The sequence below is a fragment of the Vigna angularis genome, chromosome 7 (genome assembly GCF_016808095.1).
Source record: "Vigna angularis cultivar LongXiaoDou No.4 chromosome 7, ASM1680809v1, whole genome shotgun sequence".
Classification (NCBI taxonomy): Eukaryota; Viridiplantae; Streptophyta; class Magnoliopsida; order Fabales; family Fabaceae; genus Vigna; species Vigna angularis.
The window spans coordinates 18,951,231-19,021,975 of record NC_068976.1 but is presented as its reverse complement, the minus strand read 5'-3'; the positions used below and the strand labels follow the sequence as shown (position 1 = coordinate 19,021,975).

General features: G+C 32.5%; 9 protein-coding genes across 12 annotated transcripts in view; 4 read left to right on the top strand and 5 right to left on the bottom strand.

Annotated features, from left to right (window-relative positions):
• Positions 1-10,661: 10,661 nt before the first annotated feature.
• Positions 10,662-12,309, bottom strand: LOC128197840 (uncharacterized). Its single transcript, XM_052880664.1, has 5 exons — positions 12,243-12,309; positions 11,886-12,164; positions 11,690-11,794; positions 11,463-11,610; positions 10,662-10,780 (listed from the first exon to the last, which is right to left on the bottom strand). The coding sequence occupies exons 2-5, from the start codon at positions 12,162-12,164 to the stop codon at positions 10,662-10,664; spliced, it is 651 nt and encodes a 216-aa protein (XP_052736624.1). The 5' UTR covers positions 12,243-12,309.
• Positions 12,310-32,578: 20,269 nt separating this feature from the next.
• Positions 32,579-33,162, bottom strand: LOC108337734 (uncharacterized). The gene has a single exon (XM_017574316.2). It carries the CDS (start codon positions 32,939-32,941, stop codon positions 32,741-32,743), a length of 201 nt encoding a protein of 66 aa, XP_017429805.1. The 5' UTR covers positions 32,942-33,162; the 3' UTR covers positions 32,579-32,740.
• A 965-nt stretch (positions 33,163-34,127) lies between these two features.
• On the bottom strand, positions 34,128-34,933 carry LOC108337766 (chaperone protein dnaJ 11, chloroplastic). Its single transcript, XM_017574354.2, has one exon. It carries the CDS (start codon positions 34,843-34,845, stop codon positions 34,420-34,422), a length of 426 nt encoding a protein of 141 aa, XP_017429843.2. The 5' UTR covers positions 34,846-34,933; the 3' UTR covers positions 34,128-34,419.
• Positions 34,934-39,055: 4,122 nt separating this feature from the next.
• LOC108338383 (probable galactinol--sucrose galactosyltransferase 1) lies at positions 39,056-43,233 on the top strand. Its single transcript, XM_017575226.2, has 13 exons — positions 39,056-39,635; positions 39,804-40,054; positions 40,153-40,243; positions 40,491-40,539; positions 40,625-40,716; positions 40,802-40,909; positions 40,997-41,131; positions 41,212-41,622; positions 41,713-41,854; positions 41,956-42,023; positions 42,108-42,242; positions 42,411-42,628; positions 42,725-43,233. Exons 1-13 carry the CDS (start codon positions 39,445-39,447, stop codon positions 43,102-43,104), a joined length of 2,271 nt encoding a protein of 756 aa, XP_017430715.2. The 5' UTR covers positions 39,056-39,444; the 3' UTR covers positions 43,105-43,233.
• A 677-nt stretch (positions 43,234-43,910) lies between these two features.
• Positions 43,911-46,838, top strand: LOC108338385 (cytochrome c oxidase assembly protein COX15). The gene is made up of 7 exons (XM_017575227.2): positions 43,911-44,226; positions 44,465-44,772; positions 45,285-45,510; positions 45,599-45,844; positions 45,923-46,033; positions 46,261-46,392; positions 46,492-46,838. Exons 1-7 carry the CDS (start codon positions 44,044-44,046, stop codon positions 46,660-46,662), a joined length of 1,377 nt encoding a protein of 458 aa, XP_017430716.1. The 5' UTR covers positions 43,911-44,043; the 3' UTR covers positions 46,663-46,838.
• A 1,689-nt stretch (positions 46,839-48,527) lies between these two features.
• On the top strand, positions 48,528-58,727 carry LOC108338569 (probable amino acid permease 7). 3 transcript variants are annotated; one of them, XM_017575518.2, is made up of 7 exons: positions 48,528-48,767; positions 49,593-49,829; positions 49,938-50,031; positions 56,983-57,197; positions 57,426-57,559; positions 57,666-57,893; positions 58,301-58,727. In XM_017575518.2, the coding sequence occupies exons 1-7, from the start codon at positions 48,533-48,535 to the stop codon at positions 58,700-58,702; spliced, it is 1,545 nt and encodes a 514-aa protein (XP_017431007.1). In that variant the 5' UTR covers positions 48,528-48,532; the 3' UTR covers positions 58,703-58,727. The 3 variants fall into 3 exon arrangements, with proteins under 3 accessions (XP_017431007.1, XP_052736206.1, XP_017431008.1); XM_052880246.1 differs by having other exon boundaries at positions 48,529-48,767; positions 49,719-49,829; XM_017575519.2 differs by lacking the exons at positions 48,528-48,767; positions 49,593-49,829; positions 49,938-50,031 and adding exons at positions 55,684-56,298; positions 56,397-56,630; positions 56,719-56,812.
• A 668-nt stretch (positions 58,728-59,395) lies between these two features.
• On the bottom strand, positions 59,396-63,294 carry LOC108338607 (zinc finger CCCH domain-containing protein 40). 2 transcript variants are annotated; one of them, XM_017575588.2, is made up of 5 exons: positions 63,134-63,294; positions 62,859-62,996; positions 61,872-62,141; positions 61,307-61,530; positions 59,396-60,422 (listed from the first exon to the last, which is right to left on the bottom strand). In XM_017575588.2, exons 2-5 carry the CDS (start codon positions 62,961-62,963, stop codon positions 59,564-59,566), a joined length of 1,458 nt encoding a protein of 485 aa, XP_017431077.1. In that variant the 5' UTR covers positions 62,964-62,996; positions 63,134-63,294; the 3' UTR covers positions 59,396-59,563. The 2 variants fall into 2 exon arrangements, with proteins under 2 accessions (XP_017431077.1, XP_017431078.1); XM_017575589.2 differs by having other exon boundaries at positions 63,138-63,286.
• A 2,471-nt stretch (positions 63,295-65,765) lies between these two features.
• On the top strand, positions 65,766-69,250 carry LOC108338211 (probable amino acid permease 7). The gene is made up of 7 exons (XM_017574964.2): positions 65,766-66,185; positions 66,332-66,568; positions 67,286-67,379; positions 67,592-67,806; positions 67,895-68,028; positions 68,107-68,328; positions 68,546-69,250. The coding sequence occupies exons 1-7, from the start codon at positions 66,056-66,058 to the stop codon at positions 68,945-68,947; spliced, it is 1,434 nt and encodes a 477-aa protein (XP_017430453.1). The 5' UTR covers positions 65,766-66,055; the 3' UTR covers positions 68,948-69,250.
• Positions 69,251-69,545: 295 nt separating this feature from the next.
• Positions 69,546-70,745, bottom strand: part of LOC108338212 (nuclear transcription factor Y subunit A-1) — a 3,427-nt gene continuing 2,227 nt past the window's right edge. The window contains exons 5-6 of the mRNA XM_017574965.2: positions 70,399-70,563; positions 69,546-70,295 (exon numbers count right to left, since the gene is read on the bottom strand). Coding sequence (XP_017430454.1) covers positions 69,942-70,295; positions 70,399-70,563 — 519 coding nt within the window. The 3' untranslated portion in view covers positions 69,546-69,941. The remainder of the gene's footprint in view (positions 70,296-70,398; positions 70,564-70,745) is intronic.

Below are 70,745 nucleotides of genomic sequence, written 5' to 3'. Positions count from 1 at the left end.
GGTTGCAAACCATTACAAAAAGTTTGCACTTGCATTTCTAGACTGAATCCATGGCTGGGACACTTTCTCAGTAAGGATTTAAATCTTTCCCAGGTTTCACAAAGTGGTTCATCTACTCCTTGTACGAAGGTAGCAATGGCAGCCTTCACCTCTGTGCTCTTTGATGGAGGAAAGAAGCGTGCTAGAAATTTGTATTCCACATCCTCCCAGCTAATAAGACTTTGATTAGGCTGTGACTGGAGCCAAGCCTTTGCTTTGCCATTCAGAGAAAATGGGAAGAGTCTCATGTACAATGCTTCTTCATCCTCCCCTTGTACACCCATAGTACCACATAGCTCATAAAAAGTGACCAAATGAGCATGAGGGTCTTCATTGTCCAGGCCAGAAAATTGGTTTGAACTGATGAGCTGGAGTAGAGCAGGCTTCATTTCTGCCAGCTTGTCACTCATAGTGGGTCTCACAATGCTTGAGAAATTCCTCGGGCTTGTGTAGGTTATTGAGTCCCCTATGGTTCTCCTTGGAGGTGGTCCTACGCCAGCCATCCCGTTCATAGAAGAAGAATCAAACGATTCTATGACTTGATTGTTGAAAGAAGTTGAGGATTCAAGAGCGGCTTGTGCTGCTAGAGCTTTTCGTTTCCTAGTGTCACTATTGTTCCTTCTAGCTGCTTTCTCAATCTCAGGATCCACAAGGAGTGGTTCAGATGACGCAGTCCTCCTTGTACGGATGTTTCCCTGCATACACTAGAAAACAACCAAACTCGTGCCACAAGTTAGCCCAAAAATAAAGATAATAATTACAACAAAATAGAAAATTATACACAAAAGGATAGAATCTAAATCGGTTAAAAATCACACAAAAGTCTAGTTTAACACGGGTCCCCGGCAACGGCGCCAAAAACTTGTTGTTGGTTCGGCAAGCGTACCGAATCGTTCAAGTAATAAAACCGGTAAGACCGGGTATCGTTTCCCAAGAGACTCGTGTCCTAAACAATCATATAATCTCTAACTAATTTAGACTAAAGAATGATTCCATATTTTTGTGGTTTTAATACGATTAAAGTAAAGATAATGCAAGAATGATAAAAGTTGATCTTTGATAACTTAAACGCTAGAAATACGAGTGATTAGAAATGGTATGAAATGGTATTATTGGGGGTATGATCTCATCTACTTCACTTTTGCGCATACAATTCACTTTCTTTCCATTAATTATCCAATGTCAATCAACTAAATTACTCCAACCCAATCCCTTGGTAGAAAGAGCCTAGACTTACTTCTTAAACTCTAATTCCTTAGAAACTTTAACAAGTTCATCCGCTTTAAGAGTTGAGATTTAAGACAACCAAAGGTCCAAGTTCTATCCCTAGATACAATTTCCCTTAGGTATTTAATCCAATTTCAGATTTACACAACATTTCCCAATATCAAGCAAACCCTAGAATCATGCAATGGTGGAACACAACATCACAAGCTTTAAGAGAAGGAATTAAACACTAGAAATCAATGGAATAGACATATAATCAATCAATTCAACTGTAATTAGCACAAAAGATCCGTGATTACATCAATCCCCAACAATAATGAAACTAGCTCTTCATTGTCATGGAGAGCTTGATCTTACAAATTGATGAAATGGAAGAAGGGAGAAGACCCAAGGTGGAAGGAGAAGTGTTTCCACAGCTCCAAGATCGCCTCCAGCTGCTCCAAGGTGTAGAAATCGCGTCTGGGCTGCCAAAGATGCAAACCCCTTCGCGTTCCAGAACTAAATAAGCTGTTTCTGCCACATCAGCAAAAGTGGCGCCCGGCGGCCCGACAGACAGGCGCCAGGCGCGCTCTCGGTCAGGCTCGTCACGCCCGGCGCCGCCTCGGTCACCAGGCGCCCGGCGTGACTCTCTGCAGCAGCCTTGGATCTTCATCTTTTCAGCTCCTCTTCTCTCTTTTCTTGGGTTTTGGCATTGTTCTTTTTGTGAGTAGCTTCTCCAGCTTCTTTGAATGGAGATTAGCCATCAAATGGGCTATTTACAACTTACAATGTAATCACTTACAAACAACAGAAATTGAGTTAAACAAGACTAAAAGTAAAGGAAGAGTTGACAATTTCCATCAATTTGATGCTGGATATTGAAGTAAAATTGGCCATTATCACCCTTCAAAATCTAGACATTATTTTGGGAATGGATTGGTTGACTGCCAATCACGTTCTTATTGACTGTGGGAAACAAAAGATAGAGTTTCTAAATTTGAACGATTTAGAACTAAGCTCAACTCGAGTCGCTGCGAAGGATATCAAAGATGGAGCTACCTGCTATGTGGTGTTAGCTCAGGAGAAAAGAGAGAATACTGAAGAACAAATCATCGGAATACCTGTGGTAGAAGAATATGTTGATGTTTTTCCAGAAGAAGTGCCAGGTTTACCACCTAGTCGAGAGATCGATTTCACAATAGATCTAGTTCCCGGAGCTGGCCCGGTTTCTATGGCTCCATACAGAATGGCTCCTGCCGAACTAGCAGAGTTGAAAAAGCAAATCGAAGATCTGTTGGAGAAGAAGTTTATCCGTCCAAGTGTGTCTCCATGGGGAGCTCCTGTATTGCTGGTGAAGAAGAAGGATGGAAGTTCAAGGTTGTGCGTGGATTATCGACAGTTGAACAAGGTTACAATAAAGAACAAATATCCTTTGCCAAGAATCGATGATCTATTAGATTAGTTGAGAGGAGCAGAGGTGTTTTCAAAAATTGATCTCAGATCTGGGTACCATCAGATTCTTGTCAAGACGGAAGATGTACAAAAGACGGCTTTCAGATCTCGCTATGGACACTTTGAGTACGTGGTAATGCCGTTTGGTGTGACGAATGCCCCAGCGATTTTTATGGACTACATGAACAGAATATTTCGGTCATGTTTAGATAAGTTTGTGGTAGTATTTATAGACGATATTCTTATCTATTCAGAGAATAAGGAAAAGCATGCAGAACACTTGAGGGTGGCATTGGAAATTTTAAGAAAACATCAACTGTATGGAAAACTGTCAAAGTGTGAGTTCTGGATAGAGAAAGTACAATTTTTGGGTCATGTGATTTCTGCTCAAGGAATCTCAGTGGATCCAGCAAAAGTGGAAGCTGTGCTAAAGTGGGAGTGGCCGAAAACTGTAACTGAAGTACGAAGTTTTGTAGGATTAGCCGGTGATGAGTCAATATTTTCTCAATTTCACTTAGCTTATTGTACCGAATTTAATTAGGGAATTGTGCTAAAATGTCCGGTATTTTCCCGTTTTTACTAATTGTGCTTAATTGACCAATAATTCTTATTTTAACTAATTTGAATTATCTGAGCTAATTATTTTCATTATTGATTGCAAGGAAAATTTTGGAAATACAGATTGGGATATTTGGAAGAATATTCATTTTCACACTTTGTTATTTAATCGAAAGAAGCTACACTCATTGTTCACTTATTTTGTGTTGAATAGAAAAAGATTTGAAGAAGTGTGACAGCATGTAGAAGCACACGGCTCTTGTACTCAAATGTGTGGAATTGAAGAATAAAAGAATGGATAGGGTTGCACACTGAAACACAAAATGGAAGTGAAGTGAAATGAAAGGAGGGGGCCACGTGAACAACAACATTCTCGGCATATAGTAAGGGAGCACTACATTTGCACTTCATGGTCAGCAACATTTCTTACGCCTAAGACAAAAACAAATGTAAGAAATGGGAGACAACAAAATAGAAAAGGGCCCATCACATTACAAGGGCTCCACGGTTTTTGTTGAGAGTATGACTTGGCAAAACTCAGCAAAATTAATGAGTTGCACAACACATAATGTGTTTCCAGCTGGCCAAATTCCACACGGTTTGCAACCATTGGCAAGTCAACAAAAGGTAAAAAAAGGGGCACACTTCTCTTGGCTGGAACGTTTTAGGAAGGGAGAGCAAATTCAGAATTTGGAGAAGCACAACATCACACGGCCAGCAGCAAACACAAGAAGCATTGGTTTGGACCAAGAAGCATTTGGAAGTCCAGCTGCCACTTGATGATTGGAAGGGAGACTGCATGCTTGCTGAAGAACATCTCTCGGTCCATGGATTCTAGGGAGAAGGAGAGAATGTTTTTCTTGGGAGAGGATGCAGAGGAGAACAAAAGGAGTGGACGGCTTAGAGTCAGGGGGCACTCTCTGGAACTTCTGTTTTTGAGAGCTCTTGGTATTTTCTTCCACTTCCATTATTCTACACACAGAGAAGATACAAGGAGTACACCTAGCATGGATTGAAGAAGGAGAAAGCAAACTGGTGTGGAGACTGGAAGGAGAAGCATACGGCCAGGAGGAATCCAGGCACCACTTGTTTGTTCTTTTACTTTGAATGTTTTTACTTCAAGAGAACTGTAATGTGTTTTTCATGATGAATGAATTGGTTGATGTTTATTCCTTTTCTTGAATTCTGATTGCATATTTCATTTTGTTCCCTGTTCCTCTATAAAATCTCTTCTTGCATTTTGTAACCTCTGGGAAGGTGATTCACGGCTTTGTGTTGAACCAAAGAACAAGTTCATTTATTTTGCTTTTGCAGTAGAGTAGTAGATAGATTTCCATCCAGTAAAAGAAAATAACACAAAAAGAAAGTTGTTTATTTTATGAGTAGGATGCTATTACTTAAAAGAAATGAACCAAAATTGTCAAAATTGAGAAATAACTCACGGTTTTGAGAAGAAGGGAAGGGAGTGGACGGCACATTGGAGTTAGAAGTTAGTTTCCAGTAGCAAAGGAGGAGCATCTTTCATTTAGATTGGAGAAGCAAATGGACTTATGTATGTGGAGAATGCTGCCATGTGTACAAGAATCCAATTTAGGAAGTGAAAGTGGAAGAATGGTTGTTGATTCACGTGAAGGAAGTGGACCACGCCCACTTCGTGACATTTAGTGATGCATTTCGTTTGTTTCTTTGAGAAAGTAGGTAGGAATAGTAGCAAAAATGAATGGTACCGTGAAGGGATGTTTGGTGGTTTTTCTTTTCAATTGAAGAATGAAAAATGAAAGCACATCTTAAGCATAGGTGGGGGCCGTGTGAAGAAGAAGTGGCCACGGCCTTGATTGAATTTCTTTATTTTTTTTGGGAATGGATATTGAATGGGAGTAATGGTTTCACGTAGATGACTCCCCATTTAATGGTTTTAAATTTCTTGTTGGTAGATGTGGTCACGGTTAATAACACAGTATAGAATGGAAGGTTACGGTTGAAGCAAAATGGTGTGCACGTTTCAATTTTATTTTCCTATTTGCTGTACTAAAATCTTGCACAATTTAAATTCAAAGTTAGTTTCATGTTGTTAAATTCTAGGATAGTTTACTGTTTTTTATTTTTCTGTTTTTAAATTTCTGCTGCAATTTAATTTTCTGTCGTTGTTTGCCTGCCGTTAAATTTTTACTGTTGTTTTCACTGTGTTGTTTGTGATTTCATTTTTAATCATTCGCCGTAATTTTGTTCTAAATATTTTGCTGCTGTAATGTTGATTGTGTTTTCATGATTGAAATTTACTGTTTTCTATTTTTACTTTACTGTTTTCTGTTTTTACTGTTTACTGTATTTTCGTTTTCTGTATTTTCTGTATTTCTGTATTTTTGTTTTTACCGTTTCAGATTTATTTTTACTGTTTTATGTTGCTGTAATTTCGTTTTTACTGTAGCAATTTCGTTTTTACTGTTTTACTTTCGTTTTACTGTTTTGAATTTTATTTCAACGTTTTTTAATTTATCCGCAAACAAAACTTTCACAAACCCCCCCACTTCGTGTTTAGATCTGAGACTGAACCCAATTTGGTCCTTGAGAGACGACCTAGGAGTCACTTCCTAGTAACTGTACTGCATTAATTTTATGCAATCACCTTTTGTGTACGGTGCGACCCGTTCAACAGCCGGTTATTACCGACGTTTTGTCGAAGGGTTTTCCAAGATTGTAGATCCTCTAACTCAGTTAACTCGTAAAGATCAACCATTTCTGTGGACTGACAAGTGCGAAGCCAGTTTTGAAAATAGGAAGCAACGACTAACGTCAGCACCAGTATTAATCATTCCAGACTCTAGCAAATCTTTTGAGGTGTACTGCGATGCGTCATATCAAGGATTGGGGTGCGTTCTAATGCAAGGAAGGAGACCTGTAGCTTATGCATCTAGGCAGCTAAAAGCGCATGAGAAGAACTACCCAACGCATGACATCGAACTTGCAGCAGTAGTATTTGCATTAAAGACATGGAGACACTACCTCTATGGGGCAAGTTTCCAATTTTTTAGTGACCATAAGAGTCTAAAGTATTTGTTCGATCAAAAGGAATTGAACATGCGACAAAGAAGATGGATGGATTATATGAAGGACTATGACTTCGAGCTTTTATATCACCCAGGAAAAGCCAATGTGGTGGTAGATGCATTGAGTAGGAGACAAGCTCAGATAACAACGATGATGGTGAAGGAATTAGAACTGTTAGAAAAGTTACGTGATATGAACTTGGGGTTGCAGTTAAACCCAGATCACATATGGTGTAGTCATTTAGTAATCACTAGTGACTTCTTAGAACAAGTGAAGGTTGAGCAGTCGAGGGATCAAGAGTTGCAGCAAAAGATCATGTTGTTGGACACCGATCAAGCTAAGGAGTTCGTTCTAAGTAAAGATGGCATACTTCGATTTAAAAACAGAGTGTGTATCCCTGCAAAGAGTGAATTAAAACATTTAATTTTAGACGAAGGCCATAAAAGTCGTCTTAGCATACATCCAGGTATGACTAAGATGTATAAGGACCTGAAAGAGTCATTTTGGTGGAAGGGAATGAAGAGGGATGTGGCCGAGTTTGTAGCAGCCTGCTTGGTGTGTCAAAAGGCAAAAGTGGAGCATCAAAAACCCGGAGGGATGTTACGACAGTTAGACATTCCTCAATGGAAGTGGGACAGTATCTCGATGGACTTTGTAACACATTTACCAAAATCATCAAAAGGTCACGATTCTATCTGGGTTATCGTTGATAGACTAACCAAGAGCGCTCACTTTTTACCTATTAATCAACGTATGTCACTAGAAAAGCTGACGGAGTTATACATCGGGGAAGTAGTGAGGTTGCATGGCATACCTACAAGCATTGTGTCAGACAGAGATCCAAGGTTTACTTCAAGGTTTTGGCAGACGCTACAGAAGGCTCTGGGAACACAGTTGAAGATGAGTTCGGCTTATCACCCTCAGACTGATGGTCAAACAGAAAGGACTATTCAATCTTTGGAGGATTTGCTGAGAACTTGTGTATTAGATCATCTTGGAAGTTGGAATGAGATACTATCATTAGTAGAATTTACTTACAACAATAGTTATCATTCCAGTATTGGTATGCCACCATATGAAGCTTTATATGGAAGAAGATGTAGAACACCGTTGTGTTGGTTTCAAGATGGGGAAGCACTGACAGTGGGACCCGAGCTATTACAACAAACCACAGAAAAAATAAAATTAGTCCAAGATCGGATGAAAGCAACTCAAAGTAGACAAAAGTCATATGCCGACAAAAGAAGAAGACCGTTAGAATTTGAAGAAGGAGATCATGTATTCTTACGAGTAACGCCAACTACAGGAGTCGGGAGAGCTATCAAGATGAGGAAACTGACACCAAAATTTCTCGAACCGTATCAAATTCTCAAAAAGATTGGACCAGTGGCTTATGAGATAGCACTACCACCTCGATTGACAAATTTGCATAATGTTTTTCATGTATCACAACTGAGGAAATATATTCCAGATCCAAAGCATGTGTTAGAAGTTGATGAAATTCAGGTCAAGGAAAATTTAACAATGGAAGTTGGCCCAGTGCGTATACTAGATGTTCAAATGAAAAAGTTAAGAGGGAAGGATATTCGCACGGTAAAGGTACTTTGGAATGAAGACACACAGGAAATGACTTGGGAATTGGAAGAATTTATGATAAAGGAATATCCATATCTCTTTTGTAAGTAATTTTTTTTAGTCTTTGTTTAAATAAATAATTTTCGAGGGCGAAAATAATTATTGTTGGGGAGACTGTAAGATCCTTGAAAATATTTGTAAGTTAAAATGTAAGATAAAAAAAAAATATATATTTATAATTGTAAATTTTAATATTTTATTAGTAATAATAATTTTAATGGATAGAAAAATGTAAATTTTTGGATATAAAGTTATAGTAAATTTTTGATAACTTATTTAGGAATTTTTTTAAGAAAAGTAAATAGTAAATAGTAAATAGTGAATAGTGAATAGTAAATAGTGAATAGTTAAAAAAAATATTAAAATAAATTGTGGAAGAGAACACTCCACGTAGAATTAATCATTCAGAGATAAGAATGATGAATAAAAAATAATTTTTGAATAGTAAAATGAATAGTAAAAGTGAATAGTAAAAATGAATAGTAAAAAATGAATAGTAAATTTTTTTGGCTATAAATAGCCAAGGGGGGGAGGCTGAAAATTTGCACCAAAATTCTAGAGAAATTGTGAGAGAAGAGAGTTGGAGGAAATTATAGTTAAAGAGGGGAAATTCTGGAAGTTTCCGGAGAACGGTTTGAGAAGGGGAAACTAAGTCTGGAATAGAGGTAAGGGAAGCTAACTTTGAGTACTTCCTTTTGTATTATCTTGAGTCTTGAATATGCTATAATTTTTCTTTTGTCTGATTTTAAATCTTGAATATGGAGTATTTTGTTTCTGTATGATTTTGAATTTTAAATAAGAGTATGTTTTGTGTTAATATCCAAGTGTGATAGTTGTAAAATATGATGTTGATTATGTTATGCCAATTGTATGTTATTAGTGGTTTATTTTTGTATTTTGGAAGGATTAGAAATTATCTAACCGGCTCTGCCAGATTCAATTTCTTGTTTCCTCAAACATTTTATTGTTTTCCTTATTTATTTTTATTGTTTTTTGGAAGGATTAGAAATTGTCTAACCGGCTCTGCCAGATTCAATTTCTTGATTCCCCAAACTTTTTATTTCCTTCCGTATTTATTTTATTACATTTTTGGAAGGATTAGAAGTTGTCTAACCGGCTCTGCCAGATTCAACTTCTTGTTTCCCCAAACTATTTATTTCTTTGCTTATTTATTTTATTGCATTTTTGGAAGGATTAGAAGTTGTCTAACCGGCTCTGCCAGATTCAACTTCTTATTTCCCCAGACATGTATTGTTCTTGTTATTTAATTATATTGTATTGATGGATGGATTAGAAGTTGTCTAACCGGCTCTGCCAGATTCAACTTCTTGTTTCCCCATGAATTTTTATATTAAGATTATTTTTATGATTGTCAAATATTGTATTCTTCTATGACCATTTATAGTAATGTTTTATTATTGTTAATTGTTTATAATTATCTTGTATGAATTCTATTATGGATGTTTATTGTGATGAATTTATTGAATGAGTTTGTTGGCTGAAATTAATCTTATTGGAAGGTTTGGAATAAGGGTTCTGTAATAGCTTGTATATGGGTATTAAATATATATACAGTGTTTGAGGTTGTTGTGAGAGGAAGTAAAATTAGGCATTTTAAGATTTAGAGCATAAGAAAACAAGGCAGATAAATTAAATAAATAAATTGTTAATTATTGAAGGCCTCCCTTTGTTGGTAGGATAGAGGAACCTTAAAAACCTGAGTTGGCACATCCCTGATCATAGAGCAGCCCTGGCCTGGTCCAGTCAGTTGTGACTAGTCATATGTGCTGGCGTCGAAGGTGAGTTTGATGCGTTCAGACATCTGGGTCCTCTCCGGTGACCAATTGGGGTAAAGAAAAATCTCTACTAGGATGAAAATAAAATAAAACAAGTTGATTGTAGATGCATAATATTATCATGGTAAAAATTTCATATATATTTTATTTATCATTACATTGAGCCCAGACTTTAATATGTAGTTCCTAAGATATGTTGATATATTTTGGTTGATCCATGATCTTTGTTTGGTGAAAATATGTTGAGTTATACTCGGTATGGTCAAAATGAGTTTATAATATGAAGTATGATATCTGACAATATGTTTAATTTATTGACACCAAAATAGGTTATTGTCAAATTATGATTAGAGAATGAACATGATTGAGTTATGCGAAGAAGATGTTATGAATTGTTGATTTGATGAAATGTTGGAGTGGATAAGAGGGTATGAAATGTTGATTTGATGAAATGTTGGAGTAGATATAAGAAATCATTGCTTATGAAATGATGTTTCCTACGGGAAGTAGTATGTTCGGTTTATACCATGGGAGCTTGATATGAGCAAAGTAACACCTGAGGTTTATGAAAGCAGGCAGCAAGTGGTCTGACCATAAGGCTTTGACATAAATATGTGCACTACAAAAAAGTAGGGCATTACCGAAGGCCATAAGCCCTCGGAAATTGCCAAAAGCCGTCGATAATGGATGTTTACCGAAGGCCTATCGACGGCCAAAAATCCTTCGGTAAATCCCTTGTCACTAACCATTACCGAGGGCTTCTTCCCTTCGGTAATTACCGAGGGCCTGAAGCCTTCGGTAATTACCGAAGGGCGAAAACCTTCGGTAAATACCGAAGGGCGAAAGCCTTCGGTAAATACCGAAGGCCGAAAGCCCTCGGAAATTACCGAAGGGTAGAAGCCCTCGGTAATGAGCATTCGAGGGTATTTACCGAAGGGCAGAATCCTTCGGTAATGGGCAGACGAGGGCATTTACCGAAGGGCAAAAGCCTTCGGTAAAATGGAGAGCAGGTTTCAGAGAAATGGTTTTCCCTCTGTAACCCAGACCTGTATAACAAATTTCATTTACAAACAGACCTGCATAACAGTTTTCAAACACATACAAACATGCATAATGTGCATCTCAAAGATCCAATCAATGATCAATATCCAAGGCACATCAAATAATCCACAGGACATTCATTAATGTATAAATAATGTATTTATAGTTCAAACATAAAACAATGTAACACAAGGATGTTGTAACATCCAAAGTCTGTAAGTACATCTAACATTGAAATGATATCAACTCAAAATGTTCTAATATCCAAATGTTTGTCTAACAAGTAATAAGAAAATGAAACCTAATAATGTACATAACTATCATCAGAATGATTTTCATCATCCTACTCCTCTATTGATGGCTGGACTGGTGTGGGTTGGACTGATGAGGGTTGGACTGATGAGGGTTGGACTGAAGTGGGCTGCTGAGTGGCAGCAGGTGATGAGGACGGTCGTGATTGGGTGGGAGGGATATTTTGTACGTCCTGTGAGGTTTGAGGCAAGACAGTCATGACCAGGGCCTTTAAATTTTTAAACTCTGCTCTGAGATCAGTGAGCTCCTGGTCACGTTGATGGAGTTCCTGCCTGAGTTGAAGAACCTCGTCAGGAGTACTGGTGGAAGAAGAAGGCTGGTGCTTCAGAGTACCTCCTCTGGATGCTGTATAGTTTGCAGCAAGCTGTCCCGCACCATACACTCGTCCCTTTTTCTTCCCACCAACGGTGTCGATCCAGCACTGCGTCCTACGGATGTCATCATCTGCATTACTGGTAGCATCCGGTGTAGGAGCTGACTCATGTTCAGATCTAACCTGTGAAAGTCTCGTAGAAAAGTCTTCCTGTTGAAACATTAAAAGCAATGTCAGGGAACGATAGTATAACAGAAATGAACAATTAATAATAGTGTTATTTGCTTACATGAGTCTTCCGAGATCTTTCATCAACAAATTGATTAGTTCCCTTCCGCACATGAGTCTGTGCAAAGACCTCATCAACATGGACCGCCCGTCCTAGAGCCTGTGCCTGTAACATAATTAAGAATTACAAGCGTACATATGAAATACAATATACATAACTTATTGAAGAAAGAAAAAGTTATGTAATGAGATTATACCATACGAATGGCATGCTCATGAATGGTGATCGACCCACCAGTATGCAGGGTGCCACCCCTTTCAGACGCTCTGTTCCGCTGGGCTTTGGCACACTTATTGCGGAACTCTACTGTATTCCAATGGGCCAGTAAAGAGTTCCAAATGTGCTCACCCAGCCAGTTAGGGCGCTGTCCTGCATTCCGGGCATCCCTAAACATCTCTGACAGCCGATGAGATGCTTTCATGTGGAAATTTCTGTGTATCTGAGTTTCATGTTCAGGTTTCCACTGCACCTTCATCTGTAACATTAAAGAGAACAAACATTGATTACAGAACATACTAAAATAAGACGGACATTAGTGTAATAGATTGCTGACCTGAAAGCGCTGCCAGAATGGCTTTCTGTCGTCATGAGGTATTGCTCCCCAAGTAGGCCATGGAGTTAAAAACTATTGCTTTATTGAACGTGTGATGGCCTGGGAAGCAACCCTAGATGGAATAAACCTGCATAACAAAACTCATTTCAATTACAATATGGTTTAAACATCAAATGATATCAACAGATTATAAACTTACCCTTTACCATAGGGCTCAATCCATGGTCGATCATGGAGGGGCGGGTCAAGATCTTCATCATCACCACTTGAATCTGGATCACCAAGTGGTGTGACAGTCTCAGAAGGAGGTACAGAAGATGAGGAAGGTATAGAAGTAGGGTCAGGGAGAGGAGTGGGGGTAATAACAATAGGGGGAGGAGTGGGGGTGGCAATAAGAGGAGGAGGAAAAGGGTCTGCTGCAGGGGTTGTAGAAGCGTGTGCTGCAGGAGGAGGAGAAGGGTCTACTGCAGTGGTAGTAGAAGGGTGTACTGCACGAGGAGGAGGAGTAGGGTCTACTGCTGGTGTAGGAGTCTGTATACTAGGGGTGGGAGGAGGCCCCACAGATGATGAACTACCGGGAGCAGGGGTAGGTAGTCTAGCAGGCACCCTAAGTACATACTTTGGTGCCTGCCGTTTCCTCTTTGTAGGCCTTGCTACCCCTTTTCCTTTATCAGGACGCTCTAAACCTTGTCCTGTCATTACTACATTGAAATGGTTACAAACAAAGTGAATAAATATAAATAAATAAAGAAGGATGAATTGTTTTCAAAGTCAATGTACTAGTAATTGCATACAACTTAAAGATGGTATTTTAGATAATGGTAATGAAATGATAGTCCAATTTGCTACAATAGATGTTCAACATTCAATCATCGTCATCATGATCATCATCTTCATCTTCATCTTCATCATCGTCTTCTTCTTCTTGTTCTTCTTCTTCATCGTCATCATCATCATCATCTTCTTGTTCTTCTTCTTCTTCTTCTTCTTCTTCTTCTTCTTCTTCCTCTTGTTCTTCATCACCTTGTACTGTTGCTTCTAATTCATCTCCATCACCATCAGGGTCGACCAATGCGGTTATACGTTCAACTTCGATAATTTCTTGTGGTTGTGACATTTGGTCAAGTTGGTAGGCTACATCTTCCTCAACTTCATTTGAGTCTATGCGACCTCTAGGCTTCGTTTGTATTGCTACGGCCCAACCACACTTGTCAATATTGCGAAATGGTGGATATGGGACATAATAAACCTGTCTCACATTAGATGGTAGAATGAAAGGATCAAAAGGCCCATATCTTAATCTCTGGTTCAGTTCGACAATATTAAAGCGTGGATCGACTCTAGTACCAGCTCTAGAAGGATCAAACCATTCACAATAGAAGAGTATCACTCTGTTTGGAGAAGTAGTGCTGTTGTACTCTAACTCATATATTTTATGAATGATGCCGTAGAAATCATCATAAGACCCCTCTGTTAGGCCCTTGACATACACACCACAATTTGATGACATAAGACCCCTCTGTTAGACCCCTCCGTAGAAATCTTCGGCATGAAATTGTTTGGTGGTGTCAAATCTAACATCAATTTTGTATAGAAGTCCACTGCTTGAATGGGAACGTTCCAATTAGATTTGCCAGCCATGAGTCTAATGCACACTGACAATTTTGACTCAGATGAACCTTCAAATACAGGTAGATTTGCCTCTGTCAGTAAATTGTAAAACCTCTGCGTCGTTTCATTTGGAGGCTCTTCATCATGACTATCGTCTGCTTCTGCAGCATGGTGACGAAGAGCATGGTTGACCATCTCTTGCATGTAGGCAAATTGATCTATCTCACATGTATGTACAACAGTATTCGAACCTGATGCAATCCGCTCTTCAGCTGCGATGGAGGTCGATGGCATTTCTTCACCATGAAATGTCCAGACCGTGTAATTAGGCATGAACCCTTTTTGGTAAAGGTGAACTTTGACGACTTCATCTTTCAGAATGCTTGTACATTCACACTTGATGCATGGACATCGAATCCCTCCATCAAGGGCATAATATTGATATCGTCGGGCCGTCTCCACGAACTCTTCAACTCCGATGACAAAAGATTCCTTCAAACCTCTCCTTCCACTATAACAACGGTCGTACATCCATCCACGATGGTTGAGAAAATGGGCCATGTTTTGTGACAAGCCAAACAAATTAAAACTTAGCCAAACAGCAACACTCCATGTGACATAAGTAATAAACCTATTACTACTCCAGTCGAACATGGACGGCAATTTCAACACTATGGTCATAGGCATTCAATAAGGGCATGCAAAGAGAAGTCATCGGTATTGAAATGCCTTAGACATACTAAGGGGGGCTCTGTATTAAAGTTGGAGGAAACAACTTATTACAACAAAAGTTCTCTTCTCTAGAGTACTTTGTAATAATTTCTAGTTTCTAAGTGTTTAGTGTATTTTTACCCTTGTCATTGATTTGAGAATGTGTGTAGTACCATAGGTACTTAAATGACTACTCCACTTAATGAAGTTATAGGCTAAGAAATGAAATACAAGGTAAATGAACATACCATATACACATCAACATAATTTAGACAATCAAATATCTATAAAAGCATGGATATATACAACAATTTAACCATGGATGTCTTTAAGCAGTTTGCAAATTCAAACAATTGTAGTGCACTTTATGAAGTTCTTTTGAAGAAGAAAAAGTTGTAGTGGGTGTCTATTTTCGTGCAGCAGGGATGTTGTGCTATTTGGCAGTTTATAAAGGTTGTAATTGTTGTATTAAACTTGTTACAACATTGAAAATGAAGCCACATTGAAAATCCAGCCACATTATATACAAATTACAGAAAGAAGACCCTTGAAAAGCTTATCTGTTATATACAAATTATAAAAATCTGCACTTATCTGTTATGCAGAGGATTAGGACCAGTGTACATTAGGTGCAGATGGTGCATGAAAAGCTTAAAATTGACCAATTGAAGTCAGAATTTGGAGCTGTCCTTCTACATTTCTGGTCCAGTTTTTGATCTAGTTTGGTACTAATTATTGTGTGAAATAGTGGTCTTCTAAAGACTTTGGGGTGCAGTCCAGTTCTACAAACATTTTCCAACTAAGGTGGCATCTTAGGAAGTGGACAAGGAGCACAATTTGTCAATTGAAAGGGGTTGTCCACCAATCAAAATTTATGAAATTGGCAACTTCGATAGCCAAATTAGTCAAGACCCTATTAGTGAATTATGAACAAAGGTGGAAGATTAGGACTTTCATATTCTCTGCTAGGTCATATTCTAAAGCTAGATCTAGTCAATTAGGACTTTCATAATCTTTGTTGTTGATTCCACTTGGTTTTCAAATCTTATGCAATTTTGGTGTAATTTTCTTGAATTTTGGCAACTGCTACTGTCATACGAATCTACTGGCTATTTCTATGCATTCTGAACAATTGAGCAAGTGTATTTTACCATTTGAAATTAGTGTGCACTGTTCATTTGGTGCATTTTGAACCTATATGCAAAATCACCTTTTAAACCATCATTTTTGCCTATATTTGGAAGTGCACTAGTGAAATTCTGTTGTAGTGTATTCCTTGGCTGTTTAAGTGTTTGCACACATCCAATTTGATGATATAAACTTGATTGACAAATCATTTGAACCTCACAATCACTGTTGCTCATTTTAGCCACTGCTGTTAATTTTTCCAGCCACTTTGTAAGGTGCAGAGTTCATTTTTATTGCTGTTTGCCATTGTTTTTCTTTGGTGTTTTAGCCCATTTTAATTCTCCTAGCTCAGATGTTCAAGCTAGATCTTGTTGTTTAGGATTTTTCCTACATGTTTATTGATCTAGCTATCTTTGATTCTGCTGTTTTGGTCATTTATAGTGCTGTTTGAGCACTTTTTGCTGCATAAATAGCAACTACAATAGTGATTTTGAGAAGTTGTGTACCTTTCTGTTTTTGAACCAATTATGCAAGTGTATTTGGTCATTACAAACTACTGTGCACTGTTCAAATGGTCCTTCACACTAAGGTAAGAAACAACCAAAGACTAACTGGCTAGGAAGGACAAGGTTCTTAACCTTGTCCATATTATGACTTTTATCCTATTCTGCTAACTAGTTTTAGGTTCTAGGTAGTCATGTTTTGAGTTTTAGGTACTTTTGGTAGTGTCATTTTTGTACTAGGTAGGTTTAACTGTTCTAAACTTTTTAGAACAGTGTCTGTGTAGTTTGGTAGCCTACTTTAGTATTTTGTGTTTCTTAGTCAAACATAAAGACTAACTTTAAATATGGTTGGATGTTGGACATAAAGGGAGAGAGTGAGATCAAGTTTGGACCATAAACATGAACCAAAGGCACGGATTATAGGTCTATTATGTAGTTTTTTACCATACAAATCAGAATTTAAATCAAATACAAGTCCACAATTCAAAATATTCCAATAAGGTTATTTACAATGCTAAAATCATCACATACCCAACAAAGTTTACAATAAATGCACATTCAGGCACCAAAAACAGGACTTTGAAAACTTCAATAAAATATGATTGAGTACATACTTGTTTCAGATGCTTAACTCCTCCAAATTTGCAACACCTCCAAATTTGACACCAACTTTATTCAATTGAACAGTGGGTCTTCCTCCAAAAAACCTATATTTGCAACATATATGGAACAGATTTAAACACACACCTAGAGATTTATGGAACAGATTTATGCACTAGAGAAAGTCCCTAGTTGGGTGGTTTGATACTAAAACACGTATGGAACAGATTTAAACACACACCTCAATGTTAAACCAACTTTGTTTGATGATTTTATTTGTGTTTAAACTCTAAAATGAGTTATAAACAGCTTGCAGCTCAAAATCACTACTCCGCTTCCAATTTAACTCAAAAATTGATGGTTTAGAAAGAAAATCTTAATATAAACCAAACTATGAACCAATGAGGTGCATAAGACTTTACTTTTAATTTTTTCTTCGTTTTTTAAACTTTTGCAAAGTGTGAACAAAGTTCAAATGGGAAGATTGAAGAGTGCTACTGACAGGTATCAAGACAGTGAGGTGTTGGGTTAACTTCAACAACAATTTTAAACCATTCAATCAATATATATCAAACTTCATTTCTAATAAACACTTATAAATAATTAAAAATAACATAAGCTCCCCAACCATACAATTCAAATAATTCATGACAATTAAAAATCAGAATCAATTATCATTTACCTAAAGAATGTGTTGAAACATATTTCTTTGGTGCAGAGAGAGTAACTCAAGCTCTTCTTCCATTGGTCCAACTCTCCACTTCACTAAGGATTGTCACATTCTTTGTTTGAGAATGAAGAAACCATCAATTAATCTCTGCCAAAGCAATGAAACCAGACAAGTTGTTATCACTTCTCTTCCTCTGGTTCCATACATTTTTACTTATGAATACATATGTCTAGTTTCACTAAATCCAAATAAGAAAACAAAGTCCTTGACTGTGACAAGTTACAGTGTCTAGTGTTTAACTTAGATGTATATATAATGATATTTTGTAATTGAATTATCCTTACACTAACACAAAAAATTGTCTTTTACATCAAATGATCAAATTGGTACTATATATCTAACAATGGAATTCACATGGTACTCTTCTCTTAGAAATCAATCTTAACATTATAGCACCATAAAGAACATACAATTATTTTCATAACCAAATCACAAAAACACATACATATGAACTTAACTCAAATCAATAACCATCTGATTTGTTGTTGGTGATGTGTTTTTGATTAGGTGTGACAAATATGAGGAGTGAGAAAGAACATTTAATGAGAACCCCATCTGAGATTGACCTTACACTGCAGGGCAGGGCTCAATTATTCCTATGTAAATTCAAAAAATAAATATGCACTCATTTTATTTTATTTAATAAAACATACTATATCAAACATACTATATCAATACATTAGATAGAATACAACTTAACAAACATTTAGATCAAAAGGTATTTTGCTAGTGAACATAACCTACTAACTCAATATACATTTCCCATTGAAACTTAAACAAAGTTGAATGAAGTAGTAAATGTGTGTAGCATTTACACAAAAAGTTGAGGTGTCGAATTGTGGTAAGTTAGTAAGCTGATTACACATATTATGGAGGGTATACGGCACAGAGATGAAAAAAAAACATAAGGGAACCTTTTTCAGGTTTCCTCTTTTATTTCCACTATTGCACTACTGTTTTATCCCTTTCGGTACCCTAAGCAAAGAGTCAATTTAAGAAAGCACAATCTTCTATTAACCAATACAAGAAAGAGAGTTTCCAGAGCAAGAAAGAGTGTGTGTTTTTAAGAGATGTAGACAGAGAAAATAGAGATGGGAAGAGGGAGGGTTTAACTAAAGAGAATAAAGAACCAAATCAACAGGCAAGTCACATTTGCCAAGAGAAGAAATGGCTTGCTCAACAAGGCCTATATGAGCTCTCAGTCCTTTGTGATGCTGAGGTTGCCCTCATCATTTTTTCCAACCGTGGCAAGCTCTATGAGTTCCGCAGCACCTCAAGGTATATGTACATTCATAAATAAACTCTTTATGCTTATGGTTGTCTCATGTTTGATTGTTTGAATGAGAACACAATAACTAACCTACATTCCTATTTAGAACTAGAAACCAGAAACAAGATCAGGCAAATCAAATGAAAGAAGATAAATGGGACAGAATCAAATGTTTCTCATTATACAATTACAAATTCATCAATTCAATAATCACAACAATTCAATAATCACAACAATACAGAATCACACACCACACCACATTTCCAACACATGTACCTCATATCTGTAGGGTCTCGGGTGGGGAACAAAGGAATATTACCTCGCGAGTGAAGTGTCCCGAACAGGAGTCCTCAAAACGGAAGTGAAGTTCAGGCCAATACAGGTTTGCAGAGGCACGATTGAACTGCAATGGCGCTTCACGAGCTCACCTTGCGGTTGAAGCACAATAGAGGGAGGCGAACTCCAGCACCCCGCGCCTACGGCCCTTGGACCAAATAATTGTGACGATTCTTAGATTGGGGAAATCAGAGAAGGGAGGGCAAATGTGTTTGAATGCGAAATGAAAATGTGAGAGGGAATACCTGATTTTTGCCCTAATGATAATGTGAGCGGCGAACTCCGGCAGCTAACGCAGGCGAACACCGGTAGCCAACGACCCAGACCCTTCGAGAAGATGACTCTAAGGACGTTCTTGGAATGGTCGGCCGAATGACGAAGATGGCTTCCTTGAGTGAACGATGAGGCTGGAGCGCGATGATGGTGGAGGGAACAGTGTGCACAAGCAGTACAGGGAGTTCGGAGAAGGACTTAGGGGAAGAAAGAGTTGGGAGATTCTGAATATTGAGGGAAGAAGAGCTTTCGCGAAATGAGGGGGAGGGAAAAATTTTCTTATACACCAACCACTTACCGAAGGTCAAGTTCCTTCGGTAATGTCCCATGTCGATTACCGAAGGCCAAAATCCTCCAATTATGTACTGCTTTACAGACCCTCGGAAAATCCTTCGGTAAACAAACTTTACCGAAGGCCTAAGGGCCGTCGCTAATAGCCTGCCGGTAATCAATGAATTTCCTGTAGTAGTGGTTCATAAGTTTTATAGAAGCAGGCAGAGAGAGGTCTGACCATAAGGCTTCAGAGAGTAATACATAGTATACAGGTGAGGCTTAAGGAAGCAGGCAGAGAGCGGTCTGACCATAAGGCTTCATGAGTAAGCATGGTAAAATTGTAAGGTTTATGAAATTGAGGAAGTTGATTTTGATAATGATGAATTAATGACATCGGGGTAATGATATTTTAGTAATTGTAGAAATACATGTTTGAACTATTCTTATTACAATTTTAATGATTGATATGATATGGTTGGCTTACCCTTATTTGTTTGTTCTATGATCATATAACTCATGTTATATGTGATTAGATAATGTTGCAGATGCGGTTGAAAAAGCTTAGAGATGAGAGAGATGCGGGGAAAAACTTTCAGGGATTTTTGTAAAAAGAATAAATTTGTATTGGGAAGATTATGTTGTGTAAAACTTATAAGTTGAAATTTCAATGATGAAGACTATATTGTTTAAAGTTTGTAAGTTTGGTATTGTACTTTGGAGTAATTGAAATAAAGTTTGATTGTTTATATGAGATATCAAATTAATTTAGTCTCTACTATCAGTAATACCCTTTAAAATATTTGGGTGTTACAAGCACAATCAAACAATGAGGGGAGGAACGATAAAGAGAAAGAAGAGTTGTCGCTGCATACATGTAGAGGATTAGAATGAAAAAATAAAAAGAGGGGTAAAACAGGAATGAGATGGTGGAGGGAGCAAGGGTTGGTGGTAGAGAGAGCAACACCCTAATATAATAATGTATGCTAGAATTTTAAATGTAAAAAATAAAACAAATATAATTAAAATTGTATCATATTAAGTTGTCAAGTGAGTGTATTTTATTTGGTGAGTGTCAAAATAATACCACCCGTATATTTATATAGAAAATTTCATCTCTCACGTATCATGATTCCTTTCTCTTAATTCACTTTCTAAGTATCTCAAGAATGTAATAATCCATTATTAATTATTTTATATTTTATAATTAAGGATGATAATAGGACTAGTATGATTTTACTCTTTTCCTCTCAAAGTAAAAGTCGATAGTAAATTATATTAGTATTCAATGTATTTCAAGGAGATATACAAATAGAAGAAAAAAAAAACTCAATCTAAAAAGAATATATCTATAATGGATCAAGCTATTTTAAAGATAATTATAAAAAAGTTACTTTTCATCTTTATTTTTTCTTCATCTAACATAGATATAAATTAATCATCAATCATTTGAGTAAAAGAGTAACTCATTTAAAATATTTGATCTCTTAAAAAAAGAACATCCATACAAAACATAGTTAATGATTTTGAAATATATATATATATATATATATATATATATATATATATATATATATATAGTTTCGTTTAAAAAAAATCACAGTAAAATAACCTAATATCAAATGCTTTTAAACAGATTATAACGATATTAACAAATTTTAGATAATACAAATCAATTCTGCATGTATTGTTTATTTATTTATTATATTACAAATGTTTTTCATTTTTATATTTCTTTGATCTACGATTATTACTGTTTTATTCTTTTGAGTAAAATTTTTTGTTGATGATCTCGTAATACATAAAATGCATTTTGGAATGAATTTTTTATTACAGAATTTGTGAAACAAGTTTTATTTCATATTTTTCGAAACAGCAATGGAAACACACAAGTGATTATGAACTCAAAAATGAATTCTCGATACAATAATACAAATATCAACCCTCACGAACACTAATTTATATGAAAACAAAGAAATCCACAGAAGAAGAGAAGGATGAATTAGAACAATGGCGGTGGTGCATAACCGATGAAGGGCCTCCCTCCGGCGCCGAAGTGCATCGCTCCGTAGGTGGCACCGCCGCAAGTGTTGCATTGACTACTGGCACTGACACTGGCAGCCTCTTTGAACATGAGAATTTTGGACAGTTTGGAATAAACGAAGAAGAATATGATGATGACAGCTGCAATCACGGTGATGCAAATCATGCACACTCTACGAAACATCGTTGAGCAAATCATGCACACTCTACGAAACATCGTTGAGAACATCGTTGAGGAATTGTGAAGAAAACGTGGAAATGTGGAATTTATAAAGAAGAAGAAGAAGCCAGATGATGTGTTCAATAACAGGATACAAAAGAAGTCAGATGATGTGTTCAATAATAGGTTACAAAAAGAAGCTTAAATAAGTAAAATGATGTGTTCAATAAGCCAAATGATGTGTTCAATAATTGGGTACAAAAGAGTCTCCAATAACAACACCAAATGATGTGTTCAATAAGCCAATTTAAATAAGTACAAATGCTTACAAATAGGAACCAAGAAGATGAAAATTCCACAAAACAGGGCGGCTGGTGCGGGACCGATTTCTCACAATCTAGACCTCCGATTGACGATCCGAACGGTCAGAATGAAGAACCATATGTCTGAAATCTACTGTCCAAAAATCAGCTCGATCCAACGCTGAACGAGTTCACAGCAAATAAAACACCAGTGTAAGTTTAAGGTTATGCGGGAATGACTTTCTCTTTTTCTATTTCTCTCACTTGGCTTTTGTCTCTCTTCAAATGACTTTAATGTGCTGTACTAATCTAACTCATCTCAATTTGACCTAGTGAGACCTAAAGGTCCACATTATTTGGGCATATTCTCCACATAGGAAGGAAACCCAATAACCCAACAGGTGTTCCTACCATCAAATTCAGAAGTCCTCTATAATCTATAGAAATTTATTTTTTCGTCTAGAATTTATATATATATATACTTTTTATGTTACTTTAAATTAAAATAATTGTATATTTATTTTTACTTTTTTAATGATTACTACTTTAAATTTAATTATTTTTAAATTAAACTAATTGTTTTCATTATTTTTTAAATGACTATTTATTTAAATTTAATTATTTTTTAAAATTAAATTAATCATTTATAATATTTATATTACAAAATATACATATATGCTTTCACTAGCGTTTCTGATATTATAAATAATAATAATAATAATAAACTTAATAATTTTTTATTTAAAAACTAATTATCTAAAATTTATTTTAAATTAATTATAATTAATTAGATTTTAGTTTATATTAATTTAAGTATAAAAGTAAAATTATAATCTTACATTTTAATTTAGTAAAATACTTTTTTATCTATCACATACATCAAATCATTTACAAATTTCTATAATTTTCTTTTTGAAATATCTTCATTGTCTCTTCATCCTTAGAACAAACATGATCACAATATTCTCTCTATTTCTCTAAACTTATATATTCAGTCTTTCTCAAATTCATTCTTAGAAGTAAACAAAATAAATATTTCAAAATCTATTTTTGGATTTGAAAATATATTTCAGAACTATATCCTAAAATTTATTAAGAAATCAATTTTAAACCTACAAAACCAAACCAGCTTTTAACATAAAATTTGTATACATTTATATATTTATCTTTTATATATTTATCTGGTGAGATAAAACTAGACATTAATAGATAATTTGATAATAATTCGATAATTGCTAATACGATAAACTCAAAAACCAACAAATTTTTTATAACGAATGGAACAATATATTTAACAAACGAGAACTCTCGTTAGATAAGTTATAAACCATGATTTTGATATGATTAAGGCTTGCATTATGCGTGTACAGCAGTTATAGTATGGTTTTGTCCCTTGATATCAGACTTAGTACTTATGCTGCGTGGGATATTTAGGCACTAAGAAAGCAAGGCTGGTAGAAAGTAAAGGCAGCCAAAAAAGGTTCATGTTTCATTGAATCCAATCATTCAATCTCAATCAATCATGTTGGATAGTGTTCCAGCATTGCTGAGTTTTCTGCATAGTCTCAATCACAAATGGTTTGAGTTACCTGCAACAACTGCTCATTTTTTCTTTTTCTGCAGGGTGGAACTGATTTGGTTTTGTTCATGTGTACAAAGAAAACACATTTTTTTTCTTTTATTTTGAGAGAAAATGGATAAAAGAAGCTGCGAGTAATTATGTTAAGTGTATAATGGTATGCTCATTTAATAATTTACATAAGAATTTCTCTAGATTTTCCCAAAGAAAATTATATTTTGAAACCCAAAGAACCCATGACATGTTTTGAAGGGTTATAAGAATGTTAGAAAAGATCATATTTTTTAGTTGTAGAAAAGAAAGAAAAATAATATATGTTTGGCTATATAAATTTAGTGGAGTGTGAGAATATCGTTACCCATTTTGAAAATTATTTATGTATTATTGATAGAATATATTTTACAATTTTTTTTTCAGAAGAGAATTGGATGTATTATAAATCAAACTTTTGAAAATAATTTATTAATTGATTTAAAATTAAGTTTGGAGTTAAATTTTAGAATGAAACTTCTGAAAATGGTTTAACCTTAAATAATGGGAATTTGGAATAACAAGTTAAAAAACAGTGCAATCAACAAAATATAGGCTGTGAAAAGAAACTTGAAAAGAAATATTAGGCGTTTTCTTTTTGCACCTGCATTATTATTAACTATATCCCAAATTAAAAATAAAAAAACTAAAATATTCCTCATTACTGTACCACGCCACCATTGCTATTGCTCATGCCATTATTGCCACCATTGTGTCATCATAGTTACACCTATATTTTTCACTCTAAGGTTTTATTCACTGGAATGAATTTAAGAAGGAGTAATTGAATGAATTTGAGAAAATTTAAAGATAAATTTTATTGTTGTTTATTTGAGTGAATTTAAAGGTAAGGAAGAGTGTATTTGGAAATAAAGTTTGTAAAAATTAGTCTAAAATTTAATTGATGTGACATATTAAAAAAATTTACTCCCAAATTCATGTCCACTTACCGTTCAAATCCACTCAAATTCATTCAATTACTCCCCAAATTAATTCCAGGAACAATGCCTAGAGTTAAAAGTGTATTGTACAACGCATTTCATGCATTTAGAAAGTTTGTTTAAAAAATTCATCTTCGAATACTCGTTCTACAAGATCCTATATATTGGGAAAATTTATTCTGAAATTTTTGTTCAAAAAGGTTGTTCCGAAATTTTGTTTCAAAATTCTTGATCTAGATATTCCAGAAAACTTGTTCCTCGAGATTTATGGAACGGGCAATCTCTGGAAGTTACTTTTACCAAAGTAAATGCCATTTTAAAAATTAGAGGTGCAGTTAGAAATCATGGGGATAGTGGAAGTAAAACCCCACATTGTAAGCTTAATTTTGGAAAAATATTCTGAGGACAGGGATCAAAAATTCCCAAAAGTCTATGCTAAGGTGTAGGAAGAAAATCCTATTTAAAACTAAAGTGTTAAATATCCATGTCTTAGTATCTAAGAATAGTAAAAATGTTTCCGGATATTAACCGATAAAATTGGTGGCGAATAATTGATATTCAATGGATATTCATTAATAGCAGAAAATAAAATTTAATATATATTTTATTAACTTAAATTTAATTAAAATTAAATTTTAATTTTAATTTATATTTAATTTAATTTATATTTTATTTTAAAAATGTATAAAATAATTTTTTAAAATATTTATGAATATCTACGAATATTTATAAATTTTAAAACATCTGTAAATAATTTTTGGATCAATATTTGACAGATAAGTAACAGATAAATTATGAATTTTTATTTTTTTTCAGGTCGAATAATGGATAAACTCTCTGTATCCGACCCATTGTTATATAGATGTTTTAAGTGTTTTTTTAACTTTAAAGGAATATATGTTCTTTAAAAAAAATAAAGAAATTAGCCATTCACGTAGCCCTTGCGCTCGTATGACAAAGAATTAGCAACATAAATCAAGACCAGAAAAGCAGAAAAGGAGGACAAAATATTCTATTGGTTGAAAACAATGAAAACAAGAACAAAAATAAAAATGTCCTTAATAAGATACAATCCATTAAGGATGGTATTCTGAGTATATTATCCATGTTATAATATAACATCACATCATGGACCACAATCTCTAAGAAAAAAAGGCACAAATTGACCAAAAACTAATCACAAAAACATTGATTAATCCTCAATTAAGACTTGTACACATAGAAATAGTCCTTCTTATTCTTCATGCATACTTTGTCTTGGTCTCACATAATGTTCCGTTTACCATAAGTCAACTAATAAACACAAAGAGTAAAACTTATATAAAATAGCAAGACTCAACACCAGAAATTAAGCCCAAAAACGAAGTTAGAATAGGTTTTCTTTCCTCAATCTGAATCATTTCAGAATGAAGGTAATGAAGGTAATGAGAAATTAAGCCCAAAAACGAAGTTAAAATATTTTTTTATAAGTAAAATTATATGAAAAAAACATATTCATATTAAATATTCAATGTTTAAAAATCATGTTCTTTTATTTTAAGTATTAAATATTTAGAAAAAAAATCATAATAGTATAAATTTATATCAGAATATCAAATAATAATTAGATAAAAAAAATTATATATAAGTAAAATTTCATCACAACCAAAACATCAATACAGTTTGCAAAACATTAATAAAATAAAGTTTATAAAATTAAAAAGTACTTTTAAAAAATAATAAAAAGAAACAAATATTTAAGTTTAAATATATTTTAAATGTCTTTTTACTAATCTCTTTCCAATACACGGATAAAGATTATATTAAACAAATTACATAAAGACAAAATATTAAACTTAATAATAATTCAAATTTAGATATAATTTTTTTCATTTTTTAAATTTCAATGGTGTAAACAAGATTAATAACATTTGCATGGAATTATTATACTATAGTATATGAAAGATGTGTTAGAATTATACTTATGAGAATGAATTAGGAAACATAAGTGATTATATAAGAATTATCAAAAAAGTATTTTAAATAATAAAAATAAACAAAATAGAAAAATATTAAAAAATAAAAATAATTAAACAATTTCATAAACTATTGAATACATAAAGAAAAAAAATGTATAGTTAAGAACATGATAAAATAAAAAATACCTTAGAAATACGGAAAAACTTTTCATATATATAAAAATGATTGAACATTTGAGAAATACAAAGTTGTTTTAACAAAACATTTTTTTTCAAATAAAACAAATATATAAGGATCAAAAAGAATAAAAAGGAGTAAAAATAATCAAATGTGAAAACTAAAATTTATTTTATTCATTGAAATTGATAATACATAATTTAAACATAACCATTCAAAAAAAGATAATCAAATTGTGATAAGAGAAAAAATATATTTGAGTTGTGTATAGATTTTGTAAATATAGAACAAACCAAAACATAAAGAAAAGATGAAAATTATATATATATATATATATATATATATATATATATATATATATATATATATATTATTAGGTTTTTTAATATATATATATATATATATATATATATATATATATTCAAAAAAATTATATATATATATATATATATATATATATATATATATATATATTAGGTTATTTAATAAATTATTATTACTTTGTTAATTAAAATGGAGACTAAAAATATATTTAATTTTTAATATTATTTTATATTAACTATAAAATCTTAACATTTTTAATATTTGGAGATGATAATAAAATAGCACTCATGTCACCCAATTAATAAAAAGATTACAAACTTAATTAAAGAATGTAAAATTTTTAGTACTTAATATATAAAAGAAAATTAATAAAAATTGAATTAAAAATAAACTTCGAATAACTTATAAGTTAATTAAATCCTTAAAGCATAAAATTAAAAACATGCAACAAAAAAGAAAATCCATTTAATAATGGCATAGATAATATAAAAAACTCATTTAAAAACAAATTCAAAAATTCATTTAAAAAAATGGCACTGAAGCATCTTAATAGCCAATATATTTTCTTACGAACCTTGTGACTATAATACATATATAGGTTACACACAATAATAAATAGAAATACAATTAATAAATTACTTAAATTTCTTAATAAAATCATAAATTAAAAAAAAATGGTAAACGTTTTCGTTGCACAAACTTATTTTAGTCGTATCGAATTCTTTCAAAGACTTTCAAAGTAAGGGTTAGAGTAAGATGTGGTGGGATGACTTCCCATCACTAATATGAACGGAACAAGTTGTTTGAAACCTACGTAAATGGATTTATCATAAAACCAATTTAACAAACTCAATTTTTCGTGTATTTTTCAAACCACGTTATGGAACTCGTGTCTCTTATTTTTCTACTTGTAACAAGTCATACGAGATTAGATTTTCACTTTACAAAAATCCCCAAGAGATTAAGTCATGGATAAATAATTAGTAAAATTTCTTAAGATTTAAATTTTAAATAATTCAAATGTATATGTACAAATTCACAGATAAAAGAATTTAAAAATTATGGTAACAAAATTATTTTAAAATGCACATCTAGAATTAATTTTTTAAGGTTTTATACATAGACAATTTTATTATCGATCGTGCGTGAATTAATTAATTGACGTGTTTTTCATTTAATTAACAGTTCCAATATATATATATATATATATATATATATATATATATATATATATATAATCATAAATAAACACATTATCTTTAAAATGAAAAACAACTCAATATATATTTAGAAAAATACTATTTGACACTCACATTTTTTCTCTTAAAAATACTTACTTTTCCACTTTACAGTACATTATAATAATATAATAATGTATGCTAGAATTTTAAATGTAAAAAATAAAACAAATATGATTAAAATTGTATTATATTAAGTTGTCAAGTGAGTGTATTTTATTTGGTGAGTGTCAAAATAATACCACCCGTATATTTGTATAGAAAATTTCATCTCTCACATATCATGATTCCTGTCTCTTAATTCACTTTCTAAGTATCTCAAGAATGTAATAATCCATTATTAATTATTTTATATTTTATAATTAAGGATGATAATAGGACTAGTATGATTTTACTCTTTTCCTCCTTCTCAAAGTAAAAGTCGATAATAAATTATATTAGTATTCAATATATTTCAAGGAGATATACAAATAGAAGAAAAAAAAACTCAATCTAAAAAAAATATATCTATAATGGATCAAGCTATTTTAAAGATAATTATAAAAAGGTTATTTTTCATCTTTATTTTTTCTTAATCTAACATAGATATAAATTAATCGTCAATCATTTGAGTAAATCTCTTAAAAAAAGAACATCCATACAAAACATAGTTAATGATTTTGAATATATATATATATATATAGTTTCGTTTTAAAAAATCACAGTAAAATAACCTAATATCAAATGCTTTTAAACAGATTATAACGATATTAACAAATTTTAGATAATACAAATCAATTCTTCATGTATTGTTTATTTATTTATTATATTACAAATGTTTTTCATTTTTATATTTCTTTGATCTACGATTATTACTGTTTTATTTTTTTGAGTAAAATTTTTTGTTGATGATCTCGTAATACATAAAATGCATTTTAGAATGAATTTTTTATTACAGAATTTGTGAAACAAGTTTTATTTCATATTTTTCGAAACAGCAATGGAAACACACAAGTTATTATGAACTCAAAAATGAATTCTCGATACAATAATACAAATATCAACCCTCACGAACACTAATTTATATGAAAACAAAGAAATCCACAGAAGAACATAAGGATGAATTAGAACAATGGCGGTGGTGCATAACCGATGAAGGGCCTCCCTCCGGCACCGAAGTGCATCTCTCCGTAGGTGGCACCGCCGCAAGTGTTGCATTGACTACTGGCACTGACACTGGCAGCCTCTTTGAACATGAGAATTTTGGACAGTTTGGAATAAACGAAGAAGAATATGATGATAGCAGCTGCAATCACGGTGATGCAAATCATGCACACTCTACGAAACATCGTTGAGGAATTGTGAAGAAAATGTGGAAATGTGGAATTTATAAGAGGAAAGAAGAAGTGTGGAAATGTGGAATTTGAGGAATTATGAAGAAAATGTGGAAATGTGGAAAAGAAGAAGAAGAAGACGAAGGTGTCCCTACCATCCAATTCAGAAGTCCTCTATGGTCTAAAATGTTTGTGTGTGTGTGTGTATATATATATATATATATATATATATATATATATATATATATATATATATATATATATATATATATATATATATTTATGTTACTTTAAATTAAAATAATTGACTACTTTAAATTTAATTATTTTTAAATTAAACTAATTGTTTTCATTATTTTTTTAATGACTATTTATTTAAATTTAATTATTTTTTAAAATTAAATTAATCATTTATAATATTTATATTACAAAATATACATATATGCTTTCACTAGCGTTTCTGATATTATAAATAATAATAATAATAAACTTATTAATTTTTTATTTAAAAACTAATTATCTAAAATTTATTTTAAATTAATTATAATTAATTAGATTTTATTTTATATTAATTAATTTAAGTATAAAAATAAAATTATAATCTTACATTTTAATTTAGTAAAATATTTTTTTATCTATCACATACATCAAATCATTTACAAATTTCTATAATTTTCTTTTTGAAATATCTTCATTGTCTCTTTATCCTCTAGAACAAACATCATCACAATATTCTCTCTATTTCTCTAAACTTATATATTCAGTCTTTCTCAAATTCATTCTTAGAAGTAAACAAAATAAATATTCAAAATCTATTTTTGGATTTGAAAATATATTTCAGAACTATATCCTAAAATTTATTTTAAAAAACTATCTCATTGAGTGTTTTGAGGTATTTTCAAATTCGTTTTTTGTTTCAAAATGTCTAATCCAAAATTCATTGAAAACAATGAGATGTAGTGATAATTTTATCTTTTTATTATAATTTTAGTAAGAGGTAATTTTGGGTTTATGAATTTTATGGAAAAAAAAGGAGATGAAGGAAGAAAGAGGTAAAGATCAACACCACAGGCTGAAGCCCACTTGGTAATTAAATTAAAAATTCAGTGATGGGCTTAAAGTTTAGCCTCTTTCTTTCTGCACCCTAACAATTTCTGAATGTACCGTATGTCCTTTTAATTAATCATTTCATACTTCTTAAATTTGACTTTCTGAATTACGTGTAGTGAAAATTTTCCAAAATAAGATATTTAGAATTTTCAGAACAGAATTTTTGGAACAAGATTTCTAAAATAGGATTTTCAGAATAAAATTTATGGAATAAAATTTCCTAAATACAGGAAATTCATTTCAAAACAAGCTTTCTATAACAGAATATCTGGAACAAGCTTTTCCGAATATGTATGATCCCTTCTAGAATGAGCTTTATGGAATAAAGCTTCTAGAACATGTTTTCCCAAACAAATGAAATTTATTCTACAACGAGCTTTTTAAAATAAGTTTTTTTTTTTTTTTTAGAATGACTCTTTCTTCTTCCTTCCTCTCAAAGAGTGCAGTGAAAAATGGAGATACAGAGACGGCAGCTGTGGCGACGTGATGAGAGAGAATATTTTAGTTTTTTATTTATTTATTAGTATGAGATAAAATTAGTAATAATTGGGTGCAGGAAGAAAAATTCCTAAGTTTAATGGGATTGGGCTGAGTAGCATGAGGTGAAGCAATCAGCTAAGGGGTTTTCTTGCAGCTCTGCACCTCCAAATTTAAATATCAACCTACATATTATATATATTTAATCGATTTTAAAATCCGATTTTGAAATTTCTGCACGAAATCCGATTCTGGATTTTATCGAATTTTAAAATCTAGTTATGGATCTTTTCGAATTTTGAAATATGATTCTGAATTTTCTTAAAATCTAGTATTAACTGCATTTTAGTACCAATGGTTCTGAATTTTCTTAATTTCGAATTTTAAAATCTAGTTATTGGTATCTTTTAGTACCAATAAATAGGTGAAGTACTTCAACGTTCAAAATTCCTTTACTTTTTTTTATCTTTACTTTTCATCTTCTTCATTTTACCTGCATCAAACACTTACTCAAGTACCCTATTCCTTTATCTGTATTTTGGGATTCTTTTGAAGCAATTATTCAATCCATTCTGCTACTTCATTATTACAAACATTCAAATACCTTTATCTTAAAGTTTTAGAAAAGAAAATTCTACATAATTTTCACCAGAATTAACTGCATTTAGCTTATTCCAGACATAGAAAAGAGTGATGCCAACAAGAAACACTAAATACTGATATTCTGGTCGCAAAAAGCAGAATAGTGATTGATTCACAATTACGAGTGAATGGTGCAAATGATTAATCAAAGATGAGAAACACGCAAAGAACGAATATTTGGTGACAAGCCATGAAGAAAACCATCACAACTTAAACCCCTTTTTACGCAAAGAGTATATCCACTTTCCTGTTCAGTATTTGCTGACATAAACTCATCTTACTCATTTCACTTTCATATCATTTTCCCTTTTTCCTCATTCATTTTCAAAATCCTTACACATGGTAGTTTGAAATTCACATATATATCTAACTTTTTAACTTCAAATTTCTGCATTTACCCCTTTGATGTATCATCAATTTGATGTTTACCCAGAAGAGAAAAAACCTCTTGGAGTCAAAATAATTAGAAAAGCATCCAGCTTTTTTAAAATAATCAAGATAAATTAATGATTTTTTTTCCTCTTCATATGCTATAAAATAAACATGAATTCACCGAGATGGTTTCCAGAAACGAAACAGAATGACGTGATTATAAAAATAGTAACAGCATTGTAACCAAGACAGGTTATTATTAAATCAAACACGAATTCCCGATAAGGCGGTTGTTACAATACAAATATCAACCCTAACGAACACTAATTTATAAAAATAAAAAAAACCAATAAATCCACAGAAATTAACAAGAACGAAACAGAATAAGGAAAGGATGAACTAGAACAATGGCGGTGGTGCATAACCGATGAAGGGCCTTCCTACGGCGGCTCCGCCGCCGCAAGAATCGCAGTAACTGACAGTGTCTTTGATCTTGTGGAATCCATGCTTGAACACTCCGAACCCGAAGAGCATGCCGATGGCGATGACCACAAGAATCAAGCAAATGCAGAACATGCACACTCTTCCCCCACAACACATCTTTCAGCAGTGATCCACGAACAAACCAAAGTTTGAGTCTTTTTGTTCTGGGAATTTGGGATCTGGGAAATTCGGATGCTAAATTCGGTTGGGGAGAATTGTGAAGAAAATGCGGAATTTAAAAGAAAAGGGAAATAGGGAGAGGAAGAAGAAAGAAGGAAGAGATGCCAACGATGGTGTCCCTGTCACGAGTTGAAGACGTTTTGAAGCTTTGTTCGCTTATAAGAAAAGCTATCTAATCCATTACCAACAATATACCCTTTTTTTAAAAATAAATAAATAAAAAGAAAAGCAAAATAAAAATTTCTTTTTCTCAACTTTTTCGATCCAACACATTATAGCAGTAAAACCGATCATTAGGAGAATGCTATTAATTAACGAGATATTTTTGTAAACTTAAAAGTCATTTATTTAACCTGCTTAAAAAAAGACAATTAATTTAGGTTTATTCGAAAAGCTTCATTTAGAGAATAAAATTAATTTTTTTAATATTTAAATATTCGTAAGTGAAATGATGGGCATTTAAAAAATAAAAAATAAAAAATATGGGTTTTGATTGAAAGCGTGAAGGTTTAGTTGTGAAGTTTGATGGGAAATGTGTAAGGTGATGCGTAAAAGAAGAGTGGTGCAGTGGTTGAATCTATTGGGGAATGTTAATTCTGAAAGATACTACTTAATAATTAATTCTAGTGTTAATTAACCAAAATAAACCTCTCACATTTTTATTTCCATTCAAGGCCCAAAAAACATGGGCTTGTTTAGTCCAAACAACAATCTGGGCCTTTCTTTATGCACCCCTATTATTACTACCGCACCCCAAAAGTATTACGTATATTTTACCCTCGCACTTGTTTTGGGCCTTCAACGTTGTTGTTCTCCATTTTTTGTTCATTAGAGTAATTTGATTGTTGGTAATTGCACATCACGATGACAGTTTCATGATGGACTACTCTTTTATTTTTTAGAATATATTAAAAATAGTTTTGAAAAATGTTACATTTTGTGATGCAAGATTTTAATATGGAATAATCAAATTGAGACAATGTTAATTAATTTTAAACAATACACCATGAAATGCTTATTTCAAAATCCATCTATAATGTATAAATTGGAAACTTTTAAATACATTTGGATAATGCTTATTTCTAACTAACATAGCCAATGTAACATAATAAACAGAATAAAATGTCAAAACCATTTTATCTCAATACATTAATATATGGCCTTCCAACTGAAAAAAAAGAAGTAACATTTTATAATGAATACAATATTTTACCTCTATGCAAAAAATTGTATTAGCCATCAGATCCCTATTCATAATAGAACACTGATGACACTGAACATTGAGGCAAGCACAAGAAAAAAAAAGTAACAAAATGGGTTAAAATGTAATTTACAGACTCTTTTTTTTTCTTACTAACATTTTTTTTCTGTTCATTTTTCTTTTGTTCTGATGAACCCATAAATTTGTTAAAAATCTACCAGCACTGATCCGTTTCCCACTTGCGGGTCTGGTAGTACAACCGGGAAGACCCATCGGGGGCCACCAAAGAAGTGAAGGAGCCACTACCGCCACGCGCCGCCGTCAACGACAGATCGTACACGGCTCTCGCCGACGGATCCGACAGCGTCTGGTACGCGTCGTGGATCTCGATGAAGTCCCTTTCGTCCGATTCCGATCGCCGGAGCGCGGAATCAGGGTGGTACACCTTCGCCAGGTTCCGGTACGCCGATTTTATCTCCACCGCCGACGCGTTCTGCTTGATCCGGAGAACTTCGTAGAGGCTCGCCGGCCTCCGGGAATCGATCGTCGCCGTGAATGCCCTGACCGTCGTGACACTGGCCGGAGATCGGAGAGTCGTGGTAGGTCCGGCGAATGGTGTGAGATTTAGGATTAATGGCATTGGGATATTTTGCAAGGAGGGGTAAAATGGGAAACAAGAATGTATGGTTGATGTTGGTCTTTGTATGCATTGCGATGACGAGAAGGGAGATGGCTTTATATGACCGTCAAGAATTAGAAGGGTATATCAGTCATTTAAGTGGCACCTGGTATTGTGTTGTTGCTCAAACACACCTGCATCATGGTTTTGCAAAAGTTTCTAGAAGCTACTCCACCTTGCTTTTTTTTTTTTTTTCTTTTTTTATGATAATTATAATTTTTTTTTACCAGAGTTAAGAAACCGAGAAGCGTGTGGGACAGAAAAAAATAAAAAATAAAAAAGTGGAGTGAAATAATTTTAGAAAAATGATATAAAAAATTGGAGCTTTTATTTCTTTTTATGAATGGATCTTGAACATTGACTAATTGAGGAGAATAGTATAAGAGTGAAGCTTCCTAGCATATAAATTGGTATTTGAATTCAAGATTGTGCGATGTTTTTTATTTTACAGTTTAATTGGAAAGTGCTGTATATGGTCATGCATTATGGTTGCGGCAAGATTTATGACAAAGCATGAAAAGTGATTATTAAGTATTTTGATGAAGAAAAAAGGAATTAAGAAAATGACTTATTGTGCACGCAGAAGCTGAATTAGAAACTTAGAACAATAACTTGTTTTTTTCCAGTTACAGTGGGCGCCATTACCATTATTGTACACTATATTATGCAGAAACAGTAGGGTGGCAAATCACAAATCAACCTTCTTAGCCATAATTCAGTGGATGAAATTGAACAGAAGCAGAAAAAACCATGTACTTACCAAAAAGGTAAGAAGAACAATGGAATAAGTATGTGGGTCTCTCACTTTAAGAGTATATAATGGTAATATACCACTTTAAATTTTCACTTTTTTTTATTATATCTTCTTTTTAAATTGATCTAGTTTTGTCATCAACCCGCGATATTTACACAAAAGATGACGATTTGAACGTTTAAGATAAAATGAATTTCACTGAAACATCAAATTTAGCTAATTTTAAAAATGGGAAACAGAAAATTTTTGTTAACTTAGAAACATGATAAGATTAAAGTCTATCTATTTTAAACTAAAAGAACAAAAATGCAATTAATTTAAATTAAATATATATTTTTTAAATGTTTCTCTTTTAGTTGTAGAAATCGGAAGGAAGAGTAGTGAACTGTTTGAACCCATAAGTTGAAAAATCTTCATTGATTTTCTTGAGTTTAATCTATTGATAACGAGGGTCTCTACATCAACCCATATTACTCCATGTTCTATCACATTTTTTAAAAATTTTAAAACTATTTTTTATATTTTAAAATATTTTATACTTCACATTTTTTCTTCAATATCAACATTTATTTGTGAAAAAAATACTTCAACGAATATGTCACATTCGTGATGTCGCTACATCTATTCAAGTTTTTTTCTTAATTTTTCGTTTATTAATTTAATATTTTTTATATAATTAATTAAACAGATATGCTACATCCGTTAAGGTTTTTTTATTTTTTTATTTTTTTATTTTTTTAGTTTATTAATTTATTATATTTAAAATTAATATATAAATATTATTTAATTTTATTTTAAATTTATTACATAATTATATATAAATTAATTTTATTTTATTTAATAAAATAATTATTATTAATTTAATTTATATATTATTATTTAATTTATTATTATAATATTTTCATATTATTAATTAAACAGACGTGGTCAAATATTAGATTTTTTAAAAGTTATTAATATATTATATTTTAAATTAATATATAAATATTATTTAATTTTATTTTAAATTTATTAAATAATTATATATAAATTAATTTTATTTTATTTAATAAAATAATTATTATTAATTTAATTTTTATATTATTATTTAATTAATTATTATAATATTTTTATATTATTAATTAAACGGATTGTTACATTCGTAAGTTTTGTTTGTTTTTTAGTTTATTAATTTATTATATTTTAAATTAATATATAAATATTATTTTATTTTATTTTAAATTTATTATATAATTAGTTATTGTTGATTTGTTGTTATTTTTATTTTGCGATTTCATGGGAGAGGAAGTGCAAGGCCCAAAACGATAAAACGAGTGAGGAAGATCCATATCCGTTTCACCTTTAATAAATACTAACATTCGTTACTGAATGCTCATATCTAACGGATGCTGACATCTGTTGATGAATGCTCATATCTGACGGATGCTGACATCCACTTAAGAGTAACATCTTTTATGCACCAGGAGTTTTGGAATTGGGTTCAATAACAACTACGGTGCGATGATGCTATTGGGAGAGAGACAAAACAGAACCGATATTCTTAAGAAGGACAATTCCTTGTGTTGCAACTTCAAGAGCCAGTTATTGATGGGTGACAAAAGTAAGAGAGTGAGTGAAGAAAATGGAAAAAGAAGGAGAAGAGGGGGTGGGTGTGCTAGAGAGTAAAAAATTAGGATTTTTAATTAAAATATAAAAAGTGATAGATAAAAGTGAAAAAAAATTAATCTAGAAATATTTTTTAAAAATAAATAAATTAGGGAGACGCAGAAAAAAACTGTCGTAGTGAAAGGAACACTACTCTAACAAAATAAGTTAAAGCCCAAATAAGATTTGTTGGATTTAGTTTCAAATTTTTATTCAACAATTCCTTGTATATATTCAGAAATATATGGAAATAATAGCATTCCTTCTTATTTACAGTAGCATTGGATTACTTATTCCTACCTTTACAAATCAAAGGGTTTGAATTTTAATGACAAATTTAAAACTTTTCTCAGTTCAACTTTAAATACCAAATGCCACGTGGGATCTGAGGTGTGAAAAAATCATAATTTTCGCACAGTTATTATTACTTTTTTTTTATGTGGTCATTCTCTTTATTTTTGTTAAAAAACAATTATATATAGAGACGACAACGAATACAAATTGGGTCTCCGTAAGATGAAAATTCAATCCAATTACATACGTATAGTATCGGTTTAAAAAATATTTTACGGATATTTTAAAACTACAATTATTACCCATAAATATTTTTAAAAATATATTTTATACATTTTAAAATAAAATTAAATAAAATTATAAAAAAGTATAAATTAAATTAAATTAAATTAAATCAAATATAAATAAAAATATAATTTTAATTAAATTTAATCTAAAAATATGAATTAATTTTGTTTTTAATTAAATTAAATTTAATAAAATATAAATTAATTAATTATTTTTTATTTTTATGAGTAAATATAGGTAATATAATACTTGCATTCATCGTAAAAAATATTAAAATATACGTTCCGTATCTATGCATAATAAATATCCACAAATTTCAATTATTTATTGGTGGATACCTTATCTAATTTTTTTTTTAATCCTTAATTATTTGAGTTGTTCTTGTGTCAGTCCAATGAACACAACTTCAAAAAACATGGAATTGAATTGAAGTGAAGTGAAATGCATGTACATCAGAACCTCATCTCAAATTGCACCTAAAAAAAATATCAGAAAAAACGCCACACCAAAACGTCACGTGTACCTACGCCGTACCGGATTATTCATCGTCTTTTACCTTATTTTTTTACACGCACCAAACGATAATTTCTTGAAAAGGCGTCACATGGACCCCATCTTCGATACGCCACGTAGGTCATTTCACCACTCACGCATCACGACGCATAGATTTTTCTTCCGTGACAATAATACGCTGTTTCGCCCTTCCACCACTCTTTATACACCTCATCGGCCTTGTCATATCCAGTTACCCAATCAACCCACAAGTATCAGGTACCGTGGGGTCCACATACAATTTGCTCTACTAAAATCACCGTATTATTTATTAAGTTTTAATTCATAATAATAAATATTACATCGTTTTATTTATTCTTAAATGCAATATTGATTTAAAAGTGAAAAATATCTATGTTACTAATTAATAATTGAAGAGATAATCTATGTCAATTATGTTTTGAGAATCGTATGGTAATGAATAAGTGCATTATTTAAATGTGTACAAAAAGGTCATTGAAACTTGAAAGATGTGATTGCAATTTTTTTAAGCTTTTTTACAGCTAAGGTTTGGACGGATGCTTGCTTTTATGATTAGCCGACCTTTTAATCATACATTGTAAAACCAAAAATAGTGTAAAAGGACAAGACCACATCCAAAGTATATATAATCTGTTTTTGTCGTGTTGGCTTCATCGTAAATGATAAAGCAAGACATGTCCATATGAATATTTGTAGCAGCAAAATTTCATGAAAAAGAGAGAATTTCATCTGGGAGTGGCTATTTGATAGCATGGTATGGATAATTGATGGATGATAATGCATCATCATGAAACAGTTCCTAACAATTTGGGTACCTCAAGCTGACACAGCTTTACGTGTATTATCATTATCCTGTTGCTATAAATACGCTTAGCTTTCCTTCCAGTTCTGCATATGCATTGTTTCTCACTTGGATTTGGAACAAGCAACAGTGTGAGGTTGCGGTGCTGTGTGTGCTGCAATTTCATTTGATAGTGCTGGTGATTTGAATCGAACCATTTCGAGGGTATGAGTTTTTGCTTTATTGATTCGTCAAGAGTAGAAAGATGACTGTGGGGGCAGCGATATCTGTTGCAGATGGAAACTTGATGGTGTTGGGGAAGAAAGTGCTGAGCCATGTCCATGAAAACGTTGTTGTTAGCCCTGCATGTGAGGGTGCGTTGCTCAATGGGGCATTCATTGGGGTTGAATCCCATCAAAAGGGTAGTCGCACAGTCTTCCCAATCGGCAAGCTTGAGTATGTACTCTTCTCTTTTCTGTACAAATTCTCTTTTTATCATCTGTTGTTTTTTATTATTCTTTTCATGTTAGTGTAAGATAAAATGGTGGTAATAATAATATCGAAAGTCACTGCATTTTTGAATTTCTGATCCTAGGATGATGATTTTTGTTTGTTTCATTCCAGGGGGTTGCGGTTTATGTGTGTTTTCCGGTTCAAGATGTGGTGGATGACGCAGAGAATGGGCACTTGCGGACAAGAAGTTCCCTTTGAGACGCAGTTCTTGCTTGTTGAAGCACAAAGTGGCTCTGATATTGATGCAGAAGAAGACCAATCTGCTGCTACCTATGCAGTTTTCTTACCCCTTCTGGAAGGAGATTTCAGAGCAGTTCTTCAGGGGAATGATCAAAACGAGATTGAGATCTGTGTGGAAAGTGGTATGTGCTCTTCAAAAGAAAAACAAAAAGAGATTATTCACAAATCTGTAGTGATTTTTGCTGATGTGCAAAGTGATGAAATCTATTTCTTACTGCAGGTTGTCCCGCTGTGGAGGACTTCGATGGGTCTCATTTGGTTTATATCGGAGCTGGATCCGACCCTTACGAAGTCATTACAACTTCTGTCAAGTGAGTTGCAACCTTTCAAAAAATTTCCGTGTTTTCTCTAATTCTTAGTTTATGTCAGTGAGAACTGTTATTATAAAAATTGAGTTTTGAACTCTGTTCATTACTATCAGGATCTAGTTTTAAAGATTAATCTTCTGAAGTAATACTTTTGTTTTCTAGTTAATCTCGTTTTTGGATGTGCAATGTTATATATGGATGTCTAAACAACTCAAATTATTGATTTTATTGTTTCTGTAATCTTGTTCAGAGCTGTGGAGAAACACTTACAGACCTTTGCTCATCGCGAGCGAAAGAAGGTACATTCCATAGACAGTTCTGTCTAACACTGCATCATAAAGTTCATTACCTCTAATTTATCGTTTTTTTCCCACTCATATTCAGATGCCAGATATGTTGAACTGGTTTGGATGGTGTACATGGGATGCTTTCTACACTAATGTCACTTCAGAGAATGTGAAGCAAGGATTACATAGGTGGGTACTTCTTTCCAAGACCATGATCATCCTATGATATACATGCACAAACAGACATTAATTTGAGTGTTGCATAATTTTGCAGCTTCGAGAAAGGTGGAATTCCTGCCAAGTTTGTTATAATTGATGATGGCTGGCAATCTGTTGACATGGACCCCAATGGTACTGAATGGAAATCTGATCATGCAGCCAAGTGAGTATTCTTTTCTAAGTTCAATTATCAGGTTGTAATTCCATCCCTTGTTCACTAAGCTCACTTTCTTGCTTTCATATCAAACAGTTTTGCAAATCGCTTAACCAACATCAAAGAGAATCACAAATTTCAGAAGGATGGCAAAGAAGGTGAAAGAGTAAATGACCCAGCTCTGGGACTTCGTCATATTACCAATGAAATCAAACAAGAGCATTATATAAAGTATGCCATTTTCATTTCATTTCATTTCTTCTGTTTCTTCATATTTCAGTTCACTCATGCTTTCGACAAATCTTCCCCAGGTACGTATATGTGTGGCACGCAATAACAGGATATTGGGGTGGTGTTAAGCCTGGGGTGACCGGCATGGAGCACTACGACTCAAAGATGGCCTTCCCTGTCTCATCTCCTGGAGTTGAGTCAAATCAACCAGATGAAGCTTTGGCAACCATTGCCATCAATGGGCTTGGCCTTGTGAATCCCGAGAAAGTTTTTCACTTTTATGATGAACTTCACTCGTATTTGGCATCTGCTGGTGTTGATGGTGTCAAGGTTGATGTTCAGAATATCCTTGAAACTCTTGGAGCAGGACATGGTGGGAGGGTGAAACTTGCAAGAAAATACCACCAAGCATTAGAGGCATCAATTTCCAAGAACTTCCCTGATAATGGAATCATCTGTTGCATGAGTCACAACACTGATGGACTATACAGGTATGAATTGCTTATGAAACGTCAGTGAATTCTTTAATTAATGGTACACTAGATTTATTGATGATTTTCTTAATGAATTTACTTGTGTAGCGCAAAGCGTTCAGCTGTTATTAGGGCATCAGACGATTTCTGGCCAAGAGACCCTGCTTCCCACACGATTCACATTGCATCGGTGGCTTACAATACTATTTTCCTTGGTGAATTTATGCAGCCAGACTGGGATATGTTTCATGTAAGTTATCAACTATAGGATCCTTCATTTTTCTGTTAGTGAAAAAAAAAGGTATTCTCATGCTTAAGCTGGAACTGATTAACATTTTCTGTGATATGTAGAGCCTGCATCCAATGGCTGAATACCATGCAGCAGCACGAGCTGTAGGAGGATGTCCAATTTATGTCAGGTGATGGAGATTGTAACTTTCTTTTCAATACTTATTTAATTTCATAATTGATATCTTACTTGGGGATGTTGTTATATTCTGCAGTGACAAGCCAGGACACCATGACTTTGATCTTTTGAAGAAACTTGTACTACCTGATGGTTCTATTCTGAGAGCTAAACTTCCAGGAAGACCAACAAAGGATTGTTTATTTACTGATCCAGCCAGAGATAGAAAGAGGTAATGAATTCAAAGTGATTTGGTTACCTATATTATATACTTAACCCATAACGAACAATATCTTATATGGAGATCTATGTGTGTTGAACCTTTCTAGATACACTCTAGTGGAATAAAGCATGAACCCATAATTGTATTTTACTTACCCTCTTGGATGCTCTTTTACAGTCTCCTGAAGATTTGGAACATTAATGATTTTTCTGGAGTTGTTGCGGTATTCAATTGCCAAGGAGCTGGGTGGTGCAAAGTTGACAAGAAAAACCTTATCCACGATGACAATCCAGACACTGTCACAGGTTTCATTAGAGCTAAAGATGTTGACTATTTATCTAGGATAGCAGATGATAAATGGACAGGAGATGTCGTTCTATATTCCCATCTGGGTGGTATGTTTTTGGTTTGACAAGACATTTACAAAGATTATATATGTTAACCAAACTTTCCTTTTTGAGTAATGTTCTTTTCATGATGTCAATTTGTAGGAGAAGTGGTTTACCTTCCAAAGGATGCAACCCTCCCAGTGACGTTGAAATCCAAAGAATATGAAATTTTCACAATAGTTCCGGTCAAGGAATTGAGCAATGACATCAGATTTGCTCCTATTGGTTTAATAAAGATGTTCAATTCAGGAGGGGCCGTCAAAGAATTCTTCAGTTGGAGATCTAATGAAAGTACAAATGTAACCATGAAAGTTCGTGGTTGTGGCCAATTTGGTGCTTATTCATCAGCTCAGCCAAAGTTAATAAGTGTCGATTCAGAAGAGGTAGAATTCCGGTATGAGGAAGAAACTGGATTGGTGACTGTTGAATTGAGGGTACCCGAGAAAGAGTTATACCAATGGAGTATTTCCATTGATTTTTGAATCAAGGACTTTGTCTACTTTTAATGCATATCCATAGTTCATGACAAGTTGACGAATGTACGTGGACCAGTGGACTAAGAACAGTAAAATTTAATCAGAAGCAATAAATGAATATCACAAATTTCTCAACCTATTTCTTGTGTTATACTTCAGCAAAATGTAATTGCAGTCTTTGCATTGATCTCCATATACAGTGTTAAATGATTGCTCTTGGTTTTATTCGGTTATGCTTGATTTCTTAATTGAAGAATCATAATGGCTACTATAATTAGGCCTTAATCGAACCATTTCATCTCTAGCCTAAACTCATTACTAACTACATCAAAGCTTGCAATTGTTTTCTAATATAACTTGACAGACAGCAGAAAAAATAACAGAAAAGATGAAAGAGCTTTTTGTGCCATTCTTAAAACTGAAAACACAGAAGTCTAATACGAAGATTAAGACATCAAATGCAAGGTAAGGACATGTTTTAGGCCTAGAATACACCACTAAAAATCTCATGTTTAATCTGACTGGAGTTAAGGTTTGATTTCTTTTTCACTAGAAATGCCATCAATCACATTTTAAACATTGTGAGGTGCAAAGAATACTCCAATATTTAAAACAAAAAAGTTAAAATAAGGCTATAACCCACAATTACCGCCCACAGGCCACAAATTCTTTTTATTTTTTTACTTTTTTATGCTTTTCTTTTGAGAAATATATTTATACAAATATGAATAATACAAAATGATAAGAAGAAGAAGAAAGAGTAGTTCAAAAAGCTATGATTAATATAATTCATATTATTTTGAGGGCATGGAAGGTTAAAATTTGGAGTTTAGGTCTACAAAACGACACGTCAGTGTGGGCGTTAGCAGTGTTCCTTTGGGTTTGGCAAAACAAAACCTTGGTTAAACCCTGATTGAAATTTGCAAGTTGCAAGTTGCAAGAGAGATGTTTGGGAGGGGAACGGTGTGGTCAGTGTTGAGGCGCGGCAAAGAAGCAATCGGAATTCCCAAGCTAAGAGGAACGACGACGTCTTTCTCTTCTTCAACCCAAACACCAGCTTTGAAGTTTCTAACCCCTCCCGTCGCCACCCATTACATTTATGCTTTCCGATCGCAACTTATTCCCAAGGTTTCCGCACTTTCTCCTTCTTTTCTCATATGGGTTCTCTTCAATTTTCAATTTTTATGAACTTGTATGACCTATGGTGATCTCTTCCTTTACTTCATATGTCCACTATCATTCCTAAATGTTAAATTTCTGCGCCATTATGGGAAGATTGTTACTGTTCTTCATTTTTAATTAGTCCCTTGTGATCTTATCTGCGGATGCTTGTTCTGAGGAAGTTGTGTTGTGAGGATGCTTTTAGGGTCATCATGTTCGTGTATCATACACAAGGAATTTTTCTAAGATGGTGGCTGCTGGGGCTCAACACAAGGAAGAGGGATTGAAGCTACTTGTGAGTGGGGGTTCTCATGCACAGAAAATGGTTGGAATATGGCTCTTTGGCTCTGCAGCATGGGTGTTCAGCATGGTGATGCTTGGGGGTTTAACCAGACTCACACGATCTGGTCTTTCAATGACTGATTGGAAATTCACCGGCACTCTCCCTCCTTTGACAGATGAGGAATGGTTGCAAGAGTTTGACAAGTATAAGGAGTCACCTGAGTACAAACGGTAAGCTGCAAACATTTGCTACATCTGACTGAGCATATGCCACCCCTTTAGTTTCTTCATCAACTTATTAAATGCATCAAGGGTCTGTTTTTTCTGGGTGAAAAGATACACAAAGTCATCAATTAATGTAAATAAGTCCTTTTGTGACTTATAAAATCAAATATAAAAATTAAATAATTAAAATTCAAGGAATAATGTTTCATACAACTGTGCTCAAACTTCATTATAAAATTAAGGTCGTTAAATAATAGTTCAAACTTAATCACTGCAAGAAAAAATAACCAGCATGATTGTGTGATTCAGAGTATGACAGTAATGGAGAATAGATGAGTGACTGCATTAATCAGTTTTTAAAATAGCCTTTTGGAACTGTGCCAATGGACAGGCTCGTTTTACCTTTCAAGCTTTTATCAGAATCTACAATTTTAAGTATTGGTTCTTATGAATGTCATGACAGAGCTTAGTGGTTCTTATGAATGTCATGACGATAATTAGTTTTGCTCTTGTTGCAGTGTCAACAGAGGCATGAAGATTGAAGAATTCAAATTCATCTATTGGATGGAATATGCACATCGTATGTGGGGAAGGGCATTAGGAGTTATGTTTGCTTTGCCATATTCATATTTTCTTCATAAAGGGTATATTACCCTGAGATTAGGACTTAGACTCTCTGCTCTTTTTGGCCTGGGTGCTGGCCAGGGTCTCATTGGTTGGTGGATGGTCAAAAGTGGTTTAGAGGTTGGAACATAAATAATATAAATTTCTCTTTGTTTGAAGTTAAAATTGACCCACTCTGTCAGACTCTAATAACGTTTTCTTTCCTTAGGAACCACCATCTGAATATTCTCAGCCAAGGGTAAGCCCTTATCGTCTAGCAGCTCATCTTACATCAGCATTTGCTATTTACTGTGGCCTCTTTTGGACTGCACTTTCTGTTGTTTTGCCTGAACCACCCACTGAATCCCTGACATGGGTTCGTGGGGCAGCTAAAGTGAGGAGATTTGCATTGCCTATCAGCGTGCTTGTTGGTCTTACTGCTGTCTCTGGTGCATTTGTTGCTGGAAATGATGCTGTATGTTCTCTTATTCAATAGTTTCTGGCCTTCCGTTTTTATTTGAAATGATCACTCCGCTTACATTTGGATTTCCAGGGGCATGCATTCAATACTTTTCCAAAAATGGGTGATACGTGGATACCGGAAGACATTTTTGTAATGAAGCCTCTGATTCGAAATTTCTTTGAGAATACATCAACTGTACAGGTAAATAATACATGTTGACATCTCTGGAAAGTAAAAAATAGTAACACCTTTGTTTTCTTGATTCTTCTTTTGGTTGGATTTATGATCGCTTTTCAAGATTTGAGAAATTTTAACTGAATGAAGTGTTGGAAATAATCTATGTTTGGAGTTGGTAGTAGTAAATTTATCCTCATTGGCAGCAAAAGTTTAACAACATGAAATTCTGATAAGTGTTCTCTCCTTGACAGCTTGATCACCGTATACTTGCAACTGCAACTCTGGTTTCAGTGGGAATTTTATGGTGGTCAACAAGAAAGCTGGACCTACATCCTGCTATACGATCTGTGATTGGAGGCACTGTTGGCATGGCAGCTCTTCAGGTAATGATTTCAATTTGCAGTTTTATATTGAACACGAAGATGATAATAGACAGAAGAAATAAGAAGAAAGACATTATGGTGGTGTTTGCATGGTTACAGGTCACCTTAGGAATTTCAACTCTTCTTTCATATGTTCCTGTTTCACTGGGCACTGCTCATCAAGCTGGAGCCTTAACACTTCTGACATTTATGTTACTGCTTAATCACACCGTTCGAAGGCCATCTTTGTCCCTTCTCAAATCTCTGCCACAAGTTGTCAAAACATACTAATTGTTTCTCAGTATTATATTGCATCAAGAATTACCCTTTGAAGTTGACAAGTGCTGACACTATTAATTTTTCCATGCTAAGTTTGCCATTGAGTTCATGGTTCAATTTTCCGTTGTTAGAATCTTCTGTCTTTGGTTTCTGCATTTGAAGCCATGATAATGCAACTGGTTTGTTAATTATGCCATCTATTATTTTTGTAATGTAGGCTAAATATTATTATAGAGAATAATTATGTTAATTGTAACAAGTTAGAAGCAGCAGAATCCATGATCTTCCAATCCTGATGATGGCTTTTTCTTCATTTAATTGTTGGTTTTATCATTATTTTTCCTTAAAAGCAAAATATGGTGGTGATTCTTATTACAGAGTATTTCTATTTTATTGTGGCACAAGTTCATAAAACAAATTCAAACGTAGAACTAATAAAAGTCATGGTACCTAGAACTACTTAAGATTACTAATATAAGAAAAAGCAAATTTATATAACAATTTGTGATTGGATAATAATATAAAAAGCTTTTACTCAGTTAATGTGTTCACAAATTACTTTAAATCATATTCTATTAGGTTAGTCACTCTAAGTTATATTTTATTAGGTGTTTTTTATGTCAGGAAGATTCATATTTATGAGTGTTATCCAAATTATTGGAATGTAATATGGTGTAAAATTTATAATCTTTGATCTTAAATAATACTCTAGACTATAAAAATAAAAAATTATCTTCTTTTTAAATGCATTTTTTCTTCTATAATTTCTTAACAAACTAAAGTGAGATTTTAAAGTAAAAGTTATATTGAGGCCGCACAAAAAACCTTAAAAAGAAAGTAAATTATGTCACAAACCCTTGAAATGACCTTAGCATACAATACAAAATAATTAATGCAAAGTAAGAAAATTAATTATCGTACTAAAATTAATTACTAATATTTATACACAATTAAATTCAGTCAAACAAAAGTTTTTCGAAAACCATACTTACGTTGTCTATAACAAATTTTTTAGTTTTTTTTTTCTTGTGACATGTTTCTTTTATTCAATAGGATTTCTGGGTTTTACATCAATAAGCAACATTTTAATGCGAATTATATATGAGTTTTTTAAACTTTAAACAAACCTCAGACTCGCAATTTTTTATACAAATATCACGTAAACAATCTTTATTGAAAGGGACACGTCTCTGACTTTTTGGTCCATGTAATAGTTTTTTGTTTAGGTAGAAAAATATCTTTTTTATAACTAAGAGTGAGTCTGTATCGATCATATAGTTATTTTAAATTTAACAACAAAATTAAAAAAAAAATCTTTAAATATATATATATATATATATATATATATATATATATATATATATATATATATAAGTATGTGCTCAAAATTATCTTTATGTAATTATTAAATAAACTTGAACCAATTAATGGGGTTCCTCTCCTGCCATGCAATCCGTTGCGTCTTGGAAAAAAAAGAGTCCTTTTTTAGCTTACGTGCTTGAACAGAAAAATGAAGTTAATAATAAACCGTGCTTTCAACTAATAAAATTCGTGAGTATTTTAAGATTTAAATTAATTAATATTTTTTTTGGATTTGCAAATTTAGATTTTAATCATGGATATTGGTTTCACGATAGGATTATACTTGTATATTTAAAGTCAGTTCAACTATCAATTTGTTGTAAACTATGATGGAATCATTTAAATTATGAACAAAATTCTTCATATATATTAGCAATCTTCTAGATTTAAATTTAATTATTTTATTTGAATAGTATTAAGTGGAGAACATGGGACACACAAAGGCCATGACTTTTGGCATAAATAAAAAAGGTATTTCCACTTTCTACATGAGATCAACGTTAAATTCGTATTATCTTTGATGACAAAACTAAACTGTTGTAGAAGAAACCAAGAATTGCAGATAGACGAGTTAGGTGATCTTCCAAACTGGTTTTGCTGTGTTGATCATTCATATTTCATTTTCACTGTTCTTGTGAGAAGCTACCAAAGATCAACCTTGAAGAGTTGCAAGAATTCGTTTGAGATAGCAATGGGTGAAGAAGAAATACCAGATGATTCCTCACCTTTGATTCAACATCCTATACGGAGAACTGGTTTGTGCATGCATCTCCACTTTCTGCTACACTACTCTATTTATCAGTCTCATTTCCCTCATCATTTCAACTTTATATCTCATTTCAACGTTGTCAAAACCTTTTTCTTTTTCCTCTTCGCCCCCATTAATCTTCTAAAAATCTTAACAGTTCCAACAATTGCTTTTCTGTATGTAAAACAACAGTTTTCTTCTGTCAGTTGAAACTAGATGGTATTAGCAAGTGTGGTTAGATATAAAACAAACTATAGCATGTGTTTATTTGACTGATTGGTGTGAGAATGGTGGTAATTGGGAGCATGAATACCAAATCTGGCTTAAAATTAATGCAGTTATTCTTAATTTTAACTTTGTTTCTAGGCCAACCTATTGGTATGCTGATAATTTCTAGTTCATAATAGATTAGAACGTCATATTATACAATTGACAGAAATTTAAGTATAATTTAAAAAAATGTATAATTTAGTATGTTATAATAACACAAGCAAACAGAAAAACTAGTTTAAAATATTTTAATTTATTTCACTGTTCTTGTATTAGACAAGGTTAATGTACTTAGTTAACTAGATATAACCGTTCAATAACACTGCTTAAACATAGGTTCTGTTGTGTTATAAGGATCTTATTCCAATTCAGCATGATTGCATGATAGAAAAAAGATAAAGAGACGAATAGTTATTATTTTATTATTGAGAATCATTCATTAAAGTGAGATATTTTTTTATTATTGATTACTGAGTTGATTTGGGAGATTTGTTTGTCTGTTTAGCAATTGAATGATTGAAGAGAAAGATAAAACTGTAAGTGTTGATTTATGTGGATGAAGGTAATCTGCAGAAGGCAGTGGCACACATAATAACTGGTGTGATAGGGGCAGGGGTGCTGTCTCTGGCATGGTCGGTGGCACAATTAGGTTGGATTGGTGGTCCTTTAATGATTTTAATGTTTGCAGGAACAACCTTTGTTTCTGCAAACCTTCTGTCCGACTGCTACATATTTTCTCATCCTCAACATGGCAACATTAGGTGTTCCTCTCTCATGGATGCTGTTCGTTTCTACCAAGGTTGCTGCAACATGCTTCAACTTTTACTTTTATTCACAACGTTTTAAAAATAAAAGTGGAATATTTTTATGATTATCAATATGTTTAAGAGATATTATGATAAATCAGGAGAGATGAAGAAAAAAGTGTGTGGAGTGCTGGTGCATGCAAGCTTATATGGTACCACCGTTGCATATATCATTACCTCTGCTACCAGTATCAGGTATTTTTTTGTTCATATGCTTTATTAAATATTTTGTTTTTTGTCTAATGCATATTTGGATTTGAAATTTGAATATTTTGACTTGAATTACACTGGATTATAGACTTATTATGATAGATTATAAAAAAAAATATTATCAAATAACTTGAATAAAAGTTTGGAATGACAAAAAGGTATTATGACTCATCAGATCATCAATTCGATTAAAATAGACAAATTCAAACAGTATTTTCAAGTCCAACAGGTCGACCAGTCTTAGTTGTTACGATACAAACAAAATCTTATATTAGATAAAACAAAAAATAAACATGAATTTATATATAAATTAAATTCACAAAAGGATAGCGTGCAAGTTTTGTTTAATTGCATATATAAGAATTATTGTTTAGGAGTTAATTAAGCGAGTTATCTGTTACTAAGGTTATAGTGTGGTTAATAGTTTGATTATTGTGTTTAGTTTTCTGGTGTATTAAACTTGTACTCAAATTATTATCATATTGGAGACTTTTTAAAGGAAAAATAGAAAATGGTCTTGACTATTGCCGTTTTTATTTAATAAAGCATAGAATATGTCAAAATTTGCTTTGAAAAACTTGGATATATTAATTATGTCACAAACTTAGATATATGAAATCTGGTGAAATAGAATGGAGATAAAGTTTTAATGAAAATTAGTCCACAGTAACACATAGAAAATTCATCACATAATTTTCAATGTTTTATAAGTTTTCATGAAGGAAGTCTAAATTACCATTTTAGACACTTTTTGTTGTGTGAGAATAATATCTGAGTTTTTCTTTGAATTTTCAATTTAAATGATGTTTGTAAAATTAGAAAACTAAAAATGCTCTATGGTATAAAAATGATTTTGTAAAACTTTATATGATATAAAACATACTATAATTAGGTAAAAAAATGGTTGTACATATTTAGTTGCTGGTTGCCTATTTTTAATTTTGTTCTATGTATTTTCTTTTATTTTGAATGAATATTATTTATATGGATAAGGGAAATATAACCATCTCTTTTTTTTTGAGTTAGATATTCTTTAGGTTAAGTTTATTAAAGAAGGGGTTATAAGAGAAAAGATGCAACACTAATATAAATATACTTTCTAACATAAAGGTAACCATATTAAACTATATTAAATTCTTGTGTTATTTATTTTTCTTTTCTTTTTTTTATTATCTTGTTTCTAACGTTTATAAAAATAGAAAAATAATAGACAAGATATATCCATTAATGAAATAAACTTTGTTAAAATTAAGAGGGTGCTGTATTTACCAAATTGTTTTTTATTACATTACCTTTTAATGAAATGATTTATATTTAGATTTTTTTAATATAAAAAACTTAAGCACTGAAATTTTTTACAAAAAAACATTATCCAGCACAAAACTATCTACATTTTTTTATTTCAAAGTCACTGAATTTATAACGTGCTCTTCAAAACTAACACAAAGACATGCATATTTAATTATAATTGCAATTTTTCAGCGTAATTTAGATAACTCAACAATAAAAATATATTTGATAAAATCCTCTTAAAAATATTTTTTTTTTGGGTTTTTCTTTTCTGTCGCACTCAACTTTATTAGTCGTTGTTTGAAATTTTAGGCACTAGTTTTTTTTCTCAAGTCAGCCTTAACGGTCGGGTTAACTATCAACCTGGAACTATGATAATTGCTCGGGCTGACCCAAATAATTAAGTTTGTAACTGATCTGGGTCCTAAAGAGTGTTTCATCCTACACCTCCAAGATTTCATCCTACACCTTCAAAAATTATAATTTTAACCTTTTAACATCTCATTCTACACTTTCAACTTTTTCAAAATTTTCATTTTTTAACTTTAATAAATATTTTTTTATTTTATTTTCTTTCTTATTAAAAATATTCCTCACCACTTTAATAACAATTTAATTTAATTTAAAATCTAAATATTATTTAATATAATTTAATATTTTAATAATTATTAAAATATGATTTATATTATAATAATAGTTATATTAAAAACTTAAAAATAAAATAATTAAAACAAAAATAAAAATAAAAATAAATAGTAATAATAAATTTGATTTAATATATTCAAATATATTAAATTAAATTAAATAATTATTAAATTTTAATTAAAAATCAAAATTGTAAAAACTTGTTTATCATATATTAAAATCCATAAAATATGCTAACACTTTACTTTTTATTTAAAATTTAACAAATATTGAATTTAAATAAAAATTATAATATTATTTATTATATTTTTATATTTTAATAATTATTAACATATAATTTATATTTTTATAATAATTTTATTAAAAGAATTAAAATAATAATAACTAAAATAAAAATAATAATGATGAAAATAAAAATAAAATTTCAAATAATATATTTAAATATATTAAATTATATTAAAATATTAAATTAAATTCAATAATTATTACAGTTTAAAAAAAAACAAAATTTTGAAAAGATACGTTAATCGAATATAGCTATCCGATTAGTAATGTTTCGGATATCCATATCCGATGAATAATTGTTTTTAAAATTTTTTTATTTATTTAAATTTTAATAATTATTTAATTTAATTTAATATTTTAATATAATTTAAATTTATTTAAATATTTTATTTAATATAATTTTATTTGATTTTAAATAAATAATTGTTTTTAAAATTTTATCTTTTATTTTAATTTTAATAATTATTTAATTTATTTTAGTATTTTAATATAATTTAATATATTTAAATATTTTATTTAATATAATTTTTTTTATTTTAATTATTTTATTTTTATACTTTTAATATAACTAATATTATAATATAAATCATATTTTAATCATTATTAAAATATAAAATTATATTAAATAATATTTGAATTTTAAATTTAATTATTATTAAGGTGGTATAAAGTGTTTTTAATAAAAAAAAAGAAAAAAATAAAAATATTTTTTTAAAAGTTAAAAATGAAACTTTTGGAAAAGTTGGAGTGTAAAATAAGGATAAGATATTAGAAAGTAAAGAATGTAATTTTTGGAGCTGAAGGATGAAATCTTGGAAACGTAGATGAAACACTCATATTTGAAAGAGTATTTATTGGTGCAACTACACTGAGTGAGTGTGTAAGAGATACAAAACATAACTTTCAGACCATGCAATCCAAAACCCATCTTAGATTATAAAATCCAAATTTCTCCCATGAAAAACTAATTTATCCTGCAATCTAGAATTTTTTTTTCATGAAAAAAAAATCTATCGGAATGCACAATCCAAAAATTTAAAAAGAAAAATCAAATTAGACCATTTAAAAGTTATTTTTTCATAAACTAGAAAGACAAAGTATGGACTTTTATATTTATGAGGGTTCAAAACTGTATGGAGATGCCAACAGAACTCTTCTTGTTTGAAAATAAAAAGATAACGATAACCATTCTTTTATTGTGTGTTTGGATAGAACACTTTAAAATGGTAATTATTTTTTTGAGAATTTAAAATGCTTTAATATATTTTAAAAAAATAAAATTGTATAGTTTTATTAAAGTAAACGATTGATTAAAATTAAGGAATTTTAAATTTTAATTCTAAACAAATTAAAAATGTTCATATTCATCATATATTTATATGATTTATCTTTTTTATCTTTCTAATTTCTTTTATTTAAACTTGAGTTTATTCGAGCAATTTAGTTTGATAACTCAATATCTTGGATAAATTCAATTAGATCAAACTTAATTCTATTTGTTTATATCCATCTAATTTAACTCAATTTGAATTAGACTTATTAAAACTTTATTTTATAGAAATTAAGTTTAACTTTAACTTTATTTAGATTGAATGTGATTTTGCATTAACTTAATTAAATTTGAACCCAACTTAAATCGATTTAATTTGAATTAAATATAGATAAACTTGAATTAAGTTAATCTAATTTTGATTGAACTAGATTCAATTTGGTTATAATTACACTAAGATTAATTTAACTCGATTTAAACCAATTTAATTTAAATCAATTCTAACTTAATTAGAATCTAAACTTACTAGAATCAATCCGAATCCATGCAGACTCATCTTTTTCTTCATCCTTATATTCATTTTACTATGTTAATAAATTATATATCACTGTTTTATTGATCTTTATATTTAAAATGGATCACATCGCATAAATTATTATAAAAAAATTGTAAAAAAAGTTATTAAAAAAATAATAACTTTTATCTTCCTTTTATCTGTCCAATGACACTATCTCATAAAAGTAAGAACTTTTCTGTGCAAATGTACAGGAAAACAAAACTAGCAAATTCTCTGTTTTGTTGCTACAAAAGGGTTGAGTCTACCAACTTTGGTATCGGTTCCTCGGAATCCTCAATAGCGTTAATGATACTCTTGTTTCCTTTGTAGTCTATAAAATAATTCAACATGTAAATTGCGAACTTCAAAAAGTCCAATAATCCTTCTTCCTTACGATATGGTCGACCAATATGATATTCGTATCAATTAAAGTTGCAAAAGACAAAACTGAACGGAATAAACATGACGCTTTTACCCCAATCATTCCGCATAATTTTCAATGAAATCTCAGATTTTCCGAGTTCCTTCAGATTGAAAGGAAGGAAGTGTTCGGTACAGAAATCATTATCCTCGTCTTATCTCGTCATAAAAAAAATTATCGGTTTTGATATCACTATTGGATCTATCGAGAATGAAGTTTTTTATGAATTATATAAACACCAATAACATTCTAACTAACTACATAAGAGATCAATATCAATCTCTATTCAAAATCTTAATACAATAGATTAATCGATCTTTTATCATTATATACTGTTTTATTTTTTCATTTCTATATAACGTGAGACTTAAACTCAGAAGCTAAACCAGTGGGCCATAGGGTTAAACCCTGCTACTCTTACGTTCTCTTTACGTCTCACTTTCTAGTCCTAAATTCTTCAATGAAATCCAATATTTTCTTTACTCTCCTTCAATGCAATAGGCTACGTATAGGTTTCATATAGAAGGGTTGAAAATAGCATAAAATAAAACCGTAACGTCTTCATGTTTGTCGTGCTTTCATGTTCAACAAATATTCAGTCATTTGGTTTAATGTAAACTGCCATTTGAACTATGTTAGAATATCTAATAAAACACTCAAATTAATTTTCAGTCAACATCAAGCTTTAGGTCCAATTCAACGTAATAATCATTTTAAACTCTAATTGATCTAACTCTAGTTAAGTTTTAGTTTCATCTTTTAACTGAAATATAAACATTGATGCACAATACGAGTCATTCTCGTACGGGAGCTGCATGATGAAAAAAGAGAGATTAGAATCTCTCTTTCTTTTCCAAGTTGTCATGAATTGAAAATTTTGATTATGTTATATAAAGATTGATAGAAATAGTAGACACACGATGATGATATAAAGCTTGAACTATAGTGATGTAATGTAGAGTGGTGTTTTGACTAAGGTGAGTGATACTCTTGACATGATGTGATGATGTTAAATATGTTGAATCTTCCACGTTAGTATCAGCCATTCAGTCACGTAACTCTGGTCCTTTGATAGGTACTGATTACTGAACCATTTGCCCTATGTTTGGTAGCACGCAGAGAATCTACTCCACCAGAACACGACATTTCATCTATTTGAAACTCGTGATAACGACTGAATACTCTTTTATTAAAAGCTGTCCTGCATAGCCTATGACCATACTCATACGCTGCACAGTTTCTTAGCTTCAAATTTTAAAGAATCTCCTTCATCATCGCTTCCTGTTCTTGTTTTATGCTGTGTCTTGTAGCTAGTAATGTTTGTTTTACACACACACCTTAGTTATCAAAGGACATGGCTTCTAAAAGTTTATACTGTTTGAATTTTTTGGCTCATGTACCAATAATAACATAAAGACATGAACACATGTTTATCAGCCTTTGTAGATTTGTGTATACTATTTCCTGAAACCTCTTCCATGCATCTTGTAAGTCTGTTAACTTTAGGAGAGTTGTCATAGACATCAAAGAGTCCTTCATCAATTTTGATATTGCATGTAAAATGATATGACCTTTCGTAATTTCATAAGCATGTTAATGGAGACCAAATCATTTTTCTGTCAAACATAGTTGTAGTTAGTTCTAGACTGTCCTGTGGGATTCAGTTACAGTCATGATCAACTACTGAGTTGGATTCTTGGATAAAAATGGCTGTTCAAAACTCTCTCCAAATAGCTAGAAGTGGTACTGGTGATTATGACGATGATGGGCGTGCAAAGAGGACTGGTAAAAATCTCTAGGGCCATAACACAACCATAAGCGTTTCATACTCCTATATATGAATTTTTGCTCCTGAATTTTAGTCCTTCCATCAATTCTACCAGGAACTACACGGAGTGCTGTGGCTCATATCATCACAGCCACTATTGGTGCTGGTGTTCTGTCTCTGGCATGGAGTACTTCCCAGTTGGGATGGATTGCAGGACCATTTTTCTTGCTTTTTTGCGCATTTGTGACATGTGTTTCTTCATTCCTCCTTTCCGATTGTTACAGAACTGTGGATCCTGTAACTGGCAAAAGAAACTATACTTACATGGATGCTGTTAGAATCTATCTTGGTAGCCACTCTAGTCTAAAACTTGGAACATGGTTCCACTGATCTGCCACTATAAATATGCAAACTAATCATGTTTACTGTTAGTTTAGGTAATAAAAGGACATGGTTGGCTGGTTTCCTTCAATATTTGAGCTTGTATGGGGTTACTGTTGCTTATGTAATTACCACAGCAACCTGTTTGAGGTACTATTCCAGTTAAACACCATCTAGAATGAGAAGATCATTATTTATATGCAAGCATGAATTTGTGTTGTAGCTCATTGCTTCTATCATCTCTTTATTTCATGTAATATTGAAGGCACTAATCTACCTTAATGATGATTGTATTCATGTGGTTTTTTCTACAAATACAGAGCAATACTGAAATCAAATTGTTATCACAAGGAAGGACATCAAGCTCCTTGTAAATATGGGGATACAGAATACATGATGCTGTTTGGACTAGTTCAGATCGTAATGTCATTCATACCAGACCTTCATAACATGGCATGGGTTTCAGTTGTTGCTGCCATAATGTCCTTTGCATATTCATCTATTGGACTTGGACTTGGAGTCAAGACAGTAATAGGTAACTTTCATTTTCACAATTAGAATGTAGGTTTTTTTTACTTGTCCATCCAAGCTTTATGGTTACTGAAGCAACAAAATGAAGGGAAAACATGTATTTTGTTCTAAAATCCATATCTAGCCGCTAAAAACACATTAAATGCCAAAATATATGGAATGTTAGATTTAGGCATATCAAAGAGTTGAAAGAGAACAATGGATGATGAAATTTGTGGCTCTGCATTGGCAGAAAATGGAAGAATTATGGGTAGTTTAACAGGAGTACCAGCTGCAAATATTTCTGACAAGCTATGGTTAGTCTTCCAAGCAATTGGTGATGTTGCCTTTGCTTATCCATACTCAGTCATCCTCCTTGAGATAGAGGTACTCTTTCATATGAATTTAATTTAAATGGTTTGACTGTGTAAAATACAAAGATTTTGTTGTCATTTAAGGTAGTTTTGTTGAAATTTGTTTATTTTGACTGCAGGACACTCTTGAGTCTCCTCCACCAGAAAACAAGACCATGAAAAAGGCCTCCATGATTGCTATCCTCATTACAACATTCTTCTATCTCTGTTGTGGATGCTTTGGATATGCAGCTTTTGGAAATCAAACACCAGGGAACCTCTTGACAGGGTTTGGGTTTTATGAGCCTTATTGGCTCATTGACTTTGCTAATGCTTGCATTGTTCTTCACTTGGTGGGAGGATATCAGGTACTATACATAAGACCAGAGCTTTTTATGTCTAATCAATTGAACTACTACTTTCTTTTCTTAACATAAAATTAATAGAAATGATGGTATTCATGCCAAAAGCACCACTGCACCAGATAATTGAGTTACCATGAGGAAGAAATTAAAAGAGCTAATAATATACTTATTTTTCAATGGAGTATAAAAAAGATTTACTTCAAAACTTCATAGTGCCCTTTTCTAGCAATTCCTTAATGACTGCCCATTTCTCACCTTATGATAATTGACTAAATAATCTTCCGTAGAAAGATAAAATAATAAAGTTTAAGCTATATGAATTATGGTCTATATGCAACTGTATCTGGACTCTTATCATGTTACCTGAGAAATCATAGTTCTGATTCTTGTATGTGATATTTTTTTATCAGATTTTCTGTCAGCCGATATATGGTGCTGTTGACAGATGGTGTTCAAAAAGATACCCTAACAGTGGCTTTGTGAATAATTTCTACCAAATGAAGCTGCCTTGGTTGCCAGCTTTTCGGATAAACTTGTTCAGGATATGTTTTAGAACAGCCTATGTGATTTCCACTACTGGACTTGCGATCCTATTTCCTTACTTTAATCAAGTTCTGGGAGTGTTAGGAGCATTAGGCTTTTGGCCATTGGCTATATATTTCCCAGTAGAGATGTATTTTGTGCAGAGGAAAATTGAAGCTTGGTCTAGAAAATGGATTGTCTTAAGAACCTTCAGCTTTATTTGCTTTCTTGTGTCACTGCTAGGTCTCATTGGATCACTTGAAGGAATCATAAGCGAGAAACTAAGCTAATGAAGGGTGCTTCATTTGTTTGCGTTCATTGTCTTCTTGGCATCTATTTCATGTATTTCAGTTTCACGTTAATTCCATTGTTTGTAAAGTTGGTCTTAGGCATGGAACAGTCTTGTTTGATGAAGAATTCCCTTTAAAAAAATGTAATATGGATTATTGGTTCGAGCCTAAAATTTGTAAGTGTCACATTAAATTTTGTTTTGAATTTACGTAATATAAAGTCGTATATACATATGGATTGGACATGTTTTTTTTATTATTAAAAGAAAGTTGAAATGTAGTGGAAATCATTAACGAGGGAATACAGAGTTGAATGTGAGATTGTAAATTGCAAGTGCACAGTTAAGGAATGAAAGACCTCATCATAATCATTCACATGTCACTTTATCGTAAGGATTTATATTAGACTGGCCACACGTGTGTAAGAAATTAACTACTAGGAATCCTGCTATATTTTTAGTGTAAGCAACTGATACAGCAATCAATAAAGAATCACTCCAAGCTTTTCCGAAATACAAGGAAAAAAACAACCCGGGCAATAGAGAATTTTAAAACAATATGTATTTTCATGAATTATAAGATGTTATAAAATCAATTAGCCATCTTTATCAATTGCTTTGTAACCAAAACTGAAGCCAAACATTAAGTAATACTAACGTGAGCATGACAATGATCTAACCAGGAAGCCAAGAGTTACAAAAGCACAAGATCAAATAAGAAAATAACTTGTTCAAGCCACAACACAAGCAATATCAAGGTAGTAGTGATAGTAAATCGACAGCTTGGGTGGAAATATTTTCCGTCATGGTCAGTTTAAGGAATAAATTAAGCATAACTAAAAACATCAGTATATGGGCAAGTTCATTGCTGCTGTGACCCTGATGTTGATGTTCCAGATTCAGCTGGGGCAGGTGCAGCCTGTACAGACTCTGTCTGTGAAGACCCTGGTTGCGTAGAATGCTGATAAGGATGATTTGGAGCGGGCGGCTGGGATGGAGGAACAGCAGTATTGTATGGAGGTGGCGGGTACTGTTGATAAGGGGGGACTGGCGGCATATAACCATATGGAGAGTAATACTGATGGTGATATTGGCCAGGTGGAGGAGGCATCATTGGTCGGGCATAGTGTTGCATTTGCTGCTTCTCCAAACTGGACTTGTTCTCTCCGGACCCAGAAGGCCCACCAGGAGGTCCGTCTTGAGATGAAATAAGAGCACCCATTCTTTGAGGATCCATTGATGGGTAGTAGCTTCTTTCCTGCTGCATAGGTGGTGGATTGTTATAGAAAAATGTTCCTTGTGTTTGGTCCTGATTCTGTTGCTGTGATATAACTGCCCGAGGCAACAATCCACTATGAGCCACAGATGCCTGCTGCCTAGCTTGATCAGAGCCATCTGACTCAGGTTTTGATGTCTGAGGCCTGCCCCACATCAGCTTTAGCCTTAGGCCTTTAATAACCAGTTTGTTTGAGAGTTCTTCTGCTGCCTTTTCTGCACCTTCTCGGGTAGTATATGATACAAAAGCACAAGCCCGTTGCAGAACCATTTTTATAGATTCAATTTCTCCATGGGCATAGAAGTGGTCCCGCAAATCCTGCTCAGTGACCCTAGCATCAAGCCCACCAACATAGAGTGTTTTGATGCTCTCGTCCTCAGGAGCCTCCAGTGTGGCCATCTCCCCTGCCTTGCCAAGTAGCTTCAAGGCCACTGGATCGTTCACCCTGAATAATTTAAAGCATGAACAGAAAATTAACGAAGGCAAAATTATAAACATCACAGACTACAGTAACTAGAAATACCATCAGTATCTGGAGTCACTAGAAAATTATGCAGATAAAACTAAGTATACATGGGCCATAGGTTTAATATGAGATAGAAAAAAAAATGATCGTATATCCATGATGCACTAAAAATATAGAAGCAAAGAATATCCTCAGAATAAGATGTTTGAGGGCTATTGACGTCTGCTACGTCACTTTTTGCTACGATGAAAATTAAATGTGTCATACTACAAAGGAATCATCCTTAGTCCATATAAAAAAATCCATTTCTACAAATTGAGAAGAAGGAAAGTACAAAAAAATGTCCTTAAAAGTAGGAAAAATTACAGGCTAAGGAGCATGCATGCCAGACAAGATAAGTCGTAACACTTCACATATAGAAGGATAGAAAGAAAGCTCAAAATGCAATTATATGGTAGTTAGTAACTTTAATCCATAATATTTTCCCACTTTGGATCCTCATATAGTGATTTTGACATGTATACCAGACCCCCTAGGTGGAGCAAGGTTTACTTATTGTTGGTTAAATACAGCTTCCTACAAGCAGAAGAACTATCACATGACTTTGTGGGCGAAAAAACCTGCAAGATTTTTATCTTAGCCATGCAACAGGTCATCACATAGGACAACCACAAAAGAACTGAGCGAGTGCCTAATAAACTAACAATTATATCCATCAAGGAGATGAAAAATGCTTATGTTGCTGCCCAATTCCAATGCAATGCATAGAGAAAACTAATTTGGAATAAAAAGAGCAACTGCAAGAGAGAACAAGTATTAAAAAGTCATAAGCAAATAAGTAAGTCACTTTTAAGCACACATACCCATAATAACGATCTTTAATATTTTGTTGAGACAATTCCCCAGTTTCTGGCATCTCGTGTCTATAAGGGCACTCCGCTCCTCTGGTACATTCACCCCTTATGTAGAAACTGCAAATATGTGCTCTGTTTCTTTTGTAATAAGGGGTTGTTCTTTGAAGCTTCAGGATAGTATCATTAGGGCGTGCTTTGCCATAAGAAGATTCATAATCTATACCAGCTCTAGCCTGCACCATGCTTTCATTCTTAGTAAAAAGATATGATCAAGTAACAACTGAGAACTGAGTTAAAATAGTATAAATCCTAAAAGAAATGGAAAAAGAAAATTTGAGATTTTAATAGCTGGTAAATGACAATATGAAAATCATAGCTCCTAGGGTTGAGGAATTCTGCATGCAATCAAAAAAGTAACTCTAAAATATTACAGAAAATATGTTAACCACAAAAATAATAATTCATTCACAACTAGATACAGATCGACTCTAAACCCACTACTGCTTTTCTGGTCGTTAATTACATCCAACTATCACAAACTATAAATGCAAAACTTGACACAAGGAAAACATACCCTACGGTCATGTTCTTCGGCAAAATACTCCCTATTAACATCACTTTTTGGAATGGCATCATTGGAATCAATATGAAGAGCTGTGTCTCGGACTTGAACAGGTAGTCCATATTCAAGGTCCAGAAGGCACACTTGACAGACATTTTTCAATTTACTACATGTCTGACATATCTCAGTTTTCTTATATCTCGCATCTCTGCCTGGTCTCCATCTAAACACAGTGAATGGCCGTGTACAAATCTTGCACTCCTTGTCATACTCTGCCCTTGTCTGCGCACAAAATTAAACATGACCAAAAACAATTAAAAAACAATAGCGTATAACAATGGTTTTAAATCTCAAACATTAACTACTATGTGATCAACAAATCTAGCGTTCCATTTTTCAAAGATCAAAGAATTTAAATAATTTCTAACTCAGTTTTATGTCTTGCAGTCTTTAATTCTACGGAAAGTAGAAGTAAAAAATAAAAAGATAAAAAAGCATTACTGTTTCCTTTGAAACGGCCTAGAAGAATTAAGCTAAAATGCTTAGGGATGTCGAATTCACACAGTTGAAAACAAAACCATCGGCCTGCCTCAATGAACAAAAAGGTTTTAAACTGCAAAGCACAAACTATAACAAATTCCCTTTTCAATTCTTATTGACTGGTCACATGGCCAGGTTCAACACATCAAAATCTAACTCCATTCAGTTAATCCTACAACCTTTAAAATTCCTCACCAAACAAACACAGAACAAACTAGTCGATGAGACAGGAGGAAGTGTTACCGTTCTCATAACCGGTGCGAGTGAAAGCAAATGACACAATTAAAGAGAAAAAAAAATGCCCTAAGAGAAAAAAGGAAGTCAGGGAATGAGTTGGTGCTATAGTCAGAATCGCTTGTTATAAGCTAACTTCCAATATCCCATTCAATCTCGCAAAAACAAAGCAGAAACACTCAAATTGACCAAAAAAAAAACGATCGAGAAAGATTTGAAACAGACCATTCGAACATAGGGGCTGTCTCCGAGACAGGATTCGCATATTATAGGGAAATCAGAACGCTCCCAACCGTCGGCTTCGTGGTCTCTGAGTAACCTGTGTGCCATGGTTAGGGTTTCGTGGCTGCACCAAAATCGAAGCTGAAGAAGAAAAGGAAAGAAGCCAAAAAAATTCAGACCATTTAGAAAACAAACAAGGCATCAATAGAATGAGAAAATTGAATAAATTGATTCTTATAAACTTCAATTTCGATGCGAAATTGGGAGAATTCGTGTACCTACTAGCGGTGAGGTAAGGAAGGCGAACGGAAAGAACTGGCAGTGAACGCCGCGGGGAACGGAGGTTGGTGGCTGCTCGATTTGCACTAAGCAGAGACGGAGAAATATTAGGTCTACTTTTGTAAATGTTATTGCTGTTTGGAAAATTACCACTAATTATTAATATTGTTTTGTATTTCTAATACTTACACTTAAATAAAAATAAATAAAAATGTGAAACATAAAAATGAATGGATAGAATTTAAATTTAATTTCTTGTTTGAATTAAACTCAATTCTTTTATAATCAATTTAAGGTATGATATAATTTAAGTTATGATATAAATGTATTTTAGTTTATGTTATATATGTTAGATATGTATTTATCTAAAAGTTTTATGACACTTTATCGAATTATCAATAATATCAATAAAATATTAAATCTATAAAATAGTAGTATTTCTAGATAATAATAATTTATAACTTTTATTTTAATAGTTTTTACTATATCTGTTTCTAAGAACACATGGCAGCTTTTCAATTTTTCTTAAGAAATTCAAAAGAAACTAATTTTATCATTTAAATTAATGGAATTTACAAACACTATTGGAAGCACCACGTATATGCTCCAAATTATGTTTAAATTAAGTTATAAAAGCTTACTCGAAATAATTCAAGATATAAAAGAAAGGATAACTAATATTGGGTCTCAAATTTATAATAAATTTATCCTCAAATCAATAAAAGAATAAATTAATTTAGATATAATTGAGTTAAATTATCGGATAACTCGACCAAAAAAACACTCTTACAAAACAAGTTAGTTTTATCATTTAAATTTTAAAAATTATGATAGTAAATTAATTAATATATGAAGATAAATAAATATAAAAAAAACGCAACTAACTAACAGACAAACTTAAAAGATAACTATGAGTGTATATACGTTAAAATTTGAGATTATATAATTTCAAATAGTGATTAAGAAGAGAACAACATCTATTAATCATGAAAACAATAAAAAAATATACTTTTGCCTTTTTTTTAATATGTGATTTTAAGATATTTAATTAATTATGGCTATTAATCACTCACTAAAAATTAAACAATATTAAACACAGTATTGTTTGTTTTTAAGGTGTTATTTCCTTTTTCAAATTTCTCTGTGTCATTTATTTCTCAAATTGTAAAAGCCATACACAAATAATTAAACAAGATAAAAAACAAGTAAAAAAGCATAAATTATATAGGTTAATAAAGATCCTATGTTCATATATATATATATATATATATATATATATATATATTGTGACAATAATAATAATATTAGTATATATATATATATATGTGTGTGTGTGTGTGTGTTATTGTTTTTGTTTTTTTATACATAGTGATTAAAAATAAAATTTTTAAATTTAAGAGAACAAAATTTTAAAAGGTAAATAAGAAATTGAATATATTATAGTTATTGTATCTTATTTTACTTTCTTAACTATTGATACTTATATATAAATGCTTTTTTAATATTATCTCACTCGAAGAAATACATTAAGAAAAATGCATTTTAAAACCAGTATTGTTATGGCTGGTAACGTACTTGAAAACAGAAATACAAAGGCTGGCTTATCTCTTATATAAATAAAATAAAATATCAAAGACATTATCAAATCAAACAAATTAATTAATTATAAAGAATACACTGATAAGAGTGTTTAAAATATTTATGATTACTTAAATGAATTTATTTCTTTCAAGAAACATCTGGATGCAACCTTTGAGAAAATGACATAATATTGCTAAAATCCAAACCTTTTCCATCACTTATTTATGGATAACACTCAAGAAAAAACATATCTTATTTAAAAAATGACAAGATATATAATATAGCTAATAAATCTTTGCGTATCATTTAAAACATTTTTTTTGTGTATCCGAATTGACCATTAAACATTTGAAAATATGAAATAATGTAATATTACACCAATATAATTTATTTTTCAATATATCACCATATATAATTATTTTAACCAAATTTGTCCAGAGTATATAATATTTAGATGTTATATTAAAATATAGTATGGAAATTTCATCTTACCAACAGTAAGATATCCGTGACCAGGTTAACATCACAATTTTTAGAATATTTTTATAATTAATCTGATTTTGGAAAAATAAATAAGTATCAATTTTATCTATTTTATAATAGTTCTCTTTGAATTTCCAAAAAAGATTTTATCCTCCCTAACTAACAAAATAGATAGTAACACAAAGGAAATCTCATTAATATCTAGTTAATGGACATAGAGATGACTTTTTATTTCTTCCAATCCAATCCAAAATCCAAAATTTCATCACAATTTATGATAAAAATTATCTTCAATAAATAGTAAAAGTTATATATATTTATTTTGAAATTATAATAATCATAATCCTTATTTTTTGTTATCATAAAAAATAATATATGGTAAAAATATAAAATAATATTAATTTATTCACTATTTTTAATAAAAAAATATTACTGATAATAATAATAATAAATAAATAATTATTATAAAGAAAATAAAAATATATCAACCCCTAATCCTATGACCATCTAGATTATTCGACATTGACCTGTAACAGGTTATGTTTATGGCGAAACAACGATGCAAAAACCTCAAACCACAAATAAGACTCGTGTACGGCTCTCATAGTATGGGACCATCTTCAATAAAACAACCACAATAACCATAGGAGAAAAAAAGCAAGCTTTTTTATTTGGCTGACAAGTATCATCTACCTTAATCTGCATTAGTTGAGTGCAGTTCTTTTGTCTCAATGCTTCCTTTCCAAATGAGCTTTTGACCCTTTTGCTCAGCCCATTCTGTCTAACACAGCAAGAGAAAAATCAATTTTTTTCCCTCTCACTGTTCTATCTAAGGTCCTGTCCCAGGAATTGACCAGATGGAGAATGAGGCACATAGCATGTCATCTGATATAGGAATAGGTGTGAATGAGAAGATGGTTGAGGCACTTGAGTCAAGTGACAACATCCCATTGTTGCTCACCAACTCTAGCTCTCTCAAAAGGACAGGTTTGTGTTGTGGGTCATCCTAAATGTTTAGTGCAAAAGTGAATGGTCATCTATCTATTTCATCCTGCTATTGTTAACTAACATGTGCCTATTTTTTGTGAATGTGATGAACTGGAATGGATTGAATTTGACTTTGTGAACTAAAGGGACGGTGTGGACAGCAGTGGCACATATAGTGACTGGGGTGATAGGATCGGGAGTGCTGTCTCTGCCATGGAGCACTGCACAGCTTGGTTGGTTTGCAGGACCACTCTCAATCATTCTCATAGCTTCCATCACTCTGTTCTCTTCTTTTCTTCTATGCAATACTTATCGCCATCCCCATCCTGAACATGGTCCGAATAGGAGTGCCTCCTACCTCGATGTTGTCCATCTGCATTTAGGTAACAATTCCTTTTCTACTTTCTTGAATAGTATAACATGCGGTACCACCAAGTGTCTGATCTGAGTGATAATGAGATTGGTTCATTAAGTATGTGATCAGGGGTTTGAATCCTGACTCGATTATGGAAAAAATCTAGTTGGCTGAGGACAACTTAGTTTTGAGTGTTTTCAGATCTACCAAAAAAATTAATGACCAAGGATATTCCTTATAATCATGCATTACCTTTGTGTTTGGAAAAAAAATCTGGTTGAGGGACAGAAACTTATCTTTGAACGGTGATGAGCTTGAATTTTTTGTCTTCTTTACATGAACTACGTGTTGTATAGATTTGATTAGAGATAAATTCAATGTTAATTTCACAATGATGAGATTATAGGGATTTAGGCAGGGAAGGAGGAAAAGAGTATAGAAACTAAATATGCTGAAATTGATATTGATTTGATGTGATATGGGTTTATTTACCATTTAGTGGTGATGAGCTCGGTTCATCTAAGCATGTGGTTAGGAGTTTGAATCCTTACTCTTGTGTGTGGAAAAATCTAATTGAGAACTCACTTTTGAGTGTTTCCAAATCTCCCAAAAGAACTTAGCCTCGATGAACAACCAAGGATATTCCTTACAATAATGCATTACAACAAAAAATTGCATCTTGTTACCACATTGTTATTGGAAAGAATGCTATTTATATGACAAAATCGTCTTTGAACGTTTGCAGGAATAAGTAATGGGCGGCTCAGTGGCCTTCTTGTGAATATAAGTTTGTATGGTTTTGCAATTGCCTTCGTCATTACAACAGCTATCAGCTTAAGGTGTGTTGATGACTTATCATACTGATTTCTCTCTTGTCATGAAATTTTTTTTTCTTTGCTATTCTTTCCCTCTGTTTATCTATGGATGCTACCTGTTCCGAAACAAGATTTTCTCAATGGTAATCCACTAAGGAAACATGTATCTGCCCTAAGAAGAACACTATATGATTGGCTCTGTTAATTTGGACTGCTGTTTGTGTTTGTGGCTGCAGAACAATCCAACATTCATTTTGTTACCACAACAAAGGGAGTGAAGCATCATGTGAATTTGCAGATGCATATTACATGCTGCTTTTTGGCGTTATCCAAATTATTCTCTCACAGATACCCAACTTCCATAACATCGAATGGTTGTCGGTTGTTGCTGCAATTATGTCCTTTACTTATTCTTTCATAGGAATGGGGCTTTCCATTGCACAAATCATAGGTATGATGGGAGCCTTAGCTTAGGCCCACCATAAGTATTAGTTTTGATCAGATAAATGTGTATAATTTTCTGACAAAACTTTGCTCAGAGAAAGGACATGCTGAAGGTAGCATTGGAGGAATCAGTACCTCCAGTGGAACTGAAAAGTTATGGCTGGTTTCTCAAGCACTTGGTGACATATCATTCTCATTTCCGTTCTCAACAATTATTATGGAAATACAGGTACATAACTTACAAACTCACTCACGAGACTCTAACTTTTCCTGTAAAGGCTGATATAATTTGCTGTAATTATTGAAGGATACTTTGAAATCACCTCCACCTGAAAACCAAACCATGAAGAAGGCCTCAGTAATTGCAGTCACTGTCACAACATTTATGTACCTCAGTTGTGGAGGTGCTGGATATGCTGCCTTTGGTGATAATACACCAGGAAACCTTTTAACAGGGTTTGAATCCTCTTACTGGCTTGTGAGCTTTGCTAACGTCTGTATAGTGGTTCACCTAGTTGGTTCATATCAGGTACATTGATTATAGAGATACCCTGTCAATTTTTTTGGGTGCTCCTTTTTAATATTTCTTCAATTCCTGTATTATGCATAACCTGTCTTGGGGTAGCTTGTTATAAAATCATCATATAGTGTAAACATTTTGCCAGTTATGATATTTGTAGCATGTTTGCTGTCACTGATCTTCTATGATAGAATGCATGTTCATCTTCTACTTTCTTTTGCTGCAGGTGTATTGCCAGCCACTTTTTGCCACTGTTGAGAGTTGGTTCCGTTTTAATTTCCCGGATAGTGAATTTATGAATCACACATATATCTTGAAACTCCCGTTGCTACCAGCCTTTGAACTTAATTTTCTCAGCCTGTCTTTCAGAACTGCTTATGTTGCATCAACAGTTGTGATTGCAATGGTCTTTCCCTACTTCAACCAGATTTTGGGGGTTCTGGGTAGCATGATTTTTTGGCCATTGACCATATATTTTCCTGTGGAAATCTATTTGAATCAATCCTCTACTGTACCATGGACGACTAAGTGGGTCCTGCTTCGGACTTTCAGTATTTTTGGCTTTGTTTTTGGATTGTTCACTCTCACTGGATGTATTAAAGGAATAGTAGCTCAAAAAATTGGCTGAGAAGCTGAGACCTCTTCAGGTACTGGGGCTAAAGAAAGTAGTTTCTTTTGTACTTTGAAGGCCCCAAAATGATTCATTCACACAGTTAGTGTCTTGGAACCATGACATGAAGATTTGACAACTTGTATTTTTTTTTTTCTCTCGGTAAATTAGACTTGAAACATGAATTTGAGATCTGAACTGTCCTGCCTTTATTCATCAACAATGCATTGACTGTAAAATGCAAAGAATAGAGAAGACTGTACTGAATCTGGTTGACATGCAGATTCTCTGATATTTTCAGTGGGATCAGTGGTTCTGTAATTGGTCACCTTTTGATATAAAATAATAATAATAATAATGCTAGGAACGTTGATGAATGAAAACGTTGCAGTTCAGGAATCCCAACATTGTACATAGCTTTATGGTGTGATTTTGTTGCCAAAGCTTAATGTCATATGAGAAGTGCAAAACATTCAAGGCAAAATGAACTTGGACGATTTCATGATGCATTCGCTTTTTATGACCCAATAGCCATTACAAGTTTTGTTGACGAGACAAGTTTTTAACTTTTTAGTTGATCACACAAAAAAACGATGAAATGACAAAATGCTACTCGTATAAGAATACAACTGTGCACTTAAACTAATATGATGTCTCAAACTCAACATTAACAACCAAGCGGAGATAACATGAAATAAAGCCGCCAGAAAGTGAATCCGAAGAAACAGTTTGTTCCTTAAAGTCTTCTAATCCGTTGGCTTGACTTTCCTAACTGCTTAACATTGTACAAAATAGAAAACAAAATAGAGAATATAACGAAGGATTGGTTGAGTTCAACAAGACAAACATCATGGTCCAATCAATCATTCTTCTCCCCATATGATGACCAGCATAAACACAGCCAAGAATGATTTGCCGCTCGGCATGCAAATTGCCAATGTTTATGGTATTCGACTCAAACAACTACTTCCCTCAATTATACACCAACCTCACCATCAACCGACGCAGTGATTTACTGAATAGCAAGACGCCTCTGTGAGCTTTGCTCAGAGGAGATGCTTCCTCGTTGTTGACCTGAACAGTCTCCCTCCTCTACTCTCTCACCGGAGTGCAAACAGAACGCAGATGATGACTGCAAAACATTTGCGTAGTTGTGTTTTTCAAATCTCTCATGCACTTCAGAGGGTACTGGTCCCAACCCAGATGAACTAACTGACTGTGGCAATGAAACTGGACCTGCTGCACCCGTATCCTTTTCCTTGTTCGTGTGTTTTGAAGCTTCGACCTCAGTTTTCTTTGCAAAACGCCCTCCGTTACCTCTTGCTCTTCTCATAGCATGCTGATGACGAGATTCATGAAGATATGGCTGCGAAGAAACTCTGGTTAGCATACCCAAAGGGGGAAATTAAATACAGAACTTTAGAGTAAGAAACATGCATACAGAAGCATTAACCAGTGCTCATTTGTACCTTTCTGACTTTTATTAATTTCTTTTCAAGCTCTGCTTTAGCTCGAGCCTGTCTTCGTCTCAGAATTCCTTGGTACTGTTTGGCATTCACATAAACAGGCTCTTGAGCCATCTCAAGCGGCAAAGCCATTCTGGCATGAGGCATTCCTATAAAAGGAGCATATCCCTAATAGGAAAAAAATATAATAAGGTTATTTATCATCGCAATGATATCCTCCAAATACCACCATAGTTTGAAACACAAAATAGACCAAATAGCGATTTTATCATATAGCAAGAATCTATCCTTCAGGGTTATGCACAAATTACATTCTCACCAAAATGATTTATGAGATTTGCAAAACAATG

Excerpts from the sequence above, each read along its gene's own strand:
- LOC108337734 (XM_017574316.2), bottom strand. The coding sequence starts at position 32,941 with ATGTGTTGTGGGGGAAGAGTGTGCATGTTCTGCATTTGCTTGATTCTT.
- LOC128197840 (XM_052880664.1), bottom strand. The coding sequence starts at position 12,164 with ATGAAGGTGCAGTGGAAACCTGAACATGAAACTCAGATACACAGAAAT. Across the intron at positions 11,795-11,885 it reads ATGAGCATGCCATTCGTATG|GCACAGGCTCTAGGACGGGC; the intron begins GTATAATCTCAT and ends ATTATGTTACAG. Across the intron at positions 10,781-11,462 it reads GAAAAAGGGACGAGTGTATG|GTCTGGGTTACAGAGGGAAA; the intron begins GTGCGGGACAGC and ends TTTGTTATACAG.
- LOC108338211 (XM_017574964.2), top strand. The coding sequence starts at position 66,056 with ATGGAGAATGAGGCACATAGCATGTCATCTGATATAGGAATAGGTGTG. Across the intron at positions 66,186-66,331 it reads TAGCTCTCTCAAAAGGACAG|GGACGGTGTGGACAGCAGTG; the intron begins GTTTGTGTTGTG and ends TGTGAACTAAAG. Across the intron at positions 67,380-67,591 it reads ACAACAGCTATCAGCTTAAG|AACAATCCAACATTCATTTT; the intron begins GTGTGTTGATGA and ends TTGTGGCTGCAG.
- LOC108337766 (XM_017574354.2), bottom strand. The coding sequence starts at position 34,845 with ATGCCATTAATCCTAAATCTCACACCATTCGCCGGACCTACCACGACT.
- LOC108338385 (XM_017575227.2), top strand. The coding sequence starts at position 44,044 with ATGTTTGGGAGGGGAACGGTGTGGTCAGTGTTGAGGCGCGGCAAAGAA. Across the intron at positions 44,773-45,284 it reads GAGTCACCTGAGTACAAACG|TGTCAACAGAGGCATGAAGA; the intron begins GTAAGCTGCAAA and ends CTCTTGTTGCAG. Across the intron at positions 46,034-46,260 it reads AGAATACATCAACTGTACAG|CTTGATCACCGTATACTTGC; the intron begins GTAAATAATACA and ends TCTCCTTGACAG.
- LOC108338383 (XM_017575226.2), top strand. The coding sequence starts at position 39,445 with ATGACTGTGGGGGCAGCGATATCTGTTGCAGATGGAAACTTGATGGTG. Across the intron at positions 39,636-39,803 it reads TTCCCAATCGGCAAGCTTGA|GGGGTTGCGGTTTATGTGTG; the intron begins GTATGTACTCTT and ends GTTTCATTCCAG. Across the intron at positions 41,855-41,955 it reads CAGACTGGGATATGTTTCAT|AGCCTGCATCCAATGGCTGA; the intron begins GTAAGTTATCAA and ends TGTGATATGTAG.
- LOC108338569 (XM_017575518.2), top strand. The coding sequence starts at position 48,533 with ATGACAAAACTAAACTGTTGTAGAAGAAACCAAGAATTGCAGATAGAC. Across the intron at positions 48,768-49,592 it reads ACATCCTATACGGAGAACTG|GTAATCTGCAGAAGGCAGTG; the intron begins GTTTGTGCATGC and ends ATGTGGATGAAG. Across the intron at positions 49,830-49,937 it reads TGCTGTTCGTTTCTACCAAG|GAGAGATGAAGAAAAAAGTG; the intron begins GTTGCTGCAACA and ends ATGATAAATCAG.
- LOC108338607 (XM_017575588.2), bottom strand. The coding sequence starts at position 62,963 with ATGGCACACAGGTTACTCAGAGACCACGAAGCCGACGGTTGGGAGCGT. Across the intron at positions 62,142-62,858 it reads ACAGCCCCTATGTTCGAATG|ACAAGGGCAGAGTATGACAA; the intron begins GTCTGTTTCAAA and ends TTTTGTGCGCAG. Across the intron at positions 61,531-61,871 it reads CCGAAGAACATGACCGTAGG|GCTAGAGCTGGTATAGATTA; the intron begins GTATGTTTTCCT and ends AGCATGGTGCAG.